The 69120-nt window shown below is 38.2% G+C and overlaps 10 protein-coding genes and 2 long non-coding RNA genes across 13 annotated transcripts; 9 read left to right on the forward strand and 3 right to left on the reverse strand.

Annotated features, from left to right (window-relative positions):
- Positions 1-452: 452 nt before the first annotated feature.
- LOC106344453 (glutathione S-transferase T3-like) lies at positions 453-1250 on the reverse strand. Its single transcript, XM_013783829.1, has one exon. It carries the CDS (start codon positions 1248-1250, stop codon positions 453-455), a length of 798 nt encoding a protein of 265 aa, XP_013639283.1.
- A 2309-nt stretch (positions 1251-3559) lies between these two features.
- Positions 3560-6010, forward strand: LOC106294334 (cysteine-rich receptor-like protein kinase 1). The gene is made up of 6 exons (XM_013729887.1): positions 3560-4304; positions 4389-4535; positions 4657-4977; positions 5046-5280; positions 5364-5508; positions 5756-6010. The coding sequence occupies exons 1-6, from the start codon at positions 3560-3562 to the stop codon at positions 6008-6010; spliced, it is 1848 nt and encodes a 615-aa protein (XP_013585341.1).
- A 6279-nt stretch (positions 6011-12289) lies between these two features.
- LOC106343090 (MORC family CW-type zinc finger protein 4-like) lies at positions 12290-18584 on the forward strand. Its single transcript, XM_013782220.1, has 20 exons — positions 12290-12586; positions 12804-13098; positions 13302-13376; positions 13471-13505; positions 13818-13896; positions 13982-14071; positions 14180-14255; positions 14336-14414; positions 14492-14620; positions 15085-15183; positions 15279-15365; positions 15568-15714; positions 15801-15893; positions 16196-16247; positions 16363-16474; positions 16696-16913; positions 17285-17394; positions 17649-17728; positions 17799-17841; positions 18200-18584. Exons 2-20 carry the CDS (start codon positions 12813-12815, stop codon positions 18314-18316), a joined length of 2007 nt encoding a protein of 668 aa, XP_013637674.1. The 5' UTR covers positions 12290-12586; positions 12804-12812; the 3' UTR covers positions 18317-18584.
- A 607-nt stretch (positions 18585-19191) lies between these two features.
- On the forward strand, positions 19192-22895 carry LOC106296017. The gene is made up of 13 exons (XM_013732058.1): positions 19192-19727; positions 19873-20025; positions 20121-20333; positions 20418-20507; positions 20590-20706; positions 20790-21059; positions 21168-21324; positions 21415-21492; positions 21585-21685; positions 21798-21968; positions 22066-22140; positions 22219-22329; positions 22421-22895. Exons 1-13 carry the CDS (start codon positions 19329-19331, stop codon positions 22757-22759), a joined length of 2274 nt encoding a protein of 757 aa, XP_013587512.1. The 5' UTR covers positions 19192-19328; the 3' UTR covers positions 22760-22895.
- A 132-nt stretch (positions 22896-23027) lies between these two features.
- Positions 23028-23655, forward strand: LOC106344454. The gene is made up of 3 exons (XM_013783830.1): positions 23028-23037; positions 23211-23374; positions 23500-23655. The coding sequence occupies exons 1-3, from the start codon at positions 23028-23030 to the stop codon at positions 23653-23655; spliced, it is 330 nt and encodes a 109-aa protein (XP_013639284.1).
- A 2898-nt stretch (positions 23656-26553) lies between these two features.
- On the reverse strand, positions 26554-28179 carry LOC106292526 (ubiquinone biosynthesis protein COQ9-B, mitochondrial-like). The gene is made up of 6 exons (XM_013728129.1): positions 27776-28179; positions 27582-27689; positions 27342-27503; positions 27089-27260; positions 26939-27012; positions 26554-26871 (listed from the first exon to the last, which is right to left on the reverse strand). The coding sequence occupies exons 1-6, from the start codon at positions 28064-28066 to the stop codon at positions 26758-26760; spliced, it is 921 nt and encodes a 306-aa protein (XP_013583583.1). The 5' UTR covers positions 28067-28179; the 3' UTR covers positions 26554-26757.
- Positions 28180-31406: 3227 nt separating this feature from the next.
- Positions 31407-36969, forward strand: LOC106344455. Its single transcript, XM_013783831.1, has 9 exons — positions 31407-31652; positions 33287-33533; positions 33636-33925; positions 34084-34170; positions 34270-34482; positions 34563-35346; positions 35685-35894; positions 36054-36342; positions 36522-36969. Exons 1-9 carry the CDS (start codon positions 31407-31409, stop codon positions 36967-36969), a joined length of 2814 nt encoding a protein of 937 aa, XP_013639285.1.
- Positions 36970-40771: 3802 nt separating this feature from the next.
- On the forward strand, positions 40772-42516 carry LOC106292823 (protein TIFY 10A-like). The gene is made up of 4 exons (XM_013728482.1): positions 40772-41101; positions 41436-41619; positions 41714-41967; positions 42073-42516. The coding sequence occupies exons 1-4, from the start codon at positions 40948-40950 to the stop codon at positions 42237-42239; spliced, it is 759 nt and encodes a 252-aa protein (XP_013583936.1). The 5' UTR covers positions 40772-40947; the 3' UTR covers positions 42240-42516.
- Positions 42517-42881: 365 nt separating this feature from the next.
- Positions 42882-44062, forward strand: LOC106293247 (probable carboxylesterase 1). Its single transcript, XM_013728903.1, has one exon. The coding sequence runs from the start codon at positions 43010-43012 to the stop codon at positions 43979-43981; it is 972 nt and encodes a 323-aa protein (XP_013584357.1). The 5' UTR covers positions 42882-43009; the 3' UTR covers positions 43982-44062.
- Positions 44063-57582: 13520 nt separating this feature from the next.
- On the reverse strand, positions 57583-58777 carry LOC106293293. The gene is made up of 2 exons (XM_013728951.1): positions 58066-58777; positions 57583-57917 (listed from the first exon to the last, which is right to left on the reverse strand). Exons 1-2 carry the CDS (start codon positions 58632-58634, stop codon positions 57767-57769), a joined length of 720 nt encoding a protein of 239 aa, XP_013584405.1. The 5' UTR covers positions 58635-58777; the 3' UTR covers positions 57583-57766.
- A 921-nt stretch (positions 58778-59698) lies between these two features.
- Positions 59699-61258, forward strand: LOC106293127. The gene is made up of 6 exons (XR_001260371.1): positions 59699-59845; positions 59948-60199; positions 60278-60594; positions 60735-60778; positions 60886-61043; positions 61155-61258. It is a non-coding gene; the product is annotated as an uncharacterized LOC106293127 (long non-coding RNA).
- A 4508-nt stretch (positions 61259-65766) lies between these two features.
- Positions 65767-67230, forward strand: LOC106293126. 2 transcript variants are annotated; one of them, XR_001260370.1, is made up of 4 exons: positions 65767-66057; positions 66156-66334; positions 66809-66900; positions 66993-67230. It is a non-coding gene; the product is annotated as an uncharacterized LOC106293126 (long non-coding RNA). The 2 variants fall into 2 exon arrangements; XR_001260369.1 differs by having other exon boundaries at positions 65770-65974.
- The last annotated feature ends 1890 nt before the right edge of the window (positions 67231-69120 follow it).

The following is a 69120-nucleotide window of genomic DNA, read 5'->3' on the forward strand; positions in this document are numbered from 1 at the left end:
ACGACGTGTTTCGTCGGTATGTCGTCGGAATAACGATATTCCGACAAAATTCCGACGATTTTTTCCCTTAGAATCCTTGATGTTTTCTTGCAGTGAGAGGAGGAAACAAGAGGAAACAAGTCTGATGAAGGAGCTACAAACACTACAACTACTTATAGTACATAAGCTAAACCTGTGACAGTCTTCACATGCGGCAAAGACCAAAACCCGTGACTTGGTTAGTCAACAACTCCATAAGCATCCATGACTTGGTTAGTACAACTACTGCTGCACTTGCAAGAAAGATGAAACAAAGACCCGTGACTTGGTTAGTACAACTCAACATCGTAATACAAACAAGATAGCTAACTACAAACAAGATAGCTAACTACGGAACATCTACAAACAAGATAGCTAACAAGATGCCAATTCCAAAGAGACCACTAACTACGCAAATATGCCAATACCTAAACTCATATCATCTCAGACATAAGTTTGAGTTTAAGAGATGTTTCCATCTCAGTGAGTGGCTCTTTTTTGGCCAGTAGACGTTCAAGCAGTTTCTGTTTAGAGACTGTTTTTTTGACTTCCATGATGGCGTGTATCGCTGCCAATGACTCCTCTTTACCACTTTTTTTCTTCTTCATAGCAGCTTTAGCAGCCTTAACCCCCATAGGTCTACCCTGTGGTTCTCCCACTTCATCTGCTGTATCAACCTCCGAGACTTTGCGCTTTTCCTTCCCACTGTCCTTAGCCACATAGGTGGACGACCATTTCTGGTCATGCCTCAACTCCCTCCAGGCATGTTCCATGCTAAACTTGACCGAGTAATGATTGTAGAAAAGGTCCAGTGCAGCTTTCATCACATCATCATCATTTTGTCCACTTCTCTGCTCCCTCAAAGCTGCGTCGTAGCATCCTACGAACTTGCACACTTGCTCGTTAATCCTAGCCCACCTCTGCTTGCACTGACCAAGCTCTCTAGGTGTTGTTCCCACCAGGTGAGGGCTTGCATTGTAGTACTCGATGATCCTCTTCCAGAACGCACCGGCTTTCTGCTCATTGCTCACCACCGCATCCTTACTGGTGTTAAGCCAAGCACCAATAAGGATCTTGTCCTCTTTCAGAGACCACTTCCTCCTCTCCTTGACCGCGGATTCTACAACAGCTTCTTCAGGATCTTGGCTACCGAACCAAAATGGTTCGGGTGATTCAAGGTCAACAGAACTTTGACTGTTCAAAAGGTTAACATAACTACTTGTGTTCTCCATGGATAGAGAATGGTCTGTGTCGCTCTATTAGCAACACAGATGGTTAAGTAAAGGAGCTTTAACTACCAAACATTCAAAGACAATAAAATCAGAGTAGATGAGAAGGTAGAAAGCACACAAAAAGCATTTAACATCTATCAAATCAGACTAACACCGTATTCTACATAGCTAAAACATTTAAAACTATCAAATCTAAGGGGTTAGGAAGGTAGAAAGCAACAACTAGCATTTAACACAAATTTAGCTATTTTTAAATTTAAATACGCTATAGAGTTACCAAACAACACAATCGGTTTCTAAGAAAAGAGAGTACGCACCTTTATAACACATCTCAAAGTAATTTTAACTTTTTAACACATCAAAAAGTCAAACAAACTGCAGTGGACGATTGATATATTATAATAGAGAAAATCGCATTTTAAACATTAAGAATGTCGCATTCTCGCACTTTAAACACTGAACGTTTTTTACTAGCACTTTAAATCTTGAAAGTGACATTCTTAGCATAACAAACCTCCAATAAAGTTTACTTGTTTACCAAGTCAACGAGTTGACCTGTACTGTTCATTTTGTGATGACATTTGTACCGTAAATAAAAATAAAATACATAGAAAATTCGAAAAAATTCAAAAAAAATCATTTTTTTTTAATTTCAAAAAATATAAAAATAACATTTTAAAATTAAAAATAAAATAAAATATTTAAAAAAAATTAATCCGATTATAAACTAATAAATATATATAATATAATAACTTGAATTGTGATACTAGATTCTGTTTTTTTTTGTTTTTGATTTTTTTTTTAATTTTTGATTTATTAATACTTAACTTATTAAATTTTTGTGAAAATAGAAAATATCTCATAGACCACTTGAAATGTTTTTGACCTTAACTAAAATACTGTAAGTTAGTTTGAAATATAATTAAGAGATAGAGAGGTATGCCTTTAGATTTGTATATGTTAGGTTTTGGTATGAGTGGAGCTTCTTAGATAAGTAACATATATTTTAATTTCTCTAAAGTTTGAATAGTTATTTATTTAATTTTAAAGTTATTTACTATTTTTAAAAACTTCACTTATAAGTTAATTTCTTTCCAAACAAACTTAAATTACTAAAATAAATATCATTTTAATAACTAATACCAATAATAGGATTAATTTTGAAAATTTAACAAGTTAAGTATTAATAAATCAAAAACCAAAAACCAGAATCTAGAATCACCATTCAAGTTATTATACTATATATACTTATTGGTTTATAATTGGATTAATTTTTAAAAAAAAATATTTTATTTTTTATATCTTTTTGAAATTTTAGATTTTTTAAAAATTTTTCGATTTTTTCTATTTTTTTTCTATTTTTATATGTATTTTATTTTTTATTTAAATGAAAAAAAAAAAAAAATGAAAAAACAGTACAGTCACCTAGATGACTTGGAGGTTTGTTATAATAAAAATATCACTTTCAATGTTTAAAGTGATAGAAAAAAATATTCAGTGTTTAAAATTCGAGAATGTGACACTCTCAAGGTTTAAAATATGTTTTTCCTTATTATAATCCATCAATGAGCCAAAGATTTGTATAATCCCATGCATGATCTATTTGCAACTGCTCAAGTAACTATCAACTCCCCTAGACACGAAGATCACTCACTTCATTATTTACTCGTAAAATCGCCTGGAAGGCTGGAACTTTAGCTAGACCACACCTGACTTGTGCTTCTGGTCTCTACACAATTAACTTCAAAACGGTACTATCATCCCTAAACGGTACTATCATCCCTAACGTTATCTAGTATGGTTAGACCAATTCAAGGAGAGCATAGAAAAAAAACTTTTTGTTGAAAAATAAATAAAATATGGGGGCTAAAATTAGAGAGCTCTTCGGTTAGACAATTAGGTGAAATAAACCCTAAATTAAGACAAACGTAGCGCACAAGACAAAACAAAACCTCTCTGTCTCTTGTCGGAATCCAAAAATAAGCGAGAGAGCAAAACGAAAAAAAAAAAACAGAGCTTCTCAATCTGTCAAGATGAACCAGAACTACAGAAAGATTGAGATTGACGTTACTAAAACTTCTTCTCCCGTTTTCTCCTATCTCGAGAAACTGTCTATCTACCCTTTCCACCCGCCGTTGCCGAGAGAGACGGCGGAGTTGGAGTAGCAGGAGAGAAGAAGTGATAACAGAGGATTTTGAAACCAATTCCATCGATGTTATTCTCCATTGTTGTAACCAGAAGCTGCGCAACTGCATATGAAAACACCCCTTTTTGTGCGCGTTTTATGATCACGCGCCGCCTTGTCGGTGATGCAACTTTATGTTTCGACCGCTCGTTTCCTCACGTGGGTTTCATTCCTTGTACTATTAACGACGGTGGCTTCGAAACCTCTCCTCTTCTGCCAACGTCAACACCAGCAAGTTGCAAACCCTAGACGCCACGTGGATTTCCTCCGAGCAATGTCTTCCGTCAACGACCACATAACCAAACACAAGCTCTACGTCGAGTCTTCCTTCACCGACGTATCTCCACCGATCTACGTGTTCCTACAATGCCGCCAAGACCTCTCCGTCTCCCACTGTCGCCGTTGTTTCAACGATAGCAAACTAAAGCTCGAGGAGACATGTTCGAGCTCCAACTCCGGTCGAGTCCACGGTGACAACTGCTTCTTACGTTTCGATAACAGAGACTTCTCGGAGGAGTTCGTCGATCCAAGATTCGACCGAACCAAGTGCAAGAGAACAGGACCAGTTGTTGATAAATTCTGGATAGATCTTGATGAGGCTTTTGTGAATGCGACACTTAGAGCTGTTAAAAAAGGAGGCTTTGGCGCAGCTTCGGTGAGTCCAGCTGGTGGGAGCCCCGGGGTTTACGCTTTGGCTCAGTGTTGGCAAAGACTTGATGGTAACTCGTGTAGAGATTGTTTGGTTAATGCTAGGTCGAGCTTGAGAGCTTGTGAAAGTAGTGAAGCTAGAGCTTTCTTTACAGGATGCTACTTGAAGTATTCTACACGCAAGTTTTTTGACGATGCTGCTGTACTTAAACTTGACGATGGTATGTAACGTTATTATGAATGTTGTTGAGATCATTACAGTTTTGGTTACTCATTAGACTTTCTGTTTTTTCTTTCTTGTTCAGATGAGGGAAGCTTTAGAAATTCATCGTACTTACCAGATTTGAGTGATCAAGATGTTATGAAACTAGCAGTTGCTGCGTTTTCGTTGTCGATTCTTACTTCTCTTGGTGCCTTCATCAGTTACAAACGGTTTTCAAGGGAGAGAAAAGGTACTTGAGCTAATGTATGAGGGTTTTTTTTTTTTTTTGATTAACCTGGGGATATCTCCGACCTATAAGGTTTCTTGTTTCATGAAAATGTTTCTGATTTGTGATATTTCTTTTGGTCTAGCTCAAATACCATCGTGTTCTAACTTCAAATATGAGGTGCTTGAGAAGGCGACGGAGTCTTTCCACGACTCGGTGAAACTAGGACAAGGAGGAGCAGGTTCTGTATACAAAGGGATTCTTCCTGATGGCAGAGTCGTTGCGGTTAAGAAGCTATTCTTCAACACTCGTGAATGGGCGGATCAGTTCTTCAACGAAGTGAATCTGATCAGTGGAGTTCAACACAAGAATCTTGTGAGACTACTTGGTTGCAGCATAGAAGGTCCAAAGAGTCTTCTTGTCTATGAATATGTTCAAAATAGAAGCCTCGACCAAATCCTCTTCAGTAAGTTGCAAAGATCTTTCACAAACAAACAATCAATCATGTGAATTAACTTCGTTTTAATATTGCAGTGAAGAACACAGTCCACATATTGAGCTGGAAGCAACGGTTTAACATCATTATAGGAATATCAGAAGGTTTAGAATACCTACACAGAGGATCTGAAGTGAAAATCATCCATAGAGACATCAAAACCAGCAACATTCTCCTTGATCAAAACCTGAGTCCCAAGATAGCTGACTTTGGACTCGCACGTTCATTAGGCACTGACAAAACGCAAACCAATACTGGTATCGCTGGAACACTGTGAGTGTGTGTATACCTCTCGACCAATGCACGTTTCAAAAACTAGTGTAGAATTTGATGTTGTTTTTATTTTGGAACTGTAGGGGTTATTTGGCTCCTGAGTATCTCATCAAAGGCCAACTAACTGAGAAAGCTGACGTCTACGCATATGGAGTTCTTATTATTGAGATAGCAACTGGCAAGAAAAACAATGCATTCTCGCAAGGAACTAGCTCAGCTTTACACTCTGTAAGTAAACTCTGTTTTTTTAAGTTGGATTGGAGATTTAAGAGATCATAAACATTTTTAAGTTAATTTGAATTTTAAAAAAAATTGACAATTTGGGGGCTACCCGACGAATGTATAATAGCTCTTAAAAGTTTAGAGGTCAAAGACGAATGTTTCATCCGGTTGTACCAATAATCGGCCTTGATAAAAACACTCACAATCATATTTAAGCTTTGTATATGCTCTAACTGGATGTTGTGTGGGATAGGTATGGGAACATTTCAAAGCAGACACTCTAAAAAGCTCGGTAGATCCACGGTTAAAAGGGATGTTCACAGAGGAAGAGGCCTTGAAGGTTCTTGAAATCGGATTGCTGTGTGTTCAGTCTTCAGTAGAATTGAGGCCGTCGATGTCTGAGATAGTCTACATGTTAAAGAACAATGATTGTAAGTTTGACTCTCCAAGACAGCCTCCATTCTTGAGTGCCAGTGTTCTCATGGCTGATGAGGAGACTAGAGACTAGAGTCTGGTAGTGTCATTTTCTTAGGATTTTAAATGTTCTTGTGTTGTGATTATAAAATGCTCAACAAACAGTGATACTGAAGATGAATAGCTCACCTTCTTCGTTACATAATTACGTATTTATAATCTCGTAATATTACACAAAACAAAGGCTCTGACTAATATCTCTTGTAAGGAGTGGTAACTGGTAAGGAACTAAGGATTGTGCTGCTTATTCTGTAACCAATCGTTAGGGTGGTACATGTAAATAATATAAAGCAACTCAAGAAACATAAAAAGCCAGTGAAATGGATGTATAACCGTATAATGTTAATGCAGTCAGGTCAGAGTGAATAAAGTGCATAAAGTAAAGTAAAAGACACAAGTTTTTCTTTTCGAATTCACTAGAACAAGAAAGTCTTACACCAATCTTTTCTATTACAAGAATCCTTTAGGATTACTCTAATTCTAAGCTAAAACTCACCCTAGAGTCTAGACTTTTGTTTATCAGAATCACCCCGATCCTGAGCTAAACTCTCCCTGAATCTAGACTTCAATCTTCCAATACTCGGAAGTACTTCAACAACTACTCCAGCACCTAATACAGAGCAGTGACACTAAAGGCTTGATCACACAAACCCCAAACAATGATCTCTCGACTTTTCTTCTTTTAGCAGAGACAAATCTCTTCATAGAGGCACGTCTTCCATGTATACATAACCAGAATTTGCTCCTCAAGTTCTTCCAAAAGCAACTTAAGCAACTTTCATTTTTCTCTTATGGAATAACTCTCTTGCTTTTTTCTCTTCAAGTAATATTTTTTACACTTAATGTAAATCTCCCAATTAATATATTGCTTATTCTCCAATCTTAACAAGCCCACGGACATCACACAACACGAACTCCAACCAAGCTCATCTTCATGACAGACGCATGTACTACCTCTTGTAGTACTTCATGAACCGATACGAAATATACATCATTAATCTCCCCTTTTTTGACTATGCATGTGAAGTCATCACCTCTGAATAGAAAATCATGTCTTCAATCTCCCCCTATGAGTCACATCATGGTCAAAAACTAATATGAAAATCCATATCCTCCAAAGTGAGAAGGAAATCCCATTCCACCATCTCCATAGTGATGAAATCTCCTAGACCACATATTCTTGAGCCCAAATCCTCCATGATTAGCTCCTTGAACAGACCTGAAACAGTCACGTTGCATATGCCCTTGAACTCCACAAGAATAACATATATGACCATGATACCTCATACCATAAGCTTGCTCCATCTGATTCTTCTCCCTCAATAACTTGAAACACCTTGGCCTAGTATGTCCAACAACACCATGGTGATGACAAACAGGCCTAAACTTTTGTTGAGATCCACTCTTCATTCCATAAACTTTCTCTGGAGCAGTCGCCGTACCAGTTGCCGTAGCAGTACTTGTAGCAATACGCGTAACAGTCACATTCTTCACATCAGTTGCATGCTTCATTGCAGTCTTTCCATTTGCTGCATTCCCAGCAAACTTCTTAACCTCTGGCTTTGTATCAGACGTAACTACATCCTTAGTTTTTTCCTGTTGATACAAACACACCTTCAGCTTTAAAACATTCTCCTTGATATCCAAGGCCACATCTATCACTTTGCGCAAACTTGAGAAGATGATCTAGCTGATTCGTCCCATTATTCATCATCCTCAAATTCTTTTGAGTCTCTGCAAATTGAGCACCAGCCTGTCGTGCTATTTCTTCTTTCTCTCAAACATACTTAAGTGCTTCAGCAACTTGAGCTTCTAGCTTGGTTTTCTCCGTAGCCAAATCCGAGTTCGCCTCAACCAGCTTGAGCCAATGCTCATATAGCTTTTCATAATTTCCAGCAAGATCAAAGCTTCCACCAACATAATCATCACTTTCAGCATCATCATCACCTCCACATGAAGACCCTGACACAGCCGCTGAAGCAAATCCCGTCGCAGATTCTGTCTTAGAACCAGACACAAAAGTTGTGAACGCCACAAAGTTCTTTAGCTTCTCACCATCATCTGAATCATAATCAGAATCATTCTTGTCGTCCTTCTTTTTTTTTTCAGTAAATTCGCACACTCCTTCCGAACATGCCCAAATCCATTGCACTCAAAACCAGGGGCGAAGGCAGTATGGGACTTATGTGTGCCCGTGCACCCACAGTTTTGTCAATATTTACAATTTTGCAGGTAAGTTACAAATCTTCCTGCTAGCTTAAATGCTTACATTCTTATTGTGCACCCCTAGACATTGAAGGTTCGACATCACATATGTCACATATTTTTTCCTTTATGAATTATGCACCATTAAAAAAAACTCCTAGCTTCGCCCCTGCTCAAAACATTGTACCTTTGATGATGATCTGCCCAAATCACTTCTTCTTCCATTCTTTATTTTGTTTTCTCTTTCCTTCAGATAGCTAGCAAAGTTTCTTGACAGCATCGACATATGATCTTCAGAAATTGAACCCTTGAAAGCAATTCCGTGTGGATCTTCTTTCTTTTTCTCTTTTTTTCCATATGATTTGCTTAGCTCAAAAGCTTGAAGAATCCCAACAAACTCATCAAAAGCTATCTCATCTAGATTGTGAGCTTCTTCTACAGCAGAGATCTTTGACTCAAACTTGGATGGCAACAATCTCTTTAGCTTCTTCACCAGCTTCTTGTCCTTGTACTGCTTTCCAAGTGCAAAGCATTCATTCGAAATTTCACACAACTTAGCATTAAACTGAGCCACAGTTTCCTCTTCATCCATCCTCAGGTTTTCAAATCTTGATGCTAACATATCCAACTTGGTACGCTTGACACTTGTAGTACCTTCAAACATGTTCTCCAATGTCTTCCATGCCTTCTGAGCTGAAGCACATTGAGAAATCAACTTGAAGTAACTTGCATCAATAGAATTGTAGATCACAGTCTTGGCCTTAGAGTTGCAACTTGAAGCCTTATTCTCTGCAGCAGTCCACTGATCTCTTGGTTTAAGAACTTCAACCTTCTCCTTATCAAGCATCACATGATGAATCCAACCAGCTTCAATAGAACTCCAACAATCCTCATCAAAACCACTGATAAAAGCTTGCATACGCACCTTCCAATATCCATAATTGGATGAATCAAGACGCGTGGGTTTTGTCATAGGCATTCCCTCTTGATATGACGCCATCAAAAACTTTGTCCTTCTTCCTGAACCAGTTTCTGTCCTCACCCTTCAAAATCACACCAGTAACTTAGGTGACCCGTTCTGATACCAATTGTTAATGCAGTGAGGTCAGAGTGAGTAAAGTGCAGAAAGTAAAAGACACAAGTTTTTCTTTTCGAATTCACTAGAACAAGAAAGTCTTACACCAATCTTTTCTATTACAAGAATCCTTTAGGATTACCCCAATCCTAAGCTAAAACTCACCCTAGAGTCTAGACTTTTGTTTATCATAATCACCCCGATCCCGAGCTAAACTCGGAAGTACTTCAACAACTACTTCAGCACTTAATGCAGAGCAGTGACACCAATGGCTTGATCACACAACTAACTTAATCAACTTTCCTTTTTTACCAGAGACAACCCTCTTCATAGAAGCACGTCCTCTATGTATACATAACCAGAACTTGCTCCTCAAATTCTTCCAAAAGAAACTTAATCAACTTTCCTTTTTCTCCTAAGGAATAATTCTCTTGCTTTTTTCTCTTCAAATAATATCTTTTACACTTAATGTAAATCTCCCAATGTTTGATAAAAAAAAATCTAAATCTCTCAATTAATATATTGCTTCTTCTCCAAGCTTTAACAAACTCACAGACATCACACAACAGGAAATCCAACCAAGCTCATATTCATGACACACACATGTAGTACCTCTTATCTTCACGAACTGATACAAAATATACATCTTCGTACAAGTCGTCCCTCGACCTATAAAACTTGCATCATGGTGCATAAGCATTTATTTGCAAAAAAGAAAAAGAAAGATTATTGTATGTAAAAAGAAACATTCAAAATAATGTCAAATATAAACTACAAAGTTAGAATACATAATTTTCACAAAGCAAATTATTATATACTCACATATGTATTTCGTGTATGGATGATTTTGCACATAAAACTTAGGAGTATAAATTAAAACTTATGTATGAACTTAATTATCAAATATTGTTAGGTAACTAATGTATGAACTTGTGTATGAAATATATGAGCTAGGTTCATGTGATCACAATATATTGTGTATAAGAAAGATTTCACAATAATTTTAACTAACTACACAAAACACTCAATAGATTTTTCTAAACGAAGAAGTAATATTTCTACCCCAGCAAATCTATTATCATATTGCCACCTCAGTGGTATGAATCAAACGTGCTTTTGACTAAGATATATGCAACAAATGTATTTGTTGTGGCCAAATAAAAGACAAGTGTAGGAACATTGCTCTAAACATGCATCAAAACCTGCTCTTTTTCTTTAATTCCATGAAGATATTATTTGTTTACTTCTCTGCTTTTATTCAGGGGTTGTTCAACATTTTTAATAGGTTTTAGTACAGAAACAAATTTTAAATTTTAAAATTTACTCTGATTAAATAAATATTTCAGTTATATATGTAAATCAATAAATGAGATTACCCTACTCTGCTTAGTTTTCTTCCATTGTATAAACTAACAAACCATATGGTTAAACTTTTTATTTATATTTTCTTCAAATATATAAAATCTAGATTTATTAACTACCCACTCTGTTTCGAACAGATCTATATTTTATAAAAATTTATTTTTAAAAGGTATTTTTTATATTTTCAATGTATTGGCAAATTTTAAATTTCAGAAAATATAATTGTGTTTATTAAAATTTATTGATTAAAATATATAAGGAATACTTAGTTACAAAAAATAATGCATTGGTAAGACAAATTATACTCTCTCCGTTTTATTTTAATTGTTGTTTTAGATTTGTACACACAGATTAAGATATTTTTTTTTAAAAAAAACATAATTATCCATACACCTAAGTTACCTAACAATATTTCAATCAATAGAAAAATAAATTAGAAAATAATATTGTTAATAAATTTTGCATTAAAGTTCTAAAACGATACTTATTTTGTAACGTAAATTTTACCTACAATTACAACTAAACTGAAACAGAAGGAATGCTTTTTTAATATGTGTAAAAGAATAAAAAAATCTATTTTTGAAACAGAGAAAGTATTAAATTTTTGTTATAAATGCATTAATTTTTATAATTAACTATTTCCCATAAATTTTAACCCGTAAAAGCTCAATAAACACAATTAGTTTTATTGTAATTTACAATTTACCATTATTTCATATTCTCTTTGTTTCATAATAAGTGTCATCCTAGCTTTTTTTCTTGTTACACAAAAAGTGTCACTTTACAATTTCAATGCAAATTATACTTATTTTCAGCTGAAAATTAACTGCAAACTGTATTGGTTTTATAAATAATTTTATTTATTTCAATTACTATTGGTCAGAAAGATGTAATTAATAATAACTTACATATATTTCCGCTACTTTATTAGTCTGTGTGAAAAATGTCATTATGACACTTATTCAGAAACGGAAAGAATAATTAAAATGTATTTATTTACAAAAAAAAATTCTTGAACATAAATTTTTGTAGTATTAAATTACGGAGAACATGAATGTGAGTGTGGGATGCTCACATTGTTTGTCCCTCCTCTTGTTATCCATCAATATTTTTATTAATCTTATTTTTAATCACGAGAATATATAAAATTTAGTAATTTATATTTTAAAAGATATTTTTATTAGTTTAATAACAATAAACAATAAATTTAGAATAAGTTAATTATGAATTTGATACTCTCTCCGTTTTATAATAGTTGATGTTTTAGAAGAAATTTGTTGTTTCAAAATAGATGAAGTTTTGATATATTTATATCATTTTTAATTTTACTGAAAATGGTGTAACCAATTAGATTTTACAGTCATTTTTTAATTGGTTGAATGATTTTTAAATTATATTTGTAAAGTTATTTTTTAAAGAAAAATAGATTTCTTAATCTTTGTGCAATGAGTCAAACATCATCGTGAAACAAAAAGAGTATTAACTTAAGTGATTGGTAATTTTAATCAAAAATTATATTTATGATTAATTTTATGTTTTTGGTCAACTTTATTTTAATTTTGTAGGTGTAGAATTGAAACAATAACAGAACGAAAAACATAATAGCTGGCTGGCTCTACATATTTTTCCCCGTCCAAGAGCAGCTTCCCCTAGAAGTCTCAAACCCTGCCCCGCTCAGTCGCAGATTTCAATTTATTTAATTCTCTCTCCGTATCGCGGCCTTGTTTTGACGGGAGCAATTTTCCGGGATAACTAACTCCTCAACTGTCTGGGTTTCATCGCCTTTCGTTCTCTCAACGCCGTGAAAATAAAATTCCTCAAGAAGTTCTAGGTCAAAGCGACGCCGGAGTGGTATTCACTATACACCGGTTCGATTTCCATCGTTATTTGATTATCTTCTCTCCTGCTTTATACACGGTGTGGTCGCGAAGGAAAGTAACAGTCGATTTGTATGAGAATTATTGTCAGGTAAACTCAAATCCTTCTTAGCGAATATCATCTCTCTCTCACGCACACACAAAAGCCTTTGTGATTTGCTATTCCCCTAAATTTTAATTTTCTAGGTCATTCTTCAAATACATGAAGGAAAATAGAGAGTTTCTGAGTGATTTGTTAGGTCTCAGGCTCATATCTATGATCTGTGATTGTGATATGACTGTCATACTATGAAATTCGTTTGTTGCAGTTAAAGGAGATGAGCAACAACACAAGCATCAACGTTTCTCATGATGCTCTGGTTGTTAAACCCGAGCACCCTTATGGTTCCAAAGGGAATCATGCTCTCCCTCAAGATTCAGAAGAGAACAGAGGATCACTAGGTGCGCAGAGTAGCACTAGTGTGGTTGATCAGGTCCGGACGCCACCTGATGATTCCGGTATCACTTCTTCAGCGTCTACCATATGCCCTGCACCTGTTTGTAGGCAATTCTGGAAAGCTGGGAGCTATAATGATGAATTGAGTTCCAAGTCTCAGCAACCAAGTATGCAATACTTCTCAGTTTTCACTTACTTTGTCTTATTTGCTTTATTGTTTTGGTCTTTACTCTCTGGAGGTTACGTATAATGTTTTTGAGTGATACACGCTTGAGAAACATTGTTTCAGTTACCTTGAATCTAGCCTTTTTCTCTCTCTCTTTTTTGTGTGCAAGCCTTTTACATATTGTTCTTGATATATGTTTCACAGCTGGAAAAAATTATCTTCATGTGCACCCTATGTTCCTTCACTCCAATGCTACTTCACATAAATGGGCTTTTGGTGGTATATAATCATGATTTCCCCCTTTTTTGGTATGTGGCAACCAAGCATTATTCAAACGTTTTAACAAGACTTATCTGGTTTTCTCTACCTGCAGCTGTTGCAGAACTGCTTGACAATGCTGTTGATGAGGTACGTCTTTTCTTTTGATGCGCTTCAAATGTTTGAATAAGATTCTCTGGAACGTTTGTTTACTATGCATCTTAATGTCTTGGCAAAATCGAAATTGTTGCGAAAATTAAAGTACTTGATATAGTCGTAGTATAAGAATATCCTCGATAGTGAAGCTGTCCTTCCGGAACCCGGGCGCTTCACTTTCTGACGATTGTTTCTTTTGTTTCATCGAGGTGGAAGCGTGCCCCTGAATATTAGTTAATAATTTTGAAAGTTCTGGATGACAATGTATTAATATGGTTTGTTCTCTGTATCTTTATCACCCTATAGATCCAAAATGGGGCCACTTTTGTCATTGTAGATAAAACCACAAATCCAAGGGATGGTACACCAGCATTGCTAGTTCAAGGTAATTGTTCATGTTTTTTTCTTGGTTAAGTTCAGCCCCATTTCGCAAAGAAGCATGTCTGATCATATTTGCATTAAATTTTCAGATGATGGTGGTGGGATGGATCCTCAGGCAATGCGGCAGTGCATGGGTTTCGGATTCTCAGATAAGAAATCGGATTCAGCCATTGGAAGATGTATGAATCTTTAGTTATGATTCTGCAGCACATCTCTCTATTTATGATTTTGTAGCAAAATCTTTAGATATGATTATATTTCTCATTCTTAGTTATGATTCTTTTTAGATGGTAATGGTTTCAAGACCAGCACAATGAGACTTGGAGCAGATGCCATTGTTTTCAGCCGCCATTTCAAGAACCAGTAAGTGGCAATTGTTTGTTAATATCTATTAATCGTTTATTTTTCAGTTTGCTGAAATGTTTTATTTTCCATCTGGCTAGAACATGGACACAAAGTATAGGGCTCCTTTCTTATACCTACCTGACACGTACTGGCCATGATAGAATAGTTGTTCCCATTGTGAGTCTTCTTCTCTCGCATATACAAAATTTACCTTGTTTTCTGTAATCTAACTGCTTAGCCTTATGGATAATCAGTTGGATTTCGAGTATAAGGCATCAACTAGCGAATTTGTGACATTGCAAGACCGGGAACGTTATATATCCAGTCTCTCCATTCTACTAGAATGGTCTCCATTTTCAACCGAGGCAGAACTTTTGCAGCAGGCAAGTCTTCTTTTAAAAAGTTTTCCAACCCATGCTGTTTACAATCTGTACAGTAATGGGTGACTTGGTTAAAAGTTTGAGATTCGTGAGTCGGATATTTCACTGTTTTGATATTTACTCTTTAAGCTTTTCTTGAGCTTTAAGTTACACTTATAACTTCATGCCTTTAACTTTGAAGACATAAACGATTGTTCTCCATTTCCATACCATAACTCCATATTTCTTGGATATTAGTAGTATTTGAAATCTCCACCCACTCCTTGAAAATATGGATGAATGGTGCAGAGTTAAGTGGAGTGAGCTATTTAATGGGGATTTTAGTGTGCGGTCAAGTTAGGTTCCTTCGCGTTGGCCTATTCTCTGTTTGTGCCCTGCAGCGATGAAAGACTTTTCTTTTATCTGATATGTTTATACGTTTCCCTTCTCGGTGATAATTTGCTTCTTTTTTTTTTTCCTTCTGGCAGTTTGACGACATTGGATCACATGGAACAAAGGTTATTATCTATAATTTGTGGCTCAACAGTGATGCTAAATTGGAATTAGACTTTGACTCGGCTGTAGAGGTTAATATTATTTATCTATCTTGTCTCTGATCTTCTTTTCGTTGCCAAGTGTTATCATTTAATTGAGAACTTGTTTTGTTCCTTGCTTATTACAGGATATTCTCATTGAAGGAAACATTAAAAAAACTGGATGTAAGATTACAAATGATCATATTGCAACACGGTTTTCCTACTCTCTTCGTGTAAGGTTCTATTTCTTTTGGTCAGTAGTGTTGGGAACAGTTGATGCTTATGTTAATGTGCAAGGGGGCATACACTATAATATTGAACCACACCTGTATGCATGAATGTACTCATGAATACTCGTGAGAAATACGTAATACACATAGACATAGATTAAGGGAAACTGTGTTCATATATTCCGCTGCTGATACCTTTTTACAGGTTTACCTATCCATACTATACTTGCGGATTCCTGAGGCTTTCAAGATTGTGTTGCGTGGTAAGGTTGTCCAACAGCATAACGTTGCTGATGATCTCAAGCATCCGCAGTACATCTTGTATAAGCCTCATGTTGCTGGACATGAAGAGGTGCGGAAAATATCAGGACTTCTTTTAGTACTTCGTAATTGTTATTTCCCTTCACCATGATTCCAATCTCGGTGTTCAATGAGCAGGGTGAAGTTGTAACGACGATTGGATTTCTGAAAGAAGCTCCCAAAATAAACCTTAATGGGTTCTGCGTTTATCACAAAAACCGCCTAATAATGGTGAGTTTTGAAATGTTAAATATGCTAGCTCACATTCACTTGAAGAAAGAATTATCATATACCGGGATAATATTTTAATAATTTGTTGCATCCTTTTTTGCACGGCTGTGCCATATATAACCCAGGGAAGAAGTGTCTAAAAGTCGCTGGACCTCCCTATACTGATACTATCATGCATATATAATCTACTTAACATATTTAAATTCAAAATTGTACACATTATCCTGTCAAGTTAATCACAAATCCTGCACACAATCTTGTATATTACTGTGACCTTGTGTGTTTTCTTTTGCTCCTTTCAGCCATTTTGGCAGGTCGTGAGCAACTCAAACAGCAGAGGAAGAGGAATTGTTGGTAAGAAGCTGCAAAACGGATCAATCAATAAAACAGTAGAGTTCCTACTTTGCTGTTGTTTTTGGCACAGTTCTCTCTGGTGGGTGATTTTATGGTAAGTTTTATGTTTTTGCAGGTGCTCTAGAAGCTAATTTTGTTGAGCCAACCCACAACAAGCAGGATTTTGAGAAAACGGTCCTTCTTCAGAAGCTTGAAAACCGTTTAAAGGAGATGACAATGGAGTATTGGTAGTTTCTTAAGCCTTATCTTTTTGGTGGCTGTTGTGTTACTACTTTTATCTGTTTCGTCCCAAAGTAGATAAGGAGAATATCATATAAGATATCTTGTTTTCTTTCTGAGCATGTGATGTTACTCCTCCGTTTTGCCTCTAAAAGTTTCCCAATTACTTCTGGCTTGTATAACTTGCCAGCGTTTCTAACTGTTTCAAATGTTTGGTAATCTTTAATAGGAATTGCCATTATGTGTTGATTGGATATCAAGATGTTAATAAGCCTCGACCTAAGGTGCCTCAAAATGTACAACCTGGCGGTAGGCCAAATGCCAACATGCTCCGGAAGAATTCTGCTGGATATAGTGGCAGACAAACAATGAGCCCTCCTCCAGGCTTCCCAGCAGTTTTTAATAACACAAACTTGGCATCTCTCCCTAGAGTTTCAGCTGAGCCAGGTAATGCTTAGAAGAGTTAAACTGTGAAGAAAGTGGATCGTACTTGGTCTTTGACTACACCAAAACTATAGCTCTAAATAATCGACTGCTCCAACCCCTGGATTGGTCCAGGATTATGCCATTTTAGGAAACGGCAAAGTGATAGTGCTGCATAGGCTCTATATAGACTTTGCAACAATTTCATTTCCCATACCAAAAAAAAAGAACAAAACAATTCAATACGCAATATCTTACTGGAAAACTTACTCTTTTTCTAAAGTTATTACAAATGCTTCTACTATTATTGTAAATTCGTAGTTTTGTACTGTATATTTCCTGTTCCATTATTCCTGAACTCCCGTTGATACTGACACGTTTACATATTGTTGCAGTGGTGTTAGAAAAGAGGAAAGAACATCCTGATCTTGTTGCAAGTGCTGCGTCAAGAAGAAAGGTGGGAAGTGATGGCTTCACTGTCCCGGGGCATATTCGTGTTGAACAGGTACCTAACATATGTTTCTCTTCCCTCTACTTTTACTTGATTGTATTGAAAATGTATACAAAAAGTGTGAATATTGGGTTTCATCTGATCACTTTTTATATTATAGTAGATATTGCATTTCCCATATGTGAATGATATATCCCATGCACTGATGCACACGTGCCCCACACAGAAACATGATAGTAAAATTAGGTTGTATCCACTTCTTCCCATTCCGTTTCTCTAATTTCATTGATTTTGCACATGCTCTGAAGTTCATTCAAGGATCTGCTAATCAGTCACAAGATAGTGAAATTGTCAAGTTGATGGAGAAAAACAAGAAGCTCCGAGCAAAGTAAGTTAATATGCAAACCATATATTTTGTCAATTTCTGCTATAAATTGATAAAACTTTATGATACTCAGATGGTTGGACCACAAGGTGCGAAGTCAAACTCTTGAAGTCAAGGTACGTTCTTAGGACATAAACAACCTTTTTCTTATTACTTGTCTCTTTTTGTTTTACTTCAGTGGTTTTAATTTGCCCCTTTTCCTTCTAAATCCCAACCTCTAAAGGCATATCAAAATATATGGAGCTAATATAGCATCTCTCCTTGAGTCTTGTCCTCTGTTTTTTTAAATTAAACTATTTACTAATCAGTGATTGAGTTGGTTTAGTGGCAATTCCATCCATCGATGGACTATCTCGCCATGAGGTTCCTCCATATTTTGCAGAATAGGATATACGATAATGAGTTCGAATCAAATGATTGTAAAGGCGATCTGGATTTTCATCGTGATACAATTTGGGTCTTTTGTGTGTGCAGGCCATGAATCTAAGCAGTGAGCTGGAGAAGGTTAAAAGTGAGTATGAAAGGCTAATGGAAGAGCTACAAGCTTTGAGTGTGGTGAAAGAGGAGCGCAGTAGACATGTAAATACGTAGAAGGTTTTCTCTGACACACCTTTTGGCTCGCCATAACATATCCTTCTTCTTCTAGGTGGAAACTAAAAGTCCTTAATTTTCTCTCTGCTACGCAAGGATAACTTGGGCCCTAGGGAAACACAAAACAAACTGTGAAGGGAAAAAAAGGATCCATGTTTATGAAACTAAGATATCATTTTATCTAACAGTCGGAAAAAGTTTTTGAACACAGTAATGTATCAATATTGCAAATTTCAAAATTTTAATCAGAGCATCAATCAGTCTTTAACTCCACCGACTATTTGTTATCGTTTTTGTAATCCCAGCAATTACTGATGAATCATAACTCCACAGTAGTATCCGTTAATCACAACATCTAATAATATAATCATGATTCCCCACAAAACGTATTGTGGTTATAAAGTTTTGATTTGTTTATAGACCATATCACCAAAAATACCATGCCAGGAGACAATCCAGCCAATTAAAAAAATACAACTAATAGTGTGATATACGTCACACGATCCCACCAACGCATTATACGCGCAATGGATAGCCCATGAGCCAACGACTAGGCCCCTCTGCACGTGAGTGCGCACAAGCATCCATGAGATGTTACCGTTGAAGAACGTTACTAAAGCCTAGAATCCGATGCTTCAGCAACATTTATACTTCCCTGTAGGTCCACCATATCCTCTTGAAGCGATTCCTTGACAAAAATAAATCCGGATATAGCTGATTCGCCCATCTTGTCGGCATACTTAACAGAGCTCTCAACCGTTGGATCTTCAAAAAAAGAAAGGACATTTCCGTAATAAACAGAAAAAGGCAAGGGTACTCTAGTAATACACATAATTCGTATAAATTAAATAAAATGTTAGTGAAAAAATATAATGCGCGGCTCAACTCAGAAGAAACAAACCGAAACGATTCAACTCAACGATTCGATTCGTCTTCTCAAATTGTTAGTTATCTGGAAACGAAAGAGAGAAGCAACCAAAGCCTAAGACAGCGTCTCTCTCTTCGGTAAAAGATGGCGGAGGATTTCGCGAGGGCGGTGGAGGACGGTCTCAAACTCGCGAAACGGATTTATTTCGGAAACGACCGAGCCGTCGCGGCGCCGAGGCTAGCGTCCCCGATGGAGAGAGCCGCCTCCGCGGCGCATGCTCACCTCCCTACGGCGCCAATGGTTTACGCCGTGATACACGAGCCGGGAATCGTGGATAACCCGGACCTGCCTAGCTACCAGCCTCACGTGCACGGCAGGTGCGACCCTCCGGCTCTGATTCCTCTCCAGTTGAACGCGATTGAGCTCGACGTCGACTGCTATCTCGACACGGCTCTCGTCACCGTCACCGGATCGTGGCGTGTGCATTGCGTTATGGGAAGCAAGCGATGCGATTGCCGTATCGCTATTCCCATGGGTGAACAGGTTAGGGTTTTTCTTATTGGGATTTTCCCGGGAAAATGTGAGATCTTCCGTTGTGAAAATTAGCTCACTGTTAGGGTTTCATTAGTCCTTTAGCTCAAACTCTGAGCATTGATGGATCTCAAGCTAATATTTGTGTGGCTAACAGGGCTCAATTCTAGGTGTTGAGGTTGAGATTCCTAGAAAGTCTTACACAACACAGTTGATCACTGCTGAAGATGGACATGAGTTGGAGAAGACGGCACAACCTCAAAGTGGAGGTTTCTTGAAACCAAACATATTCACCATCACAATACCACAGGTGATGTCGGAAGTGTCAGCTCAAAGGTTTTTTTTTTTTTTAATCCTGTTTGCTTGTTCATCTTTCTGAATATTGGGTATTGTCTTGTTTTTCAGGTTGATGGAGGCACCAACCTCTCTATCAAGATGTCTTGGTCCCAGAAGTTGACGTATAACGAAGGAGAGTTTTTCCTCGATATTCCTTTTCACTTTCCTGAGTATGTGACTCCTGCTGTGAAGAAAATCTCCAAGAGAGAGAAGATTTACTTGAGTGTTAACGCCGGTACTGGAACGGAAGTTCTCTGCAAAGGATGCAGTCACCCGCTAAAGGTGTGGTTTCATATATCTTTCTGAACACGGTCCATGATATTTCAGGGGGTCTATTAACTTATCTTCTTCCTTCTTGTATTACAGGAAAAGATGAGGAACGCAGGGAAGTTGAGGTTTTCATATGAAGCTGATGTTTTGAAGTGGTCGAACACAGATTTTAGCTTTTCCTATACGGTATGAAGTCTCACTGGTGCTTTGAATAACCTCTGTTTGTGCTCCATTTTAGATTGCTTATCTCTTTATTTATTTTTCGTAGGCCTCTTCAAGTAGTATAGTTGGTGGACTTTTCCTTCAATCTGCGCCTGTTCAAGATGTTGATCAGAGAGAGATATTTTCTTTCTATCTTTTTCCAGGAAAGCAACAAAGAACTAAGGTTTGATGATTTTACACCTCTTTTTCTGTGTAGTAAATGCTATCTTAAGTACAATCTTTAAGTTTCCTTTTGTTTTACTTCAGGCGTTCAAGCGGGAGGTAGTATTTGTTGTTGATATAAGTAAAAGCATGACTGGAAAACCTCTCGAGAATGTAAACAATGCGATATCGGCAGCTCTATCTAAGCTTAATCCGGGAGATTCCTTCAATATTATGACTTTCAGCGATGATACTTCTCTGTTTTCGACATCAATGGAGCCGGCTACTCCAGATACTGTTGAAAGAGGCATTGAGTGGATGAACAAGAACTTTGTTGTCGCAGATGGTACAAACGTGCTTCCTCCCCTAGAGAAGGTACTTACGCTGCTCACTTGTAGTTTAAAAAGCTTAACAGATTGGTGGTTATAGTCCCTCAGATCAAGTCCTGGCATTAATTTGGCCAACTTCTTTTAATACTTTCAGGCTGTGGAAATGCTATCGAATACTCGTGGCTCCCTTCCTATGATCTTCTTCGTAACAGATGGGTCTGTTGAAGATGAGAGACACATTTGTGATGCAATGAAGAAACGTCTTGCTAGTGCTGGATCAGTGTGTCCACGGATACACACTTTTGGGTTAGGTAATTATTCTCTCCAAGGTTTTAATGTGAGAGGACCAGGATTATCTTTTTACCTACCTTCTCATATGTGGACTCTTTAAAATATTGCAGGTATATTCTGTAACCACTACTTCCTGCAGATGCTTGCAAATCTATCCAGGGGACAGCACGAATCAGTTTATAATACTGGTAAAACTTTTGACTCCGTATTGTGAATTAAAGGGAAAAGGTTATATCTTATGTATATTTTCTTAAACATTTTTCATCTATCTGATGTACAGATCACATCGAGGAACGATTAGACAAATTGTTTACAAGGGCTTTGTCCACTGTTCTTTTGAATATAACAATTGAGCCCCTTCAGAATCTTGATGAAATTGAGGTGTGCCTCTCTATCCCAAGATTGCTTGCTTTCTGGCAAATCGTTTTTGTTTCCTTCAACTATATGAAGTTAATGCCTGGAAACTGAAAGTGGAACCTGTGATTACTAATAGGTATACCCTTCAAATATTCCGGATCTGACGTCTGCAAGTCCATTGATGATATATGGGAGATACCGAGGAAAGTTCCCTGAGAATGTGAAAGCCAATGGTCTGCTAGGAGACATGAGCAGCTTTTCTGCAGACTTGACTGTACAAAGTGCAAAAGACATACCTCTTGATAAGGTAAGATCACCTTCCTTCTCATTATCATATTCTTAAGGCGCTTTCTTCTAAAGACACTCAGGTTTAACATAAACTGTCATTCCCTTAATATTTTCAGGTGTTTGCAAAGAATGTGATTGACTTGCTAACTGCTAAGGCATGGTTCTCGGAAGACAAACAGCTAATAGAAAAGGTTTGTTTGCAATTCAGTAACTCTAGTTTGTCTTCATGATTATCTTCTTCATTCTGCTTTATTGTTACTGCGTTTCAGATTACTAAACTAAGCATCCAAACCGGCGTACCATCTGAGTATACTCGAATGATCCAGTTGGAGAACACAGAAGAAGCACTGAAACCCAGTGACACTGGCGGAAAGAAACAGGTATTTTATCCATATCTAGAAGTTATGAACTAAGTCATTCGACCAAGTCAGACTTGTTTTTAACTCATATGTTCACCAAATACTTTAACAGACGGGACGCAATGGCGAGAAACAGAAGCTGATATCAAGAACAATCCCACTACAAAACTTTGGGATAGGCTTTGGTGATACAACAGTTACCAGAGAGAATGTTCCACCAGGATTTGGAGAACAGAGAGCGCCTGACGCTGCTGAGAAGTTCGTGAAGGCTGCCTCGAGCTGCTGTGTCTCCTTATGCAACAAATGTTGCTGCATGTGTTGTGTCCAGTGCTGCACTAAGCTCAATGATCAATGTGTCCTTGTCTTCACACAGCTCTTCACAGCGCTTGCTTGCATCGCCTGCTTTGAATGTTGCTCAAATGTCTGCTGTGCATGTGGTGGAGACGAATAGTTATTAAAAAAAATGATTTTGAATTCTGAGTTTAAAAGCTTTTAAGCTTCAAAGTAAGTTTGTACATTTACCTTACACACTAAATGTAATTTCTGTACGGCCTGATCCAATATAAAAGCTTTACTTAAATTTTCTATAGTTGCTTCAGGTGAGGAAGTGTAAAGAACCGACAAATCCATGTGTACTAGTTACTCGATTTCGATATCATAAACCATGTTTTATATAGAATGTTATTAAGGTGAACCGACATTCAACAAATTCCACAAAGATGGGATCAAGTACTAGAGAGGTGGTGACTTGAAGTCATAAGAAACTGATTTCGAGGGTTTATAGGGACTTGAGCCCAATTTTCGATGTGCTGGCGCTTCGCTGGCTTCAGGAATTTGTGTTTACTGTGTCTTTAAAAACATGGGACCAATATGATCATCTTTATCTTCTAAAAGCTATTCAGGTAAAGATCTCACTGCAGTTAATACAGATGTTACTATCGGAAAAAAGAAATCGCTCTCTTTTCTTCTCAAGAAGATGTTTGTTTGCACAAGTGGCTTCAAAACTCCACCTCCTCTTCTTGATTTGTCTAGAGGAGATTCATTCCCAAATACACGAATGGAAAAGGTATATTATGTCTACATATATATTATCAAATGATTCAGCCTATACTTTAAATTGTAAAGACGAGTGAATTCAAGTATATTTATGTAAAACTACAAACATCTTTCTTATGTTGTGTATGTGTGCAGATGCTAAGGACAATCCTCAACAAGAAGATACCTCCACAAAGTTCAAATAATACTGCAAAAAAGTATTTGGAGAATCATAAAATTATAGATGAAGCTCGTTCAAGTGTCGACGCCAACAAATGGAACAAGACTGATTCTGAATGTGAGATTTTCTAAACAGATATGTTTATTTATTTATGTCATAAATTTAAAAGTTTATCTCATCATATATTTTATAAATGTAAGTATGTAACAAAGTTTATATGGCTTGTTTTACTGCAATATTTAGTTAGATCAAATTCAAAAGCATATAATATATACATCATAAGGACAAATAAAAATGCGAAAAGATGAAAAGTGTAAGAATTTTAAAAATAAATAAATAAATGAATGACAGAAGGATATAAACAAAAAATGGAATAGCAAATCTAAATTCAATTTCTTTGATGATTACAGATATTGTCTTGGAGATGTAGATATCAACCAATAATCTAAACAGACCTGATTGATTGTCATGGTAATAATAGAATGGAAACAAAACTCTTTTTTTTTTTTTATTAATAGATGATTCATTTTCTATTCTAGAATATGGAATTGGGTAAACATGGTTACAATTTTTGAAAACAACCAAATTTCTTGGGTTTCAGGTATCAAATGACCGGTGTAAACTTAACTATTCAAGATATAAAGAATAACACGAAGATGATGATGGGTTATGAAATATCTCTTTGATAATTACAGTTTACATATATATATTTATTTGTTTACTTCCAAATTTTTTTTTTGTTCTTCATCTTTTTTTTTCAGATTTTAATATGGCTAAGAAATCTGTTTGTTCTCGTGTGCTATTGTTGTATCTACAAATATTCATCTTATATAAATAATCTGAGTGCTTACCATATCAGTATGCAAAAGGAAAAAAGAGTTCTATTCAACTTAAAATGATTGGATAATGACTGGATGTGATTTTGAGCTTAATGCAATTATTAATAACATATAATAATAATAATTTGTTTATGAAATTGATATGTGAAAGTGAAATGATTAGTCCCAATACAAAGTAAATGAAAGAACCCCAAAATGCACTATTGATGTGCTTTTATGAAAGATAGCTTTAACCTTTTATGACACAAAGGTGGTACCATATTGTGCTATTGAAGAAGCTTATTTTCCTCGCCCTCCACCTGAAAAGTACTACTTAGTCGACTAAGGTTATCCAACCAGGGATGGTTACTTAGGTCCCCATCGCAGAACTAGGTACCATATAGATCAGTTTAGTAGAGGAGATCCACCATCAAACAGTAGCAAATTGTTTAACCGTACGAATTCTGGTTTGAGATCAGTAATTGAGAGGACTTTTGGTATATGGAAATCTAAATGGAGGATCCTAGACAGAAAACACCCCAAGTATAAGCTTAGGAAATGGGTTAAGATTGTGACAACAACAATGGCTTTCTATAACTTCATTCGAGATTCACAGCATGAAGTATGTGGTTTTTCACATTGGGAACCAATGAAATCATATGAACAACATGGTGATGAACAACATGATGAGCATGTTCAATACATACCAGCAGGTGATAGAGTGATGAAGGGTACGCGTGAGTTTATTATTCTACAGATGGCAAGAGGAACTAGACTTCCATATTAGCATCATACATATATACGTTGTTGCTTGTGCTTCCTTGTGCTAGTTCTCTTGAGTTTAATGGTCGATCTTCAGTTCAGTTCAACTGGTTCCTTCAAATTGATCTTCTCTTAGTGTTCATATTATGTGTTTATGAATTAGGACAATAGACAGTAGCACACTCTCTCTCTAGCACATTCTCTCTATGTATCTTGCAAAGTCGTGATCAATTACTGTGATTTAGCTTTGTGGCACTAAGAAAAATCCAGCCTTAGATTGAGATTGGTGTTTAGTGGTTAATCGGATAGTGGGTTCTTCTTGTTTAGTGGTAATAGTATCGAGCTTATAAGCTGAAAATGATGAAAGGAAATGTTTAGTGGATGTTTTTGTTTTGTGATTTGGAGCACGATTATATGGGATTAGCTTTTAAAAATTGAATTCGATTCTTTTTGACATCGAGTTTGATTTTCTTTAGGGAATGTCTTTGCTCGAAAGCCATCTTATGATTCTGAATCTTCTTCCCTAGCTACCACTGCGTCTGATAAGCTCGTAGAACCTCCAGAACCTGTCTCTGAAGTTACTCAGGTTTGTTGTTTCTGCCTGTTAACTCGGTTATGTAACTATGTATCAAAGCTATGTTGTGTGGTTTATGTGTAATTGTGCTATCCTTCTGTTTTTTATGAATAAACCATTTGTGATCGCTTGAAGGTTCTATTTCATGTTCCGGTTTATGGCGTTTTAGTGAGAGAAATAAAACATTTCTCCTGGCTTTGTTGTGAATGTCTTTGATTGTCCCATTGTTGATTGACTGACCAAGACCTTTTTATATGGCAAGGTTGTTTCTCTTTTTGGGTTGTCTTGATAGTAATGGAGCAGATGAGTGAAGAGGGTGAAGATTCAAGATGATTATTTGTTGAAAACATTTTGATTTAGCAATGAAAACTTGTTTTAATATAGCAATGAGTACATGATGCTGTTACAATTGCCTTTTTTATCTTTTCAATTTCAGTTTTATAAAATTTAAGTTTCTACTTTGAGTTGTTTGGAAGTTTATTCAAATTTGAGTTTCTACTTTGAGTTTTATTAGAATCTATAGTTGTAGTTAAGTTTTAATGCAATTTAAATAAAAATTTATAAATTTATATGAAATGAAAATTTATAAATGTCAAAATTTACATTTTAGAATAATTTCAGTGTAAATATATTTTAGACTAAATAATAAAAATTAGTATAGTTAAAATTAATATCAAACATATCACTAAATCAAAACAGTAATATATTTTTAATTTATTTATTAAATAGAAATAAAAATAAAAAAACCAACATAAATCCACTATATACATGGAAAAAACGAATAGCCCCTTAAAATCTAGATGAATACATAGATGGAACAGCTAGAAAGAAATAACAGACGAGAAAACGAACGACCCGGTAATGTCTTTCAGCAGAAACCAAAACCATTAAGGCATCTCTTCTTGGTCCTTTCAGTCCCGGGTAAGAGAGCATAGTGATTCGCGACTCGTGTTGAATAAAAGTTTATACACTTCAAGTCATACATACTAATATCATTATTAGAGCACATCTCAAACTCAAAATACTAGATAATCATAAAAGGATAAAGCAAATTTATTGTGTGAAGGTGTCATATTTCTTCAAAACGCAGAGCTACGACCACCCCTTGTGGACATGGTCTGCATAACTCCATTCATGAGTCCTTGAAACGATTTCCCAACTCCAGCTCCTATGTCTTGTGCAAAATACTTGGCCTGCCACACAATATGTGAATTTAAATCCCTTTCAATTTCAAGCGTAGCGAGAAAGGTTTTATATTACCTCTTGTATGCTCTTCTTCAGATCAAAAGCATCTTTGACTCTGTCATCCAAGAATGCCCATGTATCACGATACTCTGCTCAACATGAGACGATGATTATGTTATTTTTCTTCAAACACATAACAAGGTATCCAAAAGAGGACTTGAGGACCTGGGGAGTTATCTGTAAGCATGTAAATCTCGGTGGTCGAGTAAACTCCTCCAAGAACAGTGCGCTTGACATACCAATCCAAATCCGAGGCTCCATCACCAACAGTGTCCCATATCTCATCAACCAACATAGCCCGCTGCTTAAAACTCGTCGGAACATTCACCGGATGGGCCTGTTTTTTTTTTTGCCAAATAAAATCCATTCAAACATCAGGACTTGCTTAAAAAAGACTTTATCACAAAAAGAAACTTACTTGAATACTAAGAGCTTGAGGCCATTTGGACATGTAAGGAATCTGCATCTCTAAGCGAATCCTGACGAGCTTCGAAACACGTTCACTTGGAATCAGGTTTTGCAAATCCAACCCAGAGTCTACTCTATCGATAAGGAGTTGCAAGCAATCATCCATGAAGTACTGAGCAAGAACGAAAGTCAACAACAAGAGTCAAAAAGTTTAAAACTTTTCATGATTCTCTAGAAAGTGAGATTTAACCTCAACAAGAGCAGCTTCTTTCCTGGAGAAAGAGCCAACAATGGAAGGAGACACACCAACGTCTCTGGAACCTGCAATCATGGCTTCCTCCGTCCAACCTAACCTCGGCTGCACCAAACTCACAAAAAAACAAAAAAAAACAGATTAAAGATTGAAAAAGATGAATTTGGAGAAGAATACACACACACACACACCACGTGGCGAAGAGACGCGGCGAGGACACGAGCCTGCTCTTCCTCAAACTCAGCTCTCGGTTTCCTGCTGTTCTCATCTCGACGATGCCCTTCCTCTCTAGCCGTCGAAGAAGACGTCGCGGTGGGATCCGATTGATTAGGGTTTACGGATTGATTACCAATCGGCGATTCGGTCGAGGAAGTGCAGTAAGAGTAAGGGATGATGGTGGTGGGCCGGGGCTTGGGTAATCGGAGGAGGCGGCTGGTTGTGAAACCAGCTCCGAGAAGACGTCTCGCCGCCGTTCGGAACATTGCCGGAGTGAGGGGGTTGAGTTTTGGTGACACGTGGATGAGATCGTTGCCACGCGGAAAGTAAAAGAGCTTCTTCCTTTGATTGATCCCTGCTTGTCGCGAAAGTCGGTAGTGATCGATGCTGATTGAATAAATCGAATTGGGCGTTTGTTTAATTTATTATTAGTATTTTTGCCAACTATTTATGGTTATTTGCGTAAACGATGAAATCAATATGGAAATATACTAAATAACCCATTTCGAGGATTTACAATTTTTTTTTTTTTTTTTTTTCGTCTGCCTATCTAGGCTAAGATCAAATGGAAAACAGACGAGCCGATTCTCCGAGGAGCATCTCCATCTGTTCGGATCTGATCTATATGGGAGAAAGTATAGCCTCTGATCCTTGCCTCTTTTGCTAACGCGTATGCCCGACCATTCCGACTTCGAGGAATATGAGACAGACTCACATCCTCGAAGTCCTCATGTAGCCTCTGGAACGCCTCGATCTCTGTCGTGAACGCTGGTCAATCCATCGGGTTTGTAGCCATTTCCACTAAGTCCGAGCAGTCCGTCTCGAACCGTACCGAGGTTATCCTTCTGTCTCTCATACAAGAGGCTGCCCAAAGTAAACCTTCCATCTCAGCATGCAAAGATGAGAGGCTCCTGTGACACGCCCGTAATCCAAAGTATTCTGAGCCCATTTGATCCTTAAGACTCCACCCTAAGCCACTGACACTGCCATTATTGATCTATGATGCATCAATTTGGCAAGTAGAGATTCGGGGCATCCAAGGGGGCACTGTCTCAACTTCTGAAGCAGGGGGATCGTCATGATCCTAATTTGCTTCCTCCTGCTCGTTGGCTTTTCTCCAGCATTCTGCTTCAAGAGCCGCGTGTCGTAGAGTGTCGATTGGGAGTACTTCTTTCCCTTTAAAAAGTTTGTCGTTCCTTGCCTTCCAAATGTACCAACAGATCCATAGGAAGGTATCGAATTGTGGTCTCAGCGAAGCCACCTCCTTTCTCTTCCAAAACAGGAGGTTCATGTTTTGATATATGGATGTACTCGGGGAGTAACCCGGAAGGGACGAATAGTCCGATAAAGCCCAAACCTGAAGGACATACAAAAAGAAGATGATTAATCGAGTCCACTGGACTAGCACATCTAGGACAACTCCTATCGGTGCCCAGGTGTCTATACATGAGCCTCTCTGCCGTCGCTACACATCCCGAGATAGCCTGCCACAAAAAAATGCTTCATCTTGCTTGGGGCCTTTATCTTCCACACATGACTCTGTAGGCCTGTGATACTTGGTTCTATAACCTCTTCACGTGAAAGACTCAACTTGGTCAATCGGAGTAGGTCATAACCGGTTTTAACAGAATAAACTCCTGATTTTGTGTGGTTCCAAACATATCCATCCGGAGCATGAGAGCGAGAGGGCTTTAGCCCAAGAATCAAAAGGAAATCAACTGGGTGAAAGAACTCCCGTAAAAGCTGTGTATCCCACTCCTTGGTATCATTCCTAATAAAGGACTGAACAAGAAGTTAGGGTAGTCTGTATACAATGTGGTCGACAGGTCTAGGTGGTCGAGCCACTTCATCTGGAACCCAAAACTCACTCCAAACCCTCGTATCTCGACCCGTACCAATTGTTTTCCGTAGACCCGATATGAGTAGAGGTTTTGCAGCCATAATACTACGCCATCCATAAGATGGTGAGTATGTACGCCGATCTTCTACTGGAGAGGTATGATTGTAGTATCTCCCTTTTAAAACACGTGTTAGTAAGGAGTTTGGATAATGAATTTGTCTCCACAATTGTTTTGAAAGAAGAGCTATATTGAAGTCATGAAAATCTCGAAAGCCTAGTCCCCCCGAATCTTTGGGGGTACAGATCTCGTCCCATGTTATCCAATGTAAACCTCTGCTGTTCTGTTTTGAGCTCCACCAGAAATTAGACGTTGTGCTCCTTAATTTATTGGTAATGCCTTGTGGGAACAAGTAACACGACATCACATATGTCGGAACTGCTTGAGCCACATATTTGACTTGAACTTCTTTTTATCTTTTAGAAAGGAGTCTCGATGACCGAATGTTAATTCGCCCATTGAATCGCTCTTGTACAAAGGAGAACACTTTCATCTTCGAGCTACCGATTTGTTCCGGTAATCCAAAGTACATCCCCGTACCGCCTTCTAAAGAGAAACCTAAGCTTAAGAGACGGCCCACCTGCGTTTTTACAATTAGCATGTTTAATGTTATTGTTGGTTATAGTCCAAAAAGAACGTGAATACCGAGAATTTGAGATCATTGATCATTCATACAGCTTTGAATGGTTTCCATTTATCATGTTATAATTTCATATAGAATTTCTCATGGTACGACGCAGTGTCTCGCGAGTGTTTTACGGATTCCAGCTCTTTACCTAAACCGGATGTTTGTTACCCAGGAGGGGTATGGTTCTATCCGATGATGTGGGGGGAGAAATTCTCTTGAACCGGTTAGGTTATGAGGACTAAAGAGATTAAAAACGGACGGTTCGCGATGCTTTCTTTCGTAGGGTTATGTTACCAAGCTAACTACTAAAGTTCTAGTCAAGATCCAGTTGGGAATCTCATGGCTTATCATCTTGCTGATCCTGGTCATTGCAACGTCTTCTAGGTAAGCCCATGTTTTGATCAGACGATTATGGTGATAATATGTGTATTATTATTAATCGACTTTCACTGCTACTTCTTTTGTAAGCAATTTACATCACGTTTATGGGGATTAGTTTGCATGCGGCGAATATAATACGTTGATGTAGAACTTTTGTATATTGTATTTTATTGTAATGGAAGATTAGTTATTTTCCCGTTTAACCAAAACGAAACTGCAGAAATTGTTCGATAATTTCTAGAAATTTCATGTGCGTATACTGTTTTCTAATCATTTAAAAAAAAAGTTATTCGTATCATTGTATATTACGTATGAATCTACGATTAGGTAAGTCAACCATGTAAAGTTTTTAAAGTGTTCTCTTGCTCTTAGAAAACAAAACCCTTAACGAGAATATACAGGCTTGCATTTATTTTTATATAGATGATATTAAGTTTATAAAATTTCGTTTTTTATCAACAAGTACTACAATCCTATATATACTACGACAGAATACAAATAAATAAGAGTCGCAAATTAAAGGTAAGCTCAAATGGTGCATGAATAACTGTTTTTCTTTTCTTTTTAAAAAAGGGCATTCAAATTAAAGACAGAAAAGCATACATGATATGGTTTTGAAACTATGAAATTTGCATGGATAGATGTTAAAAACATGGCTGGTCAAGCTCGCCAACTCTAGACCATCAGTTGAGGAAAAACATGGCTGGTCAAGAAGGCTATTCTGATTCGGAAAGCTCTGGTACAGTATGCAGCTTAGAGCCAGCTATCACTACGGGTTTTCAGATTGGTGTGTTTTCTCAGACTCCATCTGCTGGTGATAGCAAGGCTGTTAAAGCTGTTCGCCGTAGGCCTCCTGGAAACGGAAAGCTCAGGCCGAGAAAGCTATCTCTAAAAGGAACTCGTCCTTCGAACTTGCACTTACACCTATGGAGTCTGGTAGCAAGCGTAAGTTATGGGAACCGGAATTCACACCGTCGAGATTTGTTAATCGGAGGAAAGCCAAGCTAACCTAGCCTTCCCTGAAGGTCCTGGTTATCTGCTGGGCCACGCACAACACAATCAATATGAAAGAGTCGAAAGTAATAAATCGTAAAAGAGCGAAAATAGAACAAAGATGTCTTATTTCCGAATTCGCGTTTGAGCGTGAACAACAGCTAAGATCCTAGGCCACGAGAGCTGTCGGTACGTTCGCTAGTCTAGCCACCTAAGTTCTAACCTAGTCGAGTCGCAGCTCGATAGTAAAAACGGAAAAAATGCCTAAATTGCCCTAAGTATTAAGTTTGCTATGAGAAAGCTCTCCCCTTGCTCCTCGCCTTAAGCCCTCCTTATATACTCTCTCTAGGTCGGTTTGCACCTTTTCCTGGGCTGGATTCGTCGCGAGACGGGCTTTTCCATTTTTCGTCACCCTTCATGATTATCTTCGGAAACTTGACATTTATCTTTTTCTGCGAATAAAAAATTGACCGTCATATCAGCCTTGGGCTCAATCATGTTCTAAAATCGTAAGTGGGCCGTTTAGCCACGGTTTAGGTCCCTTTTGGGCCGTTTTGGGACTTAGACGTTTTTACGATTTTTCCTAAGAAACAGCCGTTGGTTTTTCCGAAAGGATTCCAATTCCCCGTATAGTTAAGGCAACTGGTGTTCAAGCTAACCATAGCCGTTTTATACGGCAGGCAGGAAACCATTTCGACGACCAAGTTTTTATAACTTTTCCCGAAGTCTTTCTTTGATAATCCTAAGCGAGACGAGACATGGGTATTGCGTCCAAGGGCCCGAGGATTGTGTTACGGGAATTTAGACGAGGATGCACGGTTTCGAGACGGGAGGTCGGCCCTCGCCCATGGGCGAGGTGACCTCGGCGCGGGTCGTCCTCGCCCATGGGCGAGGTGACCTCGGTGCGGGTCGTCCTCGCCTAATGGCGAGATGACCTCGGCGCGGGTCGTCTTCGCTCATGGGCGAGGTGACCTCGGCGGGGGTCATCCTCGCCCAGGGGCGAGATGACCTCGGTTGAGACGGTCCTTGCTTACGATCGAGACCTCATCCAGACTGATCCTCTTCTCGACATTCCTCGGTTTGCATCCGCGAAAAACTGCCTTTTACTTGATTAACCGTTTTCCGGGAATGTCTAGCTTTCAAAGATCGATCGAGAGTTGGTTTTCCGAGAAATTTCAAGCATTGATTCCGTCGTGACCGGTTTTGACCCCAACATAAGTCTGATATAGTTCCAATGTCTCCATCCAAGAAAGTTTCGATTCCAATTTCCAATTCGGTGGCTTCCAGTTTGAAGTCGCTGCCTCCCCAATGAGTGTATGGAGTTGGAACTGTCGAGGTGCAGGAAGCACTGAGACAGTTCAAACCATTCGGGAAATGAGACGCAAATACTTTCCGGATATTATGTTGTTGATGGAAACGAAGCAGAAGTTTGAGTACATGGGGGTTTACAAAAAGATTTGGGTTACGATAAGATTTTTACAGTTGAGCCTCTTGGTCTTAGTGGAGGCTTGGCTGTTCTCTGGAAGAATAGTTATGATATTGAAATTCTTTCTGGAGATAAACGGATTATTGACATGAATGTGCAGTGTCGATCAGTAGTTTTCTTTCTTTCTTGTGTCTATGGTGACCCCGTCAGAGCAAGAAGACAAGATGTGTGGGATCGTTTGGTGGAAGTTGGAATGAGAAGAAATGAAGCTTGGCTGCTTACTAGTGACTTCAATGAGCTAATGTCAAATGAAGAGAAATTGGGAGGCGCAGTGCAAGTTGAATCTACATTCTGGGGTTTCCTGAATATGGCTTGTGATTGTAAGATCAGGGAGTTACGTAGTTCTGGTAATGTTATTTCTTGAGGAAGCTGGAGAGATGAGGTTTGGGTGCAGTGTCGTCTAGACAGATGTTTTGGGAATGATGAATGGTTCAACTTATTTCCCAGAGCTAGTGTTGAGTATGGAGGCATGTGGGGATCGGATCACAGACACTTACTGATTGGTTTTGTGCTGGAGCTACGAGAACTGCATAGGGGGCGGTTCTACTTGGATAACAGAATGTTTGCTAAGGTTGGGTTTGAAGCAGCAATCATCAAAGGTTGGGGTGATAATGATAATCAAGCGTGTCTCATGGACCATATCTCGAGTTGCAGAAAGGAGATATCTAGATGGAAAAAATCTTCTGATCTCAATTCGCATGAGAAAATCTTGAGACTAAAGGCAGCTTACGAACTTGAGGTATCAAAGCGTAACCCTGACGTTTTGTTATGAAAAGGCTTAAAAGAGATCTCTCTGCTGCTTATATTGGAGAGGGACAATTTTGGAGACAAAAGTGCAGAGAAGAATGGCTTAAAGAAGGTGATAAAAACACTAAGTATTTTCATAATGTTGTGAAGGGGCGTAAAGTGAGGAATAAGATTCTTATGCTGCTGGATGAATTGGGCAACAAGCATTTTTCTGAAGGTTCTAAGGGGGAGATTACAGTAGAATATTTCAGAGATCTTTTTCTAAGCACGAACCCTGCGGATCTGGAATCTCTTTTTGTTGCTTCTTAAGTCGTTTCACAGATGAGATGAACGTAGGACTTACGGCTCCTGTCTGTTGAGGAGATACGGAAAGAAGCTATGAGCGTCAATGGAGGAAGTGCCCACGGGGAAGATGGCCTGACCGGTTCTTTCTATCACAAGTATTGGTACGTTGTAGGACCGGCCATCACTAAGGAGATACTACTCTTCTTTGAATCTGCGATCATACCTATGGGTTGGAACCACACACAACTGAGCCTCATCCCGAAGGTTACCAACCCTGTTCGGATGCAAGATATGAGACCAATCAGTATAAGATTATCTCGAAGATTTTCTGTAATCGTCTGAAGGTGGTCCTACCAACCTTGGTGTCAGATACACAAGAAGATTTTGTCTCGGGTAGACTCATCTATGATAACATTATCATTGCGCACAAGATAGTTCACTCACTTCAGATGAACGATAGAGTTGCCGAAGATTTCATGGCGATAAAAACAGATATGTCCAAGGCTTATGATCGTGTTGAGTGGTGTTTCCTAGAGACACTATTGGAGAGGTTTGGCTTTGACAGAGTTTGGGTTCGGTGGATCATAGCGTGCGTTAGCTCTGTTTCCTACTTGGTGTTACTGAATGGAGCTTCACACGGCTTCATCAAACCTGCGCGTGGTTTGCGGCAGGGTGATCCACTGTCTCCTTTCCTTTTCATCCTATGTGCGGAGGCCTTAGTGAATTGTTTGAACAACTCTACTGCTTCAGGTCATCTACACGGAATTGGTATTGGTTCCTTGGGTCCGGAAGTACTTCACTTGCTGTTTGCAGACGATAGTCTGTTGATATGTAGAGCTTCTTCTGTGGAAGCTAAAGAGGTTATGTTATGTCTCGATATGTATGGTGACGCGTCAGGGCAGAGATTAAATCTGGAAAAGTCTTCCATCATTTTCGGATCTAAAGTCCCAATCGACCTGGTAGTTGAGCTCAAAACTATCTTGGGAATTGAGAAGGATGGAGGTGAGGGAACCTATCTCGGCTTACCAGAATGCTTTAGTGGGTCTAAGAGACAACTTCGGAGCTTTATAAGGGGCAAGATTCAAGGTCGCTTAAATGGATGGTTCTCGAAATCCCTCTCTCAAGGGGGTAAAGAGATACTATTAAAATCGATTTGCTTAGCACTGCCCATATATGCAATCTCTTGCTTTCGTCTTCCTAAAGAGACCTGTGCCAGTCTCTGAAGCGCGATGATTGAGTTCTGGTGGAGTAGTGGAAACAACCGGAAAAAGATTGCATGGGTAGCATGGTAGAAGTTGTGTAGATCCAAGGATCAGGGAGGTCTGGGTTTTAAGGATCTTGAGAAGTTTAATCAATCTTTATTAGCTAAACAAGCGGCTAGGATTATGGATAACCCAACTCGCTTGTAGCTCAAGTCTTAAAACAGCGCTATTTCTGTAGTAGTACATTTTTGGAAAGTTCATTAGGCTCTCGACCGTCGTTTGCTTGGCCCATTTTGCTACATGGCAGAGAACCGTTGCAGCAGGGGTTGGTTACAAGGATTGGCAATGGTACATCTACGAATGTGTGGTGGGACAAATGGATCATTGATTATGTTCCTCGTACTCCAGACTATGGACCTGAGTCCTTGGTTGATCTTACGCTAAAAGTTGATGATTTATTGGACTCCCAAGCAGGTTCTTGAAATCGCAAGTTAGTCCTTCAAACGTTCAGTCAGAAGGATGCAGAGATTATCTTCAAAATTAAGCCTATTCTTTCTAGCTAAGACTCTGTTGTTTGGGGTCTCACTAAGAATGGAGTATACTCGTCTAAGAGCGGGTATGATATGCTTATAGCTTTGGAGGATTTGAAGTCTCCTCCTTTGGTTCCTACTCCCCAAGTGGAACAACTACTCTGGAAATCTATCTGGAAAGCCAAAACTACTCCTAAATTGCGACATTTTCGCTGGCGTATACTCTCAGGTGCTTTGGCTGTAAAAGAGAGATTACGTTCGAGAGGCATCAACATTGATACGACATGCTCTTCATGTCGTAATGGCCGTGAAGATATCAACCATGTGCTCTTTCAATGTCGGTTTGCTCAACATGTTAGGTCGCTCTCTGCGGTTCCTATGCCTCCATCAGGGTCTTGGTCTAACTCGGTCTTTCTAAATCTCTATCATCTTATGAAATGTAGCAAGATGAATACGCTATCTCCAGAGGCAGGACTCGTCTCTCCTTGGCTTCTATGACATATATGGAAAGCAAGAAATGCCTTTTGCTTTGAGTACAAAAGACTGGACCCTGCTAATATCGTGGATAAAGCCATCATGGAAGCTCAGATTTGGCGAGAGCTGAAGTTTCCCGACGATCAGAAACTCCTCTAGTTTCATGTCCCACGGTCTGGTCTAAGCCTCCTGACGATTGGATCAAATGCAACGTTGGGGCTTCATGGTTAAATTGTTCAGTTAACAGTGGAGGTGCTTGGATTGTCCGTAACCCTGAAGGTATGACTCTCCTCCATAGTACAAGAGCTTTCTCCAATGTTTCAACCCCACTGGAAGCAGATCTTTGTTCTCTCCTATGGTCTATTGAGTCAATGCGGAGTTTACGATTGAATAAAGTCATCTTTGAGTCCTTATCAGCTATTCTCAGAGATGCCTTCCTTAATCCATCTTTCGACTCTCCAACGTGGCCTATGGTATTGAATATTCTCCACACGTTCGGCGAATGGAGGGTGGAGCATGTGAAAGTAATAAAGTTGCGTCCATGATCGCTTTAAGTGTTACTAAGGATCGCCACTACCAGTCTTATGTGGCTTCAGGAGGCCCCTCTTGGGTACGTAATCTTTTAGAGCACGAAGCTGGGAGCCCTCATCAATAAGCTCAAGTCTCCATTCTCTGTTCGAGAGATTTGTCATGCTGCACCGCCTAATGGTGGTTTCTTTGTTTCTCTGTTATTGTCTTTTTCTATGTTCTCTCTTAATCTCATTTGTTATGATGCTGCTGTGTAAACTTTGTACTTTCCTTGAGGCTTGCCTCGGCTTGGATCTTTTGGCTCATGCCTTTGAATATGAAATCCAGCGTTAAAAAAAAAAGATGTTAAAAACAAATATTAATTGGACATGTTACTCAACTTGCCTTTGCATATCTGTATTCCTTCCCCAACGACTACACTCATTTCCCACGAGTTTGATGATCTTTTTCGTTCAATCTAATCATATCTACTTGTTTAGTCTCATATATAGCCCACGTTTCATTTCCTATAAACTCAAAATTATATGAGTTTTATATTAGTGAAAAAAATCTTGAGTTTTATATTAATGAAAATATATCATGAGTTTTATATCAGTGAACAATAAATTGAATTTTCTATCTAATCTTAAAATAAAGTTTCCATCAATTATGTAAAAGAAAGACTCTTGCATTGGACGACTTTTCATACTCATACTCTTACTTTTACATACCATTATAATATTAATTTGTCGCGTAATCAGCAAACTTGGATCTAATCCGTGATCAATTCGTTTTTAGATGATTAATTTAACATGCTGAGTATGTGATTTGTGATTTCAATTTGGTTCGACTTAGATCATCTCGGTTGATAGAACTCAGATATCTTCGGTTACATACATGCGTATCAACAAATCAAAAACTAAGGTTGATGAGTGGGAAAGGCTTCTGGATTTTCTTTTTTTTTTGTAGACTGCAGGAGACATTGGTCCCCCACTTTTTATTCAGACTCAAAACAATTATAAATAAACATGGCGAGGTCTAGAAACTCCGCTCGAGTCCTCCAACAAAATCGGAACAACAACCTCAGGAATAGTCTCAAAATAATGCAAACCAAATGGTAAAGAGAACGCATAGGTCGCTAATCCATCGGCAAGATGATTAGCCTTCCTATACACATAAGAAAACTTGACTAGCCAGTTTCTTGATATGAAACCATACACAAACGTACTAGGAACGACAGGAGATGAGAATCGTGTATGTCTGTCTTAAAAAAACCTACCACACTCGCTGAATCCACCTCCACCTCCAGCCTTCTAATACCACAATTCCACGCAATGCACAAGCCATAATACACTCCCCACAGTTCCGGATGCCGAGCAAATCCCAATGTTCACCATAATGGGAAAGGCTTCTGGATTTTAACACAGCTGATACACCGTTTGTATTTGTGGAGAATATATAAGCATCTTCACGCGTAGTTTAAGACCAACAACAGTTGGACACTCTTCACGTTAGATTGGCACAGAGAACGTGCAAGCCCCCATCTTTCTGGTTTCCTCCTTGTTTTGTACTCCCTCTGTTTCATTATAATTGTCGTTTTAAGTTTCAGCACACGGATTAAAGAAACAATTAATTTTGTACATTTCCTATAAAAAAACATTATTACCTATACACCTAACTATATTTCAACCAATAAAAAAATAAATTTTGCATAAAATTAATAAATTTTGCATTGAAAATCGAAAACGACAATTATTTTATAACAAAAAAAAATTTTCTAAAACGACACTTAATATGAAACGGAAGGAGTAATAAGTATTTCTTTGCTTTTCTTTTTGAGTTCTTTATTTTCCATTTTTAACTTTATTAGTACTGTTTTTTTTCTTTACTTTAAAACGCATAACAACAAAAACGTGGTCGACGGAAAAATGTGGATTGTGGAGCTGTCTTTGACTGAGACCCACTCAGTTTATTAACGCCGTGAAGATTTCCTTCGTTCTATTCAAAAAAAAAAGATTTCTTTTTTTTTTTTTTTTTTTATGGGTTCGGGTCTTCGGCCTTAATCCCCCCCCAGGCCCGGGGCCGGCCGGCGCTGATACCGTGAACATGGCGTAAAGCACCCCTCCCCATGGGAATCGAACTAGGGGTGCAATGGAACCTACTCCAAGCACTAAACCACTAGCCCAACGCACCTTGGGTAAAAAAAAAGATTTCATTCATTTACGTTTTTCTCAGTTGGACGATAGTATCCTCGGACATATGCATATACAATAAGGTCATTTTTGTTTGTTGGATGAGGTGATTAGGTCTCAAATCAACCTGTAATATTGATTTTATGGACGACAACACCAACTTCATTTCGCTTCCTTCATTGTATTGTTATTCTTCGTTACGTTCTGTTATATTTTTTTTCTTGTCAAGATTGTTGAATTCAATTATAATATGATCCATGGCAATTATCAATTCTGACGGTCGACATGTGAATTGACTTCAACCTTCAGCTTCTGCCGCATTTAATTACTAACCGACGGCTTACAGACCTTAATAGACAAACATTTAGTAGCATCTCTGCATGAATCACGAGTTAATAACAATTATAATAATTAGTTTAAAAATGTTTCGAGTATTATTCAAATTCTAAGTCTATGTCATTTATTATCAAGAGCACTTACAAACTGCCAAAGAGGCTTGACTCTGACTTGTAACGCGTTTTGCTTGATTCTATCTTATTTCACCTTATTTGTTTTCAATTTATATAAATATATATATTTTCCCCACATTTGAGAAAAAAATATATATTTTTTGAATTCATTCAAAAAAAAAAGAATATATATTTTGGAGGTATGGTCGATTTTTTGTTAGCATAAGATACCAAAGAAATTTCACCACCGGAACCATGAGGAAAAAATACTTCATTACAACTTTGATTACTTGATACGTACTTATATCACACTATGATTCAACTTGTAGTGGAGGATTCGAGTTTTAGTCTTAACCAACATGAAATATATATATATCATAATTTAATTATGAAACTCACTGTAATTTTGTATATGGACTTCATTTGTTTTTAACGAATTTTAAATTGTTTCTACTGATGTCGTATACATTATAAAGGGTTTCTTCAAATGTATATAGAATACATACCAACCATATATGTTTTATATTATATTATTTTTATTTTTCTATGTTTTATATTATTAGAAAAAAAAGAATGTTATTATTTGAGTTTGAACAAAATATTTGTTACAAAATGTCTACTTACAGGATGTCATATTTTGCAACGGCTAGTTCAAGCTGCTAGGAATGTTCCTTCTCCATACTTATCAAAAAGTTACATTGTTTGATAACAATGACTTCAAGAAAAAAAAACAATTGTAAACAGACTATCTAATTAATCCATTTTAAAAGGACCACTACATACAATTTAATCTGCAATAAAACTGAACTTAAAAAGAAAACGTACATAATAGACCATCTGTTAAAGAAACAAAACCTACGCTTTATTTTTGAGTAAACACCGGTTCATGCAAACACCAAAATAGAACAACTGGTATCTTTTTGACTTGCAACCATACTACGTAGGGCAAAACGGTCATTCACGATGGCTGGTGTTTTGTTTGAATTCGTCCTCCTAACCAGCGCACAACCAATAATTAACTAGCGTCGTGAAGAGGGGATAAAATCGCAATTTGACTAAAAAGCGTTGAACGTGAAGAACAGTGAACCGAGACGCATTTCCCGACTTTGATTAAAAGAAACAATAAACAGAACACGTGGTTATTAAAGGACGCATAATTAGATAAAATTATAATTTATTTTATTTTTGTGATTGGAGGAAAAGAAAGTTTTATTTAAGAGGCCACCCCATTTCTCCCTCGTGACAAACTCAAATTTGCAAGAAGAAGAAGAGAGAAACTGAAACTCAGAGAAATAAAGATAAAGCAAACTGAAGAAGAAGAAGATTATAAACGTTTTCTAGTGGTTTTGATTCGTTTCTTCCAAGTCGCTTAACGATGTCGAGTTCTATGGAGTGCTCTACTACTCGGAGATCTTCCTCAGGGAAGCCGAGCTTCTCGCTGACGTGTAGTCGATTGAGTCAGTATCTGAAGGAGAACGGTAGCTTTGGAGATCTCAGCTTAGGGATGTCATGCAAGCCTGACACCAACGGTAAGGAGCCTTCTCTTTCTTCTGCATCCAGATTTTTTTTTTTCATTTTTTTAATTCCCTGAAATCATACTAAAAAGTTAATCCATTGACCCGAACTAGTAACACAAACCGGTTCTTAGAGTTATTTCATCTGGAATTAATAGCTATAATTTAGGTAGGAATTAGACACGTTTGTTGACTTACATCTCTATGCGTATGAGTGTGTAAGTTAGGCTTGCGTGTCTGATTCGTTTGATAGTGGTTAGCCTTTTGTTTTCTACCTAAAGTTTGCTAAAATTGTCAATGAAAGCTATGGAACAGAGAGAGATCTAACTTGTTTGGATCATACTTGCAGGCATGTCACGTAAGCCTACAACAACCATGAGTTTATTCCCTTGTGAAGCTTCCAACGTGGGTTCCATGGCCGCTGCTCAAGATGTTAAACCCAAGAATCTGTTTCCTAGGCAACCAAGCTTTTCTTCCTCATCTTCCTCTATCCCCAAGGAAGATGTCCCCAAAATGACACAGACTACTACTAGGTATGTCCGGTTAAAACTTATAAAGCTGATGTATAAAGTTATTATTATTTTTTCTCATCTCTTGACTAAGTTATGTTGCTTTCTTGAAACACAGATCTTTGAAACCAGAGCCTCAAACTGCACCGTTGACTATATTCTACGGCGGGCAAGTGATTGTGTTCAATGACTTCTCTGCTGAGAAAGCCAAAGAAGTTATGAACTTGGCTAACAAAGGAACCGCTAACACCTTCACCGGTTTCACATCTACTCTTAACAACAACATCGCTCCTACCCCAAACCAAGTTCCTCATCTCATGAAAGCAGCAACTCAAGACCCAAAGCAAACCTCCTCAGCTGCAATGGCATGTGGTAATCTTTCTCACCCTCTTTTTGGTTTCCATCTACTTTTAGCTACTTTTTTTGGTTGTCATACATACAGCTTCTAACAAAGAATTGTTCATTTTTATATTACAGAACTTCCGATTGCTAGAAGAGCTTCACTTCATCGGTTCTTGGCGAAGAGAAAGGATAGGGTTACGTCAAAGGCACCATACCAGTTGAACGATCCAGCCAAAGCGTATTCAAAGCCTCAAACCGGAAACACCACCACCTCTTGGCTTGGTTTAGCAGCTGATATGTGACGTGATATCGCAAAATAACCACAAACCGCACCGGGCTATTCTTTTGACGTTGCATCAATAAAACAAGAAGAACAAAACTCCTGCGTCCATGGTTCTTAATTATATTTTTTTCACAACTATTCAATTAGTAGGAAACTTCATATATTTGTATGTATTTGATTATGATTAGCGATCAATTATTGTTAGCGTCTGTCTTTTCTAGGTATTGTATCATGCTGTCTAAATCCCCATCTCTGGGTTATTTCAAAAATAGTCTCGTATGTTACTGATTTTGTAAGAACAACAAATTTTGTTGACGACTACCATACTTTAGTTTTTTTTTTGTTTAAGCAATACTTTAGTTTCGTTTAAATATTTCTTTATTAATCTATTTACAAAGAACTGCTCTTATAGCTCAAATGAAGATAAAATCATATTCCGATGAAAATAAAAAGACATGTATGTATGTCCTTAATTTCGTGTGTTCTTTTATTACGTCCGTGGCGTGTCTTGATTGCTGAGGAAAAAAAACATTTAGTATTAAGAAAATCGTTAAATTGGTTCTCATTTGCTTAATTTTCCAACCTACTACGTACTCTAGTTCAATTTATTTAATCGCATTTTATCATCTGCACCAATGAATTAGCACGAGTTTAGTAGGTGTAACAACAGGGAAAAAAAGAAACGTGGATCAATCAACCAAGCCTCTAGAAAGTAGACCATTTACATATAATTCAGCTAATCCATCTTCTTCTTCTTCTAGCACTGGTAACATTTTCATCTAACGACCGATGGATTCAGATTCCGAAATCGCATACGACTATCCGAGGTATAGAGTCTACAAGAATGGCCGTATCGAACGCCTCGTGGCCGACACCTTCGTTCCACCTTCGCTACACCCTGAAAACGGCGTCGTTTCCAAAGACGCCCTCTATTCACCGGAGAAAAACCTCTCTCTCCGGCTTTACCTATCTCATAGAGCCGGTGAAGACAAGAATAAGAAGAAGCTCCCGCTCCTCGTCTACTTTCACGGCGGGGGTTTCATCATGGAAACAGCTTTCTCTCCTATTTACCACACTTTCCTCACGTCGGCTGTCTCAGCCGCGGACTGCATCGCCGTATCGGTGGATTACCGGCGTGCCCCTGAGCATCCGATCCCCATCCCGTACGAAGACTCGTGGGACGCGTTGAAATGGGTGTTCACTCATGTCTCCGGGTCTGGTCCGGAGCGCTGGGTGAACGACCACGCCGACTTCAGCAGAGTGTTCCTCGCCGGAGACAGCGCCGGAGCAAACATAGCTCATCACATGGCTATGAGAGCCGGAGAGGAGAAGGGAAGTTTCGAAATCTCGGGGATGGCTCTGTTTCACCCCTTCTTCTTTTCGAAAGCTCCGTTGGAGGAGGAGCACGAAGCTGCGGCGGCGATGCGATACATGCAAGGGATGTGGGAGATCGCGAGTCCGAACAGCGAGATGGGAGTGGAGGAGGATCCGTGGGTTAACGTGGTCGGGTCGGATATGTCCGGGTTGGGTTGCGGGCGTGTTTTGGTGATGGTGGCGGGGAACGATGTGCTGGCGAGGGAAGGTTGGGGTTACGCGGCAAAGCTTGAGAAGAGTAGTGGGTGGGAAGGGAGAGTTGGAGTGATAGAGACTGAGGACGAAGATCACATCTTCCATATCAAGAATCCTGATTCTGTTAGTACTCGTCTTCTTGTACAGAGATTTGCAGAGTTTCTTAAAGATGACATAAGTTGTCGACTTTGAGCTTAGACTAAACACACACACTTGTTGTAAAATTTGAATAAACTTGTGATACAATGTGATTCCAGTACGTTTTTGCTTTTATTTTCGTTTTATCCCCCTTTAAACCGGAAAATTTGGTATTATTCGTAAGGCATATTTTGTTTGATACTCTGAGGACTGTGTTCAATGACTTTTCTACCGAGAAAGCCAAAGAGGTTATGAACTTGGCAAGCAAAGGAACCGCTAGTATGTGACGGCATATCACGTCATATATCAGCTGCAAAGGCACCATACCAGTTTAGCGATCCAGCCAAAGCGTCTACAAAGCCTGAAACTGAAGATAACACCACCTCTTGGCTCGGTTTAGCAGCTGATATGTGACGTGATATCGCTAAATAACCACAAATCGTACCTGTTATTCTTTTGACGTTGTATCAATATTCAATAAGACAAGAAGAACAAAAGTCAAACCGAAAATAAAATCGAAATTACTAACTCATTTAGAGGTTTTTTCTCCCAGACACTTGTTTCTAGGAAGGTTGTTAGAGCAGCATTATTGGTGGGACGAAGAGAGAGAGAAAGAGACTCCCTTGTTTTGTTTTGTTTTTTTTTTTTTTTTCTGGTCGTTAGGGACAGCCCTTAATCTCTTTCTTCTTCGGTTCTCCCCCCCCCCCCTCCTCTATGGGATGTTTTAAAGGACTCCCAATAATGTTGCTCTTACCACGCGGCCCTAATGCTTCGTCCTCCTTTCTGGTGTCAGTTTTTTCACAGTTTTGTGGAACATCTCTGAAAATCCCTGCAAAACTTTCAAATTACTTCCAACTTTACCAGTAACCAAAGGATAATACAGAGCTTTGGTCTTTACCCACCGAGTTCTTACCCCCGATTCGGGTCGGAGGGTCCGCCGGTCACCGTAAGCTCTGCTCCTCCTCCCCTCAATTCCCAAGTTTCTCATCAAGAAGATGACCACCTGCAAAATCTATTCCGACACACAAGAGGGAGACTTCCCTAGCTGAAACCGTAACTGTGTTTCTCTGGATAAGTATTGGGGAATCCTGGTACTATCCCTCTTCTTCCTCTGCATCGATTTGCTTCCTACATCACTAAGTTTCCTTCACAGTTCAAACACACTACTTCATAAGGCTCAGTTAACTTTCTGTATTGGCTACTTTGGTCTTGGTTTTTTAAGGGGAATCCGCTTAAGAAAGAAACCACAGATCCTCTGTTTTGCTACTGCAACACCATCTACAACTATTAACAAAAACCGAACCGGCAGTTGCAGTCACCACATGGCGCATCGAAGAATCTCCTCTGCAGAGAAAGGAAAGGGTCTTGACCTAGGACAACAACAACCGCTCAGAACTGCGCGAGTCAAGGTCCCACTTCCAGATAACTCAGACTTACTTCGCAAGCACTCGCTGACCCTTATTGGACGAGTCACTAATAAATCTGTGCAGAAGGTATGGTCACTGATTCCGTTCTTTACGGAACACTGGAAGACAGAATTTAAACCAGTGGGATCCGATCTGGGGAATTACAGCAGCTACGTAATAATGAGAGACTCCCGGCGACTCTGAGATTGGGACCTGTGTTAATTCCAGAAGCAAATTTGGAAACAGCAAATGAAACTAGAGAGATGAAGCGTAAACCAGGTCGACCCCCTGGAAAACGTAAGGCTCAAGATACTCAGAGCTCTGTTAGAAGAAGAAAGGTCTCTCAAAAGCCTTCTCCTGTCTGTCGTAAATCAGCTCCTCAGACAGCTACTGATAAAGCAAGGACGACGACTGGTTCTTCCCGAGGCAGAAAACAAACTTCTTCTACTACAAGCTCTGATAATCACCCAATCTGCAACATGATCCCTGCAACGATAAGGAAGGGGATGGATTTTCGGATCCAATCCACTCCCGGTCCTTAAAGATAACAAGCTGGAACTGTCAGGGGTTAGGGAATCCCCAGACAGTTCGTCGTCTAAAGGAGATGAATAAGTCCATATCTCCAGACATCTTATTCCTCATGGAATCCAAAAATCCCGATCAATTTGTCATTGATAAAACTCAGGCTCTAGGATATGAGCATCATCATCTCATCTCGCCCACGAGACATGGCGCAGGAGGTTTAACTATTCTATGGAAACAAGAGATCAAGCTTCATGTCCTTAGCTCAAACTCTAACTTCATTGATTCTTGTATTGAATTTGAAGGCAAAACTTTCTTCGCAGCCTTTGTGTATGGGGACACTGATTTTATAAAAAGAAGACTATTTTGGAATCAAATGGTTTCTCTAATGAACGGTTGAGACGCACCGTGGTTTATAACTGGTGACTTCAATGACATTCTTAGCAATGATGAAAAACACGGAGGACCGGTGCGGGTTGAAGGGTCTTTCTCTGACCTCCGATCTTTCTACTCCGAGGGAGACTTATATGACCTGCCTCATTCGGGTGATCTGCTCTCATGGAGAGGACAAAGGGGCAATCACTTAGTTCGATGTCGACTAGATAGAGCGGCGGCAACAAGCTCATGGGAAGAACCGTTTCCATCAGAACGCAGACAATACCTAGCCTTCGAAGTCTCAGACCACAGGCATTTGGTCACAGTGCTGGAAACAGGGATAAAGAAGATGAAAGGAATGTTCCGCTACGATAGGCGACTTAAAGATAATAAAGAGGTCAAGGATCTGGTTCAGGCAGTTTGGATAAACACTGGTGACTGTCCCATTAGAGATAAAATCTCCCTGACTAAAAGTGCTATAGTGGAATGGAGCAAACAACAAAACTGCAATAGCCGCCTGACTATCGAGCTAAAGAAACAGGAACTCGAGGAAGCCCTCTCTAGCCGGGTAAATGACCTGACGCTCATTCATCAAATTAACTCAGACCTCAACGATGCTTACCAGGCTGAGGAAGAACATTGGAGACAACGAAGCCGACTGCTATGGTTGAGACTTGGAGATAGAAATACCGGATTCTTTCATGCTGTCTCTAGAAACAGAAAAAGAGCTAACACTTTCTCGATCATCGAGGATCTAAATGGGAATGTTGTCTACAAGGAGGATGATATAGCTCGGGCTACAGTGCAGTATTATGATGCTCTCTTCACTTCTGTTGAATGAAACAAGACAGAGACAGTTAATGCGGCTTTGCGCAGAATGGTGTCTGATGAAGATAATGTTGAGCTGATCAGGCGTCCATCAGCCCAAGAGATTAGAGATGCAGTCTTTTCCATCCATGCCGACAAAGCCCCCGACCCATATGGTTTTTCAGCTAGTTTTTTCCAATCAAATTGGGAAACAGTTGGTCCGGATATGATTAAAGAAGTGCAGAAGTTCTTTGAAACGGGAGTCTTCCCGCCTCGGACTAATGAGACAAATGTACGGCTAATACCGAAGATCCTGAACCCGCAAGTGGTAGCTGACTACAGGCCAATCGCCTTGTGCAACGTCTTCTATAAGACAGTATCCAAGCTTCTGTCCCGACGAATGCAGCCGCTGTTAGCTAGTATTATATCTGAAACGCAGTCTACGTTTGTACCGGGCCGAGCTATATCTAATAATGTGCTCATTACTCACGAAGTCCTCCACTTCCTCAAAACGTCTAGAGGGGAAAAGCGATGCTCGATGGCGGTTAAAACTGACATGAGTAAAGCGTATGACAGATTGGAGTGGGAGTTTATTGAGCTAGTTTTTCAGCTAGGTTTTCATGAGACATGGATCAAAATGATCATGCAATGTGTATCCACTGTTACATATTCCTTCCTCATCAACGGTTCGCCTAGAGGAAGGGTTCAACCGAGTAGAGGCATCCGTCAAGGAGACCCTCTTTCACCATACATCTGTAGTGAAGTACTTTCGGGTTTATGTAACAGAGCCAGCGAGGAGGGTTCTCTAAAAGGAATACGGGTGGCAAGGGCCTGCCCCCGATTCAATCACTTACTCTTCGCCGATGACACTATGTTTTTCATTAGAGCCAACAAAGAAAGTACCCAGTGTCTCAGCAAAATCCTGAAACCATACCACTACAAGAAAACATTAATTTTGTGACTACAGTTGCAACTATGGTTGGTAGTTGCAAATATGTGATACTAACTTCTAACGGATTTGCAACTATTATACGACTATATGTAATGAGTTGTAAGTTGGTTGCAATTCTGCGAGTAAAAAATGCAGTAGTAATACGGTTGCACATTTGGGATGCATTTGTAACTCTCTTACAACTAAATTATGTAGTCACAAAATCGTAATAAAAAGAGCAACGTTAGTCTAACTAAAATTTTTAGTGTTAAATGAATAGTTATAAATTAGTCACTTATATAATTTAAATATCGTAAGTTGCAAAATAGTAGCCATGATTTTTTATACGTTTGTGACTCTAATCAAAAGAATATTATTTTAGTAGTATGTGTAGTAATTAGTAACTATTTTGCGACTACTAATCAGTAGGAGTGACAAGTTAGTTGCAATAATTTTCTAACACTTTTGACCGTAATAAAAAATGTAACAATTCAGTAGCTAATTAGTGGTATGAATAAACATATCACACAAAGTTTGTCTGTGTACTGATGTTGTAAGTGTTTTGCTATTTAAAACTCGCTTAAATTTATTTGGCTTAAATTTATTTTTATTGTTTTACACTAATGATTCAAGTTATTTTTGTTTAATATGCAATCATGTCTTTTTACATATAAGTTTTAAAATCAAAGAAATAACATTTAGGGGTCGAGCGTATCTTTAGCTACTAATTTGTGACAGCAGAACCGATAGAAGTTACGAAGTAGTCGCAAATAGTTATTATTACTTTGCCACTGCAATCATATTTGTTTAAATAGTTATTTAAAATACCTTATTTTTTAAAAACATTTTTACTATATATCTTAGGTAGATAACAGAAGAAACCCAAAAATGATTATATCTTGAATAATTTGTATCATGGATAAAATTTGGACATATGCACATCTTTGCAAGACCCATGCTACCCATTTGTAATACATTCATGTGCAATGATTTAGATTTGGATTTTAAAAAATCAATTAGATTATTCTACATTAACAATCTGAAAAGTTCTCAAATTGATATATAATCATATGTCTTCTTTTATAAACAAGTTTTAAAAGGCAAATAAATGATATGTAGGGTTATAGGTATTGTTAGCCACTAATTTGAAACTGTATAAATAAATAGTAAAAAGTGTCAACATTTTTACATATACAATTACTTTGTAACTTATTTGCAACTCTTAAATGTATTGTAGTCGCAATGTAGTAGAAAATAATATCACTATTTACTACTTATAAACATTTGTAACTAATTTGTGACTACCGCTATTTTTTCAGTCATAGTTACACTAGAGTATTAAATATTTTCCAAGTAGTATTTATTTAGTATACAGTCATATGTCCTTTACATATATCTTTTGAAAATAAAAATGATATGTAGAGTTTAGAGTATCATTAGCTACTAATTTGAAACTGTAAAAGAAAATAAAGTTGCAAATGAGTCACAAGTAATAGCAATTATTGTTACTGGTTTGCCACTGCAATCAAATTTGTTTTAATAATTAGCCAAATATAACATTATTTAAATAAGTTTACTACTATAAACCATTAGTAAATAACATAGGACACCCAAATGGTTATATCATGTATAAATAGAATAATTGATATAATTTGGATATACGCACATATTCACAAAACTTATGTTATCCAAATGTAGTACATTCATGTGTAATGATTTGGATTTGGGTTGATTTTTTTTCAATTACATTTTTATACATTAATGATTGTATACTCCCTTTACTTAATATATAATCATCATATGTATTTTTCAAATATAATAGTTTTTAAAAACAATGAAACGATTAAGTTTTAGGGTATTGTTAACCACTATTTTGCAACCATTTGCATTAAATTAAAAAGCTTACTTCCTATTGGTCAGTTCACGAAGGGAAGGATTGGCTTTTGTAGCTCATCCACCGTAGATATTAATAACTCTAACGGCCACGATTTAATCAGATTTTTATCCCTCTTCTCTGTTTTCTTCTTTGTTAGTTTCACACACAGAAAACCTTTTATCTTTTCTCTTCATCTTCTTCTCGTTCTCTGCTCTCTCCTTTTCACTTTCTTTTTCCTTTACCGTTTCATTTTTTTTAGTTTTCTTTCTTTCTCTTCGTCTCCTTATGCTAATCTAATTGATTTTTGTTTTGTTTACAGATCTGAGAAAAAGGAGCAGCTATAATAGAGCAGACGCGCCGGAGATGGAGGTGGTCTAACGAATCGGAGGAACGGTAGAGTCTGTATGTATCAGACCAACACCGGTGGCTCCACTACCAGATCGAGTCGTTGCTTCAGATGGAACCACTCCAAGTCGTCGCTTCAGGGGGCACTCCGAGTCGTCGCTTCAAGGGGCACTCCGAGTCGTCGTGGAGCCGTGAAACCAGAGCCGGTGGAGAAGCGGGTGGCGGAGTCCGAGCACACGAGATGATGATGGTGTTTTTGTGTATTTATTGTTGTAATTTAAATTTTTAATTAAATTTAATATCAATATGAAATTTTGATTCTAAAACTTTTTTAATTAATAATTAATTTTTATAATTTAACGGATTCCAATTAATAATTTATTAACCATTAATTTGTTAAAATATAAATATTATTGTTGCTATATAATCATAAATACTTGTGACTAATTTGTAACTATATATAAATATTGTAGTCACTAATATTAGCAACTAACTTATAACCAAATTTGAATTGAGACTAATTAGTAACTATCTTTTTGGGACTAATGTGTAACGAAAAAGTTGGTGTTAAGTTTTATGCAACTACAACTGTTAGTTATAAATTAGTTGCTAATTTACCACCGATTAAATAGTTTCACCGTAGTTGCTCTTTTGCAACTAATTTACAACTAATTTTTTTTGCGACGAAGTATTTTTAACTACATTTAGTAGTTGCAAAATAGTTACATTTTTGATATTTGCAACTAATTTGTAACTATTGTAGCAGTTGTAAAATTGATGTTTTCTTGTAGTGTACGAAGAAGCCTCGGGTCAATCGATCAACACCATCAAATCTTCAATCTCGTTCTCTAGGAAAGCCCCTCTAGAACTAAGGGAAAAGATCAAAGACGACCTCAACATTCAGAGAGAAGGAGGAGTAAGGAAGTACTTGGGGTTACCGGAACATTTTGGAAGAAGGAAGAAAGATCTTTTAACCTCCATTGTTGATAGAATCGTTCAAAAGGGTCGCAGTTGGTCTAATAGGTTTTTATCCAAGGCGGGTAAACTGACAATGACTAAGAGTGTCCTCTCCCCTATACCCTCACATGATATGACTTTTTTTAAGTTTACCCTTATCTCTGTGTAAGAGGATTCAAGCAGCGGTAACGAGATTTTGGTGGGACGATAAAAAAGGTACTAAGAAGATGGCTTGGGTGTCTTGGGACAAAATGACTCTGCCTAAAGAAGTGGGGGGACTTGGTGTTAGAGATTTCCAAGCTTTTAATGATGCATTCTTAGGGAAATTGAGCTGGAGGATTCTTAATAATCCCGATATACTTCTCTCGCGGGTGCTCTTAAGGAAGTACAGCTCTACGGAAAGTTTTCTAGATGTCACGGAAAAATCAGCTATATCCCATGGCTGGCGCGGAGTTCTTATAGGCCGAGATTTACTTAAAGAAAACCTTGGATGGATAGTAGGGAATGGAACCTCCATTAGCATCTGGAATGAACCGTGGCTAAGTCTCTCGCAGCAACTATCCCCAACTGGCCCAGCCACGGAAGAAACAAGTAACTTCACTGTCTCTGATCTCTTCAATGAACATGAAAGAACGTGGAATGTGACTACGATCAAACGAGTCCTACCTCAGTGGGAGCAAAGCATTGTCAATATTAAGCCTAGTCTATCAGAGGCGCCAGACAAGCGAATATGGCTAGGTACAAATAATGGCATTTACACTACAAATTCTGGCTATCACATAGCGCTCAAGAGGAGAAGGGAATTGGATAAAATACAAACCAGGAGCGATCAGATTCAATGGTCTAAAGGAGTGTGGAATCTACAAATTGCCCCTAAGGTTAAATTTTTTCTGTGGAAGACTTTCCAACAAGCGTTACCTGTAGGAGAGGTGTTGGTGCACCGCCACATCTTGAGTGATAATCTATGTAAGAGATGCGGCACACCAGAATCTATTAATCATCTTTTCCTCCACTGCAACTTCGCTCGTGAAGTATGGAGAGCAGCTCCGTTTGCGGGTGCTGTGGATATAAGCGGATTGATAGATTTAAAGGATGTGTGGCTGAATCTGTGCGGAAAAACTTGCTTACCTCCTACAGGTTTAACAGAAGGCTCGCTAGCCCCATGGATATTGTGGCAAATCTGGAGTGCAAGAAACCAGATAATTTTCAACGGAAAGAACTGGACGGCTGAAGAATCACTAACGAAGGCTATTGCTCGAGAATGGAATCAAAGTCAAGTAAAGCCACCAGCATCGACAAAGAAAGCTCTGTTCGGACCACCTCCTCCTCAAGATTGTCTCACAGTGCATACTGACGCAGCTTGGAAAGCATCCTCTCAGATGGCGGGTTTAGGCTGGATAATATCGAACTCTTCGAGTACCTCTTCATTCTCAACTTGAAAGTTTGTTTGAAAAACCTATAACATTCCAGAGTATTTATATCTCAATATCGCTTAGAATACATAAGATGATAATAGACGATTCTGTTATTTTTTAGAAGGTACAGTGTCAGGGAGGAAGTAAACACTTGCGACAAAAAAACCACAAAGAAAGATGGTTTTTTACTTTGCGATCACGGTGAACTACAAACCCGCTGCTTGTCTCTCTATTTATAGACCCACCTTTTATCAGAAGAAGCAGAGAGCAAAAACACAAACAAACAAAGCAAATGGTGGTTGGAACTGTGATTCGAGTGGTTCTTAGGCTATCCACGATGTTTGGTCCTGTCTTGAAGGAGATCACGAAGGTGATGTACAAGAAAGTAAAATGTATTCTTCTATTTTCTCGTATTCAATCTTCTCAGTGTTCTTCTATTTTTTCCATTTTGATTCTCTAAATATGATCATTATTTTCTAGGTTTGGTGGTGGACGTTTCTGTCGATGTTCTCAAATCATCCCGCTTGTTCATTAAACGTTTCTTCCGAACATTGGTTGAAGCGGTTTGGAATAGAGTTCTGGAAGAAGATGTCCAGGAGAGGATCTGGGATAAGGTTGACCAGTGGAAGATGGAAAAGGAGGAAGAAGAAGAAAGGAAGAAGCAAGGTGAGGAGGAGAAGAAAGAGATGGTCATATGCAGGAAACTCCATTGCTTCTGGAATATAATGCTTAGATTTGAGAACCAGTGAGCTTATTGGGTAACTAACAGCGTTAACCTTCTACAGAGTCCCACTATAGTATTCATTGATTGATTATTTATTCGTGTTTCCATGAATAATAATGTATGATCTAACGTGGCATTAAATTTTTTCTAATGTTTTCCTAATTTGTACATATTTTTTGCTAAATTTTATTTTCCTCTATAAATAGTAATACCAATCAATGAACAAAAATTCTATCTTATGATTCTTTTCAATCATAACATTACCTTATTCATTATATTATTTGATTTAAATGTAAAACATTTTTTAAATCAAAGTTCTCACACATTCTATTAAATATAATCCGTCCATGAATCTATTCAGAACATTCAAGCGTGTGTTCTTAATGTATTGTAAAGAAACTGTGACACCCCGATTTACATATAATAATAAAAATAATGCGATGAATAATAATATCTGAATTCTCCATTTATAAATATTTGAAAGTCAACGTACACGCTGGAATTCCTGTAAATAAAATAAACGTCTGAAATATAAATAACATAAACGATATATAGAAGCCCAAAGGCCCAAAAACGATAAAACGATAAAAGTGATAGAAGTCCAAAGCCCGATAGTAGTAAAAACCCAAAAGCCCAAAAGCCCAAAAGCACCGGTCCGATATAATCACTCCTGCTCATCGGTCTCACCTGGGAAAGAAGGAGGGGTGAGCGATAGGGGAATCGCCCAGTGAGGTATGTGATGCTAAACCGCAAACCACAAACCACTGACTCAGTTCATAGCACTACAATTATGTAGGCCTAGCTCTAGCATGAGACAATCACGGTACCTATTACACCACACAGAACAATCAATATATGTCCAGTGGACTAGACATGCTACAACCAATGTGATGATATCATACCGCATTTCCTCATAAGGATATAAATATATATAACTCTACAAGCGTCGTAAGTACAGTAGTCCACTCTGTACCCCTGCAATCTCCACAAACAAGTGGCCTAGTACAAACGTCTCTGTACCCCGCTAAACATACGGCCTAGTACAGATATCTCCGTACCCTGTGATCTCTCAAACAGGCGGCCTAGTACAAACGTCTATGTACCCCGCAAATCCCGCGGCTAGTGCAGACACCTCTGCACCCCGCAATCTCAACACATGGACTCACATATATACATATATATATATATATATATACATATATATACATATAACAGTTCTTAACATCAAATCATTTCAATCAATCGTTGAATCCTCTATTATCCTATTTCCGGTTTAACAATCAATATCAATAATGAACAACCAAGACTCTAAAACAGACTCGATTCACAGAGACGGATCATGTTTCGAAACTAAACTTTCCATAATAGTAGTACTAAACTAGCTCGGGATTTAAACGAAGAAGCCCTTACTTTAGCAATGAAGAGAAGTGGTATCTATGAACTCCAGCTGCTCAAATAGACTCCAAATCTGAAACCATGGCAAAAAATCGAGTGAGAACGCTCTTCGAACGGTTTAAAACGGGTCCGGTCGAAGTCTGCGGAAAAATCAACTCGCTGGTCAAATGTCAACCCTGTCAACCCGGTCAATCCTTGACCAGAAATCAATTTAACCTAACCGGCCGGTTAACCCTAACCGATTTCGAATTTAATTTAAACCGGTCAACGAGTTGACTCACCGAGTCACCGGCGAGTCACGGCGGCCGGCGGCCGGCGGCGTTCCAGCGGCGAGTCACGGTCAGCGGCGGCGAGTCACGGCGGTCCGGCGGTGGTCTGGCGGCGGAGGAAGGTGGCGAATGCGGTGGTGACGACTTCCGGCGGCGGCGCGTGAACTCACGCGCCCGCAGAGACGAAACTTCTGGAGGCTCTAGCGGTTTCGTCCGGACTCCAATTGTGGCGTGGTCGGTGGCTAAGGCTTCGTCTCGACGAGGGGAACACGATGGTGGCTTTCCATGCGCGAGATTCTCAACGGTTAGAGAGATATGTCCGATTTACTGAACGGGCGAAAACAAAGCTCAAGAAGGTGGCGGTTTCCGGCGATTCTCAAGCTTGGCGAAGTTTCGGCGTACGGTGGCTCCGACGATCTTTGGTGGCTCCACTTCAAAGGTTTCCCATCTTTTCTTGTTCTTGAACTCTCTCTCTTTTTCTCTTTTTCTCTTTTTTTTTTTTTTTTTTTTTCTAACTTCTGATTTTTTTTCTCTTGCAGGAGGATAAAACAATGAGGATGGAGTATTTATAGACAAAAAATTTTAGGCCTTGATGTATTGCTCGGATCTTAGCCGGCTAACGAGTTCCAAGACCGGAATCGGGTCGTTACAGAAACATTTTTAATTTCCAGAACCTTAACGCAACAACAGCTACAGTGTTCGTAACAGACCGTGCGCATATACATGATCCAGACACTTTCTGGTGGATTTGATGGTTGGAGTGTCGGAATCAAAGAAGAAGGTTGTGTGGATGTCATTCGACGTGTAGGACGATTCTATCATTTCAAACCTCGCCAAGTGAACGTTGAGGGTATATCTCTTAACGACGGGACCAGAGATTCAGAAGGATGTCGCGTGGCAGCTGGTTTGGCTCAGGAATCGCGGGTAGCTGGTTTCTGTCAGTCTGACTCGTGAAGGGTCATCGATGGCCAGCTTCGAGGATGGAAGAACTGCTCTTCAGTTCGGACAAGCGAAGCTACATTAATATCACCAAGTAGGTCAATTTCAGGGGAAGTTGTTCTCTGGTTCTCGGAGACAGAGAATGAGGAGGCTTGAGCTTTGTCATCTGGTCAACGTAGGAGTTCGTTTCTTAGCGATTCATGTGTTGAAGTGAAGCATTCGCAGTACCGGATAAGTGCCTTATCTGGTAGCTCATTTTGTCTTATCTTGGAGGAGGAGCTGGAGTTGGAGCGTTAACTGGAAGCTAAAATCTCAACTAGACTTTTCATGAGATGGTCGGAAGTTCAAGGATTCCTTTAACCTCTGGTTTCAGATCCTATTGAGTTGTGCATCAATCCCTTGCAAGGCTAAACAGCCTTAGTTCCTGGTAAGTTTGAATCTTCTGAGGTGGAAACGCACCCCTTTATATTATAGCGGTTGGTCTTGCACGAAACTCCAACCTGTCGGTACCAACGGCTCCACTCCAGACTGTTAATAGAATTTGAGGATTTTGAGCTGGTTATAGGATAGTTTTGTAGTCTTGTATTGTAATACAGTAATAGAACTAGGTGTTAAAAGGTCGGTTCATCATGTGTCTTAGGGTGAATTTGTCCCGAGTGGACAAAAGTACAATGGAGGTTTGATTAGTAGCATAAGATGATACTAGATCACTCCATTGTTTTGCTGTTGAATCTTGTTTGAGGTCTAATCACGTTAACAATTCTTTAGTGAATGATAAGTTTGAAGTTCAGCCAAAAAGAAATCTGGGAAATTTGGTATGTTCTTTAGGCATTTTTTGTTTGAGACTCGAGGAGCTTCCTTGTACTTGTTGTACTACACATGTACATCATCATGTACGCAACCCTTGAAGTTTCTTCTTACACAAGCAACATGAATCCTGAACAGACTACTTCCTAGGCCATACCCCATATATAATATCTTCTTTTACGACAAATTAAATTCATAATATCAAACAAACTGATAATATCATTTTTTTATTAGTGTTTCAAAACACTAACAAAATTATTGTTGTCTGTTTTATCAAGATTATCTATATTTTGTTTTGTCTACTTATAGAAAAACTCACAAGCCTACTAATATAATATGGCTTTATGAAAAAGTCATACGAACAAACAAACAAGGAAAAAAAACGAAAAATTTGGGTTATAATCTAGGGTTGGGCATAAAATCCGTAACCCGAAATCCGAACTGAACCCGAACCGAAAAACCCGATCCGTACCCGATCCGAAATGTAAAAAATACTTCAATGGATCTTGTAAGGTGTTATAAAACATATCCGAACCCGAAGTGTTATTAACCGAACCCGAACGGATAACCAAAAAATCCGAAAAACCCGAAACCCCGAAAAAATATCCGAAGAAACCGATCCGATTGTCTAAATTAATATACAATATAAATATTTGAAACATAAATATGTACTTCAAATATTCAATTTCATATTTATTTGGTTATGATACCTAACAATAAGTATTTAAAATTTAAATAAATACCTTAAATACTCCATTATATACAAAGAAATATATATTTCTTATGTTTTATTTTTGAATTTTAGATTTTACTTTGGATATATCTGAACCGATTCGGGTTATCCGATATAACCCGAATCCGAATGATATATGGTTACTTTGGATATATCTGAACCGATCCGAAACAGTAGTGTTATATACGAATCTGATCCGTACTTGTAAATTTACTAGAATGAGACCTAGAGAGTGTTACAAAATAGAACCGAAATCCGGAAGACCCGATCCGAACCCGAACGCGCAGGCCTAGTATAATCAATCAACCGCTGATCACAATTCTAAATTAGTAAATCCTTTATATTACGAATATTCCAGCTGGAGAAACTTGTCCTCCGGTACACCGAGAGCTCAAAACCTCAATGCTTGTCGATTTATGTTGCGCGTCTATATTATCCTCCATTATTCTCACCGATCTACACTCTTTACTACAAAACCCTCTAACTCCTCTGCACATTCAATAACAGAAACATCAGTGAATCAATCCTCACTTCTTTTTTTTTGACAAATCAATCCTCACTTAATATGGAGTATTAATGTAAAGTTGTGTCTCAAGTTTAACACAAGAAAAAAAGACACGTGGGTAGAGGAGCTTACTTGTACATGTAAATGTCTTTGCCTCGAAGTTTCTTCTTACACAAGCAACACAAACTCAGAAACTCTTGAGAATCTTTCATCAACACATCTCTCTTCTTCGCCGCTGATTCTTCAGCTGTTTCCGTCGATTTGTCCAATCTCCGCTCACGACGATCACCCTCCGATCGATCGTCACGAAACTCAAACTTTTCGTCGTTGTAATAAACCTTGCTCACGCCATCACGACGACTCGTGACGCAAGTGTATTCCTCAGAGAGTTCAATCTCCGCCTGAAACTGATTTCTCCGGGGACAATGAACCGGGTTTGATCTGTTCGAACCGGAACCAGAGTAGTAAACCGGGTTTTGTCTCGGCGACGAGATCTCTTGCCGGTTGAGCCTCATGATGCTTCCAGATTTCTCAAGCGCAGCGACGATGCCTAACCCCACTCCACCGTCATCGTACCGCTTTGTGCTACCAGGCGACGGCAGCTTCATATCTAAGGGACCTCTCGGGCTCGTCGTGAAGTTTCCCGGCGAGATAATGGATCTGTATCCCGGGACAACCATGTGGGAATTGCTTAGAAGCATAGTAAAAAGCTTTAAAAGGAGGAAGCTATATGGAGGAAGAAGGGCAATGTAATAAAGAAAGGTTATAGGATGAGTTTTTGATTGTGAAGAAGGAAAGAAGATAACTTGGAGAACCTAAAGAGTAAAGACGTAGAGCCCCTTCGCATATCCGCATTTTTACTGGTCGGATATTCGCATTTTTCTTGAAAATCTCCTTAAACGGCATCTATGTACGCTTATTATTAAACTCTTATCATCCGTATGCTAATTTATTTTTATTACTGACTCTGTTTCATATTAGTCGGTGTTTAAGGTTTTTGCACAATTATTAAAAAATTGTTAATTTTCATTCATTTTACATTAATTAAACTTAATCAAACCAATAAAATTGTTTGATAAAATATAATTGGTCAAAAACACCAACAACATTACTCCAATTAAAATTTTACATAGAAATCTGAAAACATTATTTAAGCTAAAACTAAAACAAAACCTTAAAACACCAGTTAAAATGAAACATCTAAAGAATTATTTCCATCTATGTCTATATATTTACGACCAGGGTTTAATATTATTATTTTGGTAATTTGAATTTTAATAGTGGCTACTATGTCCTACATAATCTGGTAACAATATTAGATTACGTGTGTTGAATCATTTTCCAATTCATGTTCGATTAGTCGTTTGTTTTAATTGGTTAATTTAGTATAGTTTTGTAATAGAACGTCTATGCCCAAGAGAAGAAATGTGAAAAGTACGTGATCTTGTTTTTATCTCGTCTCCAAGGGTAGCAACAAAGAAAGAAGTTTAGGATAATTAATTTTATTAGAAAACAAATACGTGTGGTTTTGCAACATTGACTTCATGATCAACAGTTCCAACTTCCAAGACAAAGACTTGTGGATAATTTTTATTTATTTATTTATGAGTTAATGATATTGGAATTCTAAGAGCATCATTATCTCAAGCTCTTAAATAAGTCTCGTAGAATAATTGTGATTTAAAAAAAAAATTGTGATATATACAAGAAACGTCTCCTAATTAGATATCACTAGAAGTGCCTCTTCTCTTCATCTAACTCTTCCTCTCCATGTCTCTACCGTTTCCATCTCCTTTCTCTCTTCATATTCAATAGGTTTAATCTTTGGAAGGTTCTGAAACGAAACACAAAATGGCATCTTCTTCTAGATCCCAATCTGGGTTTTGTCCTCTCTCGTCGTGTTTATCTCTCGGTAACTTCGTCGAACGGTGTTGATTATATCTTCAATTGCATGATTAGATTTGATCTAGATTCTTATGTAACTCGATCGTTTGTTTGTGATTGCGAGATCAAGAATCGTAAACAGAGCACACAAGATTTGTTAACCCGGACTTCGTTTCCTACTGTCTGGGGAGAGATCGAAACTCTCAAGCAACTTCACTAGAATCAGTATAAAGTTCTGGTAACAACAATACAAGTCTCGATCTAAACACACCGGAGAAGACGCGCTGTTTGTTACCTCCGAAATACACCACCGGTAATCAGATCCTGTTACAGTGACGTCACCGGAGTTTCTTCTACTCCAGTTCTCCGATCAATCGCTCAGGTGAAACTCTTTCTCCTCGTTCTCTCTTTCTGTGAATCGCCTCTTCTCAGCTGATCTTAGTCTGTTACTGGTTCGCAGTCACACCGAAGAAGATAATGTCGTTAGGCCAATATAACCGTCAAAACGACGTAGCAGCAAGATTGGGCTTTAGTCAGTTTCGGCCCAAACGAAGAAGGCACTGTTGATGGACTTTACGGAAATGACCGGAGTCAAGCCCAAAACCCACAAATCTCCACCTCTTGACTTCGGGCAAGGTTCGTGAAAGCCCCTCAGAAGTCTTCTGTCTTTTCTCTCTCTTGCCGCCGCTTTGCCCCTCCATCTCTATAGACGAGCTCTGACATAAACCACTGAGAAAAACTCACCTTTCTCTGGTGAAACACTTCCCTGTTAACAAGGTAATAACCTCTGACTCTTCTTTCCTGATATTAACCTGAGAAGTCAAAACTGATGATCTATCGGTCTTCACTGAAGACAAAAGACACACCCTGAAAACCTTTTCTTTTACTTTTCATGTTTTCGATCTGGGTTTCCACAGCTTGAAGAACCCAGAAAAAAACACCACCACGTTTCCTTTCTAAGGTAACAACTTTCTCAGGCCCTTTTTTATTATTATTCATAACACATTTGATAACTTCAAGGACGTATACTGACCACAGACTTTCCTTTCTCTGTTTCTGAGTTTGCAGACCTGACAAACCAAAACTCAAAACACCCACGACGGAAGAATCTCAGATACTCTACCTGAAGCCACAGAACACTGCTGAACAAAGAAACAATCGTTCACCGACGACTCCACCTTAACCCTCACCACCAGAGATCGATATTGATCTCTCCTTCTGTACGGGTAACTCCCTCTCTATAATCTGAAGTTTACAAATTCTTTTACAGATAGCTCAGATGTCTTACAGAACACGAACCATCTCTCCTCTGTTTCTGTATGTTGAGGCGCTTATAGAGTTACCCGGAGCCGATCATCATCCTTAGCAGATGTTGAGAAGTTCACAGCAGAGCTGTAACTTAGTACCAGGTTCACATTTCGTCAGAAAATCTGCAGTATTCTTAAATGTATGTATCTTCGCTAGGTTGACGATTCGCTTAGATACAATATCCATGATTAAATTGAACTGTGTATCCATGTGCTTAGTTCTCTCATGATGTACTGCATTTTTAGATAGGGCTATTGCACTTTGAGAATCACAGTGTATCCTTACACTGTCTTGTTGGTAACCTAGCTCTGTAATGAAATTCCTTAGCCAAATAGCTTCTTTGACAGCCAATGTTAGAGCCATAAACTCTGCTTTGGTGGTGGATAAAGCCACCACTGACTGTAGTCCTGACTTCCAGGACACAATATTTCCCCCAACTTTAAACACAATTCCTGAGACTGATCTTTGCTTATCCAAATCCGCAGAATAGTCTGAGTCTGAATAACCCTCCACCTTGAACTCTGTAGACTTCTTAAATGTCAAACACTGATCGTAGGCTCCAGATACATATCTTAAAACCCATTTAACTGCTTCCCAGTGTTCCCTGCTAGGATAAGACATAAAACGACTGATGAATCGCACTGCAAAACCCAAATCTGGCCTTCAACCAACCATTGCATACATCAAGCTTCTAACCGCACTTGCATATGGAACATCTTTCATATGCTCATACTCTGCAGCTCTTTCCATAGGATGTAGACTCCTTAGTTTGAAATGAGAAACCGTAGGTGTAACCACTGATCTAGCGTCAGACATTCCAAAAGTGTTTAGAACCTTCAGTAGATACTTCTCTTGTGATAACACTAGAATTCCCTTCTTCCTATCTCGAGTGATATCCATTCCAAGAATTATAGAGGCTTTCCCTAAATCTTTCATTTCAAACTCTCCACTCAAACTGTCCTTCAGAGACTGAATCGCAGATTTGTTTCCAGAGGCTATGAGCGTGTCATCAACATAGAGTAGTAAATAAACTACCTTCTTTGTGTTGATGTCATTCATGTACACACATGAGTCAAACTCGCTTCTGATGAACATCTGCTTCTTCATAAAACTATCAAATTTCAGATTCCACTGTCTCGGTGACTGTTTCAGACCGTAGAGATACTTCCTTAGTAGACATACCTTGTCCTCATTTCCTTTTACAATAAATCCCTCAGGATGTTCCATTAGAATCCTTTCTTCTAAGTCACCATGTAGAAAGGTTGTCTTAACATCCATCTGCTCTAGCGCCATATCGAAATTTACCACCAGTGATAAGAAGCTACGAATCGAAACATGTTTAACCACTGGTGAGAAAATTTCATTATAGTCTATTCCTTCCTTTTGAGAGTATCCTTTAGCTACAACCCTTCCTTTAAACCGCTTGTCTTCCACTCCTGGAATACCCGATTTTAGCTTAAAGATCCATCTGCATCCAATCGTCTTTTGATCCTTAGGTCTCTCAATCAAGTCTCATGTTCTATTCTTTTCCAGAGAAACCATTTCTTCCTTAGCTGCATTATCCCAAAACTTCCTTTCTTTAGTCTTCATTGCTTCGGCATAGGACCTTGGCTCATCAATATCTAATTCTTCAGCAACACTGAAGGCATAAGTAACCAAACTCGCATCATCAAATCTCGATGGTTCTTTAACATTTTGTCTTCTTTCTCGGTCTCTGGCTAGAACATAGTTATCCAATGAGACATCTCCAGAGCTTACCACAATACCACCATCTGGTTCTGAATCTGAGTCTCCATCTGATTCTGACCCCTGTGAGCTTTCATTATCATATTCAATCATATTAGACGTCTCTCCAGTTTCAAAATTTCCAGATGAAGGTCCCTGAATCAAATCATCACTGAAACTGACTCGCTTTCCTTCTTTCTTTGACTCTGATCTAACCCTTTCAGTGTTGTTATCATTTGAGCTTTTAGATGTGTCTTTAAACAGTTCTTGCTCATGAAACACAACATTCCGACTGGTGGTACACTTTCCTTCTTCCTGAATCCAAACTCTGTAGCCTTTGACCCTAAACGGATAACCAACAAATACTCCCTTTATAGCTCTAGGACTTGTCTTTTCTTGAACCTTATGTACGTATGCAGAACATCCAAATCTTCTTAGATGAGACAAATCAACCTTGCCTCCTGACCATCTCTCTTCTGGTAATTCAAAATCAATACTTGAGCCTAGTGTTCGGTTGATTAGATAAACCGCTGTAGAAGTAGCCTCACCCCAAAATTCTGAACCCAAACCCGTCTCTGCTAACATGCTCCTAACCTTATCCATAATTGTTCGATTCATTCTTTCAGAAGCCCCATTCTGTTGAGATGTATAGGTGCAGGTGCGGTGTCTTTTAACCCATGTATCCTTGCAGAGTTGATCAAACTTGTGATTTCAGAATTCTAAACCATTGTCGGTTCTGAGACACTTGAGCTTATTTCCTGTTTGATTCTCTACCTCTATTTTCCACTCCTTGAACCTTTCAAAAGCTTCATCCTTGGTTCTTAGAAAATAAACCCAAACCTTCTTAGAGTAATCATCAATGAAACTCACGAAATACTTACAACCACCAAGTCTTTCTGGAGTTGAAGGGGAACCCCAAAGATCTGAATGAACATAGTCAAGAATCCCTTTGGTTGTATGCTTAGCCTTCTGAAAACTTTGTTTGTGAGACTTTCCCAAAACACAGCTCTCGCAAAACTTTAAGTCTTCAACGTCCTTGATTTGAAAATAACCTTTGTTGACCAGAGCATTCATGTTTGCTAAACTCATGTGTCCAAGCCTTGAGTGCCACAGATCAGTAACGTTTGGCTCTGCTCTTCCAATATTGGCTTCGGCTTTGGACACATCACCAATCAGATAGTATAGTCCATCTTGATACCTTCCAGAGATAACCTTTTCTCCGTTCTTGTAGAAAATAATCCTATAGTCTTCACCCTTGTTGGAACATCCAGCTTTTTCAAGCATACCATAGGATATTAGGTTTCTGCTTATTCTTGGCATGTATCGAACATCCGTAAGTATAACCTCCCTTCCATCTGAGTTACAAATCTTAATCTTCGCAATACCTTTAACTTCGCAATGAGTGTTGTTAGCCATTAGGACCTTTCCACCATCATGCTCTTTGAAATCAAACAACTCCTCCTTCTGTGGAGTCATGTGAAATGAGCAGCCTGAGTCTAGAACCCACTCGTTCTTGGAGTCTTGAGTGCTCACAGTAAGCACTAGAGGTTGCTTGGGTTCTGACACAGAGTTAGCTGAATCACCATTTCCCTGTTGTTTGTTGTATCTTTGGGGACACTCACGCTTCCAATGGCCATCTTTGCCACATATAAAGCACCCAGTCTTCTGCTCCTTATTATACCTTGGTTTAGATTTGGATCTGTAATCTCTAGACTTTGATCTTCCTTTATTAGGACGGTTGTTGTTCCTATCACCCTTCTTGCTAGACCTCCCTCTTGATTCGACATATAAGCCTTCTGAACTAAACTTTCCTTTGTTCAATAGACCTCTCTGCCTTAACTCAATCTCCTTTGAGTAAGATGAAGCAGTTACTTCTCTAACTGTAAGAGTCTCCTTGCCAGTTCCATATTTTAGAGTATGCACAAGAGCTTCATACTGAGCTGGAAGACTCGTTAGAAGCTGTATAGCTTGGTCTTCATCACTCACATTTATGTTGAGACTGGCTAGATCTCCTACTAGCTTGAGAAACATATCCATATTCTCTTCCATACTTTTACTCTCCTCCATCTTAAAGCTAGCAAACTGTTGCTTTAGATAGATCATGTTAGGTAGAGACTTGGTCTGATAATCTCGTTCAAGAGCTTTCCACATGCCATAAGCAGTACGCTCATGCATGACTTTCCTTAGTATCATATCGCTAAGACACGTTCCAGTGAGATTCTTCACTCTAGTATCTTTAGCAACCTTAACTGGATCCAAGACTGGTTCAGCTCCTTCTTCAAGCTTCTCTGAGTCCTTGTAAAGAGTAGCATTTTCATCAAGAGCCAATGCTAGCCCCTGGATCTCAAGCTGACCAAGAAGCTTATACTTCCACATCCCAAAGTCACCTTTTCCATCAAACTTATCCATCTCGAACCGACCTCGAGTAGGATCCAGCTCCGTAGTTATAGTCATCCTCCTTGATTAACCTCAATCAATCCAATCAAGCACCAAACCACAGATCTGATACCACTTGTTGATTATAGCTTCGATTGCTTGATTAGATTTGATCTAGATTCTTATGTAACTCGATCGTTTGTTTGTGACTGCGAGACCAAGAATCGTAAACAGAGCACACGAGATTTGTTAACCCGGACTTCGTTTCCTACTGTCCAGGGAGAGATCGAAACTCTCAAGCAACTTCACTAGAATCGGTATAAAGTTCCGGTAACAACAATACAAGCCTCGATCTAAACACACCGGAGAAGATGAGCTGTTTGTTACCTCCGAAATACACCACCAGTAATCAGATCCTGTTACAGCGACGTCACCGGAGTTTCTTCTACTCCAGTTCTCCTTCTGTGAATCGCCTTTTCTCAGCTGATCTTAGTCTGTTACTGGTTCGCAGTCACACCAAAGAAGATAAAGCCGTTAGGCCAATATAACCGTCACAACGACCTAGCAGCAAGATTGGGCTTTAGTCAGTTTTCAGCCCAAACGAAGAAGGCACTGTTGATGGACTTTACGGAAATGACCGGAGTCAAGCCCAAAACCCACAAACGGATCAAAGACGCATGTCGTTTCCTCGTCTCTGCTGTTCTTGGCACAATTCTCTCGGCGATCTTGACCTTCTTCTTCGCTCTAAGTCTGCCTCTCGTCTTCTATGCACATTTCAAAACTTGTTCTTTCCGTCTTTGTATCCCAGTTTAGTCACTGTGGGGGTGAAAAGTATATTCCTTTTGGATTGATTTGATCAATTAAAGTCTTGGCTCTTGGGGTTTATGTAAAGCTGATAAAGTTGTTTCCTTTTTGATCTTCTTTTTCAGTGGGAACATTGCTTGGAGCAGTCACAGGAGCTTTGATAGGCCATAAAACAGAGAGTGGTTTCATCTGAGGAGCTGCGGTTGGAGCCTTCTCAGGAGCTGTTTTCTCCATCGAAGTCTTTGAGTCGTCTCTTACTCTCTGGAAATCTAATGAGTCACGTTTCGGTTGCCTCCTCTGCTTAGTGAGAGCTGAGATCCTTTCTTTAATTCTTTGAAACCACTCCTTTGCCAAATTGGAGTCTCACAAAGTTTGCTCCTTTTTTTATTGCTGCGATAACCCTTTTCAAGTGTCTTGCTTTGTAGCTGTAACTCGAGTATCCTACTGAATGAAGTCTTGTTTCTATTAAAGCTCCAATCTTTTTATACTTGTAGTACAAATTTCACATAATGGTTTCCATTGTCCTGCAGGTTTCACATAAATTGTTTTCCTTAAAGTCTTTTCTTTTCTTGTGTTTAAGGTCTTGTGCTCTGCTTGGAAAGATGATGGAACCACTGTCTTTAGTGATTTAACATATGGGTTTACGTGTTTCTTGAAGATATGGATAGATCCATAAGTTTTTTTTTGTTCTGTTTTTATTGCATTCACTGGCTTTATGAAGAGAGCTTGCGTGAGTTTTTTGTCTTTCTCACTCTTTCTGTGTTTGATGATTATGTAGATGATGCAATGGCGATATCCTTCTTTTTGGTGTAAATTCTCAGCGAGTAAAGATGAACAAAGGCAGCAGCTTTAAGCTTGACAACGATTACGGTTTGTCTTTCTTTCTTAGGTTTATGAGCATGTACATATATGTGTTTGGTGTCCATATCTGATTCTTCGAGATGTTTTTTTTTTGTGTATAGAAAAGAGGAAAGCTGAAGCTGATAGGATCAGGGAGAAGTACCCTGATAGAATCCCGGTATGCCCTGTTTCTTGTAAAGGTTTCATCTTTATGCTCTATGCTCTGTTTCTTGATTCCACGTGCAAGAACATGATCTTTGGTGAAAACCCATTGGACCCTTTAGCGGAATGGTTGTATTCATGTGTTTGTTTAATAATGTAAAGTAAGACTAATATGAAATATTCTCTTCATTAGCATTATTTTTCTTTGTCATTCAACGATTCCCTCTTAGCTTCTCCATGGCTTGCATCTCCATCATATTTCTGATGCTGCCACCCAAGTCTAGGACTGATCTTGTAAGAAGAATGATTGTTCCATCTTTTTTTTAATATGTTTGTTGTTTTTGTTTCAGTTGTGACAATTCGAACATAATATTACTCTATATATGTAATATAATAAATAAAATTGAACTAAGGAAAATGATGTTGAACAAAAGATATATCTGTTTATTTGCATGTAAATGTTCTCGGTGTAGTGTTTGTTGTTGGATCATGAACTAATCTCTTTATATTCAAAGTTCATATAAAGTTTCACAACACTCTTGTTCTCTCTTTAATCACCATTCACCTTTTTGATTCACAACATCAAATTATATTCACAACACTCTTGTCCTTTCTTTTTTATAAAAATCTAAAACAATTGCTACACATATTTTAATAATATTTGTTTTTATGTTTTTATTTCAAAATCTATGTCTAAAATGTTACTTCCTATGTTTCTAAATATAAGATGTTTAGATAGAAACAAACATATTAAGAAAACTATTTTTTGTCTAGAAAATATCAATAAAATTATAAATTAATGATATTCAACCAATTACAAAATAAAATATTAAAATATGATTGGGTACACAGTTTTTAATAAAGTAAAAGTTACCTAGGAAAATGAAAATATCTTATATATTGGAACATCAAAATTATGTAGAACATCCTACATTTAGGAACAGAGGGAGTATCTTTTAATATGTTTTATTTAATCAATAAATTATTAAATTTTAAGTTTAATAAAAAAATATTTAATAATTCTTTTCAAGAACCTTTAATTAAGAGATTTGCATTGAAACACATAAATGTTCAGGTCTTTTAACGGAGTCTCTTAACATACATTTATTGTTTAAAAGTATTAAAAAATAAATAAGAGATTCTAAATGAGTACGCTGGATAATGATGTTCTAATAGAATAATAATTAGATGCTGATTTCAATACTTAGACTAGCGAATATACATTTTGTGAATGTACGGGAAAAGATTTAAGGAGGAAAATACGAGTTTGCTTTTTCTTTTTTTTTATGCGACACAATCATAGATGAATCAATTACATGTCTGAAAAGACCACTGGTTCCAAAAAAAATTGCATGTTAATTTTGTTGAGATCCGTACAGATTTAATCTCCAGAACTTTAACCGGAGTTATGGACTAAAAACTAACCCTCCGTTAGTAAGGGTTTAAATTTAATACTGCTTTTGGACTATGCATGTGTGTTGGACTTTTGATTAATGAGAGTTGGTTCTCAGAACAAAAAAAAAATCACCTATATTATTAAAAAAAAAGTACCCATTTGAAAATGTTTTTACTTCATTAATTAAACTTCTTTTTTTTTACTTGTCTATTTTCAGTTGCATTTATGAAATATCCTAAAACGAATAAAATTGCCTAATTTATTACTTGTCTTTTCAGTTACATTAATGAAATATGCTTAAATGAATTTAAACTTCTTATTTTATTGTTTGTCTTTTTCAGTTACCTTAAAGATATATCCTTAAATAAATTTAGACATAATGTCATTTAATCAACCAAAAAAACTCATGAGTTATCCTTATGTGCATAATTTTAATAATGGAGATTTTTAAAAACGTGCATCATTAAAATGTTATATAAAACATGCAGCACTAATATATAACATGCATCAATAAAACTAGAATTTGACTCACACAATTGTACGAATATTATTTTCAGTTGATTAAATTTAAAAATAATTATTTATTCAAAAAATATTTAAGAATGACTATGTTTTTAAAAATTATATGGTATTATTTGCTCATAACTCATTTGTCATTTGATAAATTGTTAGAAATAAAATTTTAGCATAAT

Source organism: Brassica oleracea, chromosome C5 (assembly GCF_000695525.1).
Source record: "Brassica oleracea var. oleracea cultivar TO1000 chromosome C5, BOL, whole genome shotgun sequence".
Lineage (NCBI taxonomy): Eukaryota > Viridiplantae > Streptophyta > Magnoliopsida > Brassicales > Brassicaceae > Brassica > Brassica oleracea.

Bases quoted from the DNA above. Each gene is read 5' to 3' on its own strand.
- LOC106296017 (XM_013732058.1), top strand. From the start codon at position 19,329: ATGGCGGAGGATTTCGCGAGGGCGGTGGAGGACGGTCTCAAACTCGCG. The intron at 21,969-22,065 runs GTAAGATCACCT...TAATATTTTCAG, and splicing joins AAGACATACCTCTTGATAAG to GTGTTTGCAAAGAATGTGAT. The intron at 22,141-22,218 runs GTTTGTTTGCAA...ACTGCGTTTCAG, and splicing joins ACAAACAGCTAATAGAAAAG to ATTACTAAACTAAGCATCCA.
- LOC106344455 (XM_013783831.1), top strand. From the start codon at position 31,407: ATGGCTGGTCAAGAAGGCTATTCTGATTCGGAAAGCTCTGGTACAGTA. The intron at 33,926-34,083 runs GTATCAAAGCGT...AATGTTGTGAAG, and splicing joins AGGCAGCTTACGAACTTGAG to GGGCGTAAAGTGAGGAATAA. The intron at 34,171-34,269 runs GTAGAATATTTC...AGATGAACGTAG, and splicing joins GTTCTAAGGGGGAGATTACA to GACTTACGGCTCCTGTCTGT.
- LOC106294334 (XM_013729887.1), top strand. From the start codon at position 3,560: ATGCAACTTTATGTTTCGACCGCTCGTTTCCTCACGTGGGTTTCATTC. The intron at 4,536-4,656 runs GTACTTGAGCTA...CTTTTGGTCTAG, and splicing joins GTTTTCAAGGGAGAGAAAAG to CTCAAATACCATCGTGTTCT. The intron at 5,509-5,755 runs GTAAGTAAACTC...TGTGTGGGATAG, and splicing joins CTAGCTCAGCTTTACACTCT to GTATGGGAACATTTCAAAGC.
- LOC106344454 (XM_013783830.1), top strand. The intron at 23,375-23,499 runs GTATATTATGTC...GTATGTGTGCAG, and splicing joins CAAATACACGAATGGAAAAG to ATGCTAAGGACAATCCTCAA.
- LOC106292526 (XM_013728129.1), bottom strand. From the start codon at position 28,066: ATGTTCCGAACGGCGGCGAGACGTCTTCTCGGAGCTGGTTTCACAACC. The intron at 27,690-27,775 runs GTGTGTGTGTGT...AGTTTGGTGCAG, and splicing joins CCGCGTCTCTTCGCCACGTG to CCGAGGTTAGGTTGGACGGA. The intron at 27,013-27,088 runs GTCCTCAAGTCC...CATGTTGAGCAG, and splicing joins GCTTACAGATAACTCCCCAG to AGTATCGTGATACATGGGCA.
- LOC106293247 (XM_013728903.1), top strand. From the start codon at position 43,010: ATGGATTCAGATTCCGAAATCGCATACGACTATCCGAGGTATAGAGTC.
- LOC106343090 (XM_013782220.1), top strand. From the start codon at position 12,813: ATGAGCAACAACACAAGCATCAACGTTTCTCATGATGCTCTGGTTGTT. The intron at 16,914-17,284 runs GTAATGCTTAGA...ATATTGTTGCAG, and splicing joins TAGAGTTTCAGCTGAGCCAG to TGGTGTTAGAAAAGAGGAAA. The intron at 17,395-17,648 runs GTACCTAACATA...CATGCTCTGAAG, and splicing joins GGCATATTCGTGTTGAACAG to TTCATTCAAGGATCTGCTAA.
- LOC106344453 (XM_013783829.1), bottom strand. From the start codon at position 1,250: ATGGAGAACACAAGTAGTTATGTTAACCTTTTGAACAGTCAAAGTTCT.
- LOC106293293 (XM_013728951.1), bottom strand. From the start codon at position 58,634: ATGCTTCTAAGCAATTCCCACATGGTTGTCCCGGGATACAGATCCATT. The intron at 57,918-58,065 runs GTAAGCTCCTCT...TTGAATGTGCAG, and splicing joins AAAGACATTTACATGTACAA to AGGAGTTAGAGGGTTTTGTA.
- LOC106292823 (XM_013728482.1), top strand. From the start codon at position 40,948: ATGTCGAGTTCTATGGAGTGCTCTACTACTCGGAGATCTTCCTCAGGG. The intron at 41,102-41,435 runs GTAAGGAGCCTT...TCATACTTGCAG, and splicing joins ATGCAAGCCTGACACCAACG to GCATGTCACGTAAGCCTACA. The intron at 41,620-41,713 runs GTATGTCCGGTT...CTTGAAACACAG, and splicing joins ATGACACAGACTACTACTAG to ATCTTTGAAACCAGAGCCTC.